At 35.2% G+C, this 72,089-nt stretch overlaps 3 pseudogenes; 2 read left to right on the top strand and 1 right to left on the bottom strand.

Annotated features, from left to right (window-relative positions):
• The window catches only part of LOC114491892, a 1,043-nt pseudogene extending 20 nt beyond the window's left edge, over positions 1–1,023 (top strand).
• A 2,369-nt stretch (positions 1,024–3,392) lies between these two features.
• LOC114491894 lies at positions 3,393–28,083 on the bottom strand (annotated as a pseudogene).
• Positions 28,084–57,387: 29,304 nt separating this feature from the next.
• On the top strand, positions 57,388–57,482 carry LOC114493509 (annotated as a pseudogene).
• Positions 57,483–72,089: the final 14,607 nt, after the last annotated feature.

Here is a 72,089-nt window from a genome sequence, read left to right on the forward strand (position 1 = left end):
CTGCTTCCTTAAGACCATCTGACTTCTGGGTGATTATCCAAAATGCTTCACTGTAGGGGCAGCCAATGCAGGCTCCATGCAAAGGTGGCAGACCTATGTGTCCCTCCTGGGAAGGCTGTGGTGCTGATGGACATGAACACTATAATGTCCATCTGAAGAACACTGGACAACAAACCAGCTCTGGAGAACCTGTTACCCAATATCCCTGAGAATGTGAGCTAGTGTTCATGAAGGAGGCTCTCACTGAGATTAGGGACATGCTGCTAGCTAATAAGGCACCAGCTGCCACCTGTACTGGTGCCTTTGCCCCATTTGAAGTCACTGTACCAGCCTGGAACACTGCCCTGGGACCCAAGAAGACCTCCTTCTTCCAGGCATTAAGCATCACCATTAAAATCTCCAGTGGCACCATCAAAATCCTGAGTGACGTGCAACCAATTAAGACAGGAGACATAGTGGGAGCCAGCAAAGCCACCCTGCTAAGCATGCTGAACATGCTCCCTACTCCTTTGGGCTGATCATCCAGCAGGTGTTTGATAATGCAGCATCGACAACCAGAAGTGCTTGACATCACAGAGAAAATTGTTTTCCCATTTTCTGGAGGGTGTCTGCAAAGTTGTCAGTGTAGGTCTGCAGAATGGTTACCTAACTGTTGCATCAGTCCCCCATTCTATCCTCAATGGGTACCTGTGTGTACTGAATTTGTCTGTGGAGACTGATTACACCTTACCACTTGCTGAAAAGGTCAAAGCCTTTTTGGCTGATTCACCTGCCTTTCTGCTCCACCCCGCACCGTAACAGGAGCAACCAGACCAAAGGGGTGGGGGAAGAGAGAGACAGATGGCTCAAACAGGAGAACAAATCAGTGCCCCAGAACTCATCCTTTTGAGTGGCTGCTGCTCCTGATGTTGCCACTGCTCCTGCTACTGCTGCAGCCCCTGCCAAGGTAGACGCAAAGGAGGAATCAGAAGGGTCGGATGAAGACATGGTGTTTGGTCTCTTTGACTAAGCATGAAAAATCAACCAGCTCATCCAGTTTTATCTGTAAAACAAGGAAATAAAGACTTACTCCTAAAAAATTAAATTAAAAAGAAGTTATTTAAATGGATTTAATAATTTTTATTGATATAGAAATCAGGACTTCCAGCCAAGATGGAGGAATAGGTGGATGCACCGTAGCTCCACACACAACCAAGATTGGAACAACAACAATTTAGAGGCAGAATAACACCCAGAACTGGTAGAAAATTTACCTGAATGGAAGTTGGACAGACAAGAAGTTGACCGGTAGGAGGGGTGGAGATGAGCAGCTGGGCGTGGGTCGAGGCGCGGAGAACAGGGAGAGTTGGGCGCATAAATCAACTGGAAGAGCGTAAGGCATCTAGGGCACACAAGATCGCAGTGGGTGGACCCTGAGTACGCAAGTGGCAGCTGGCAGACCCAGTGAGGTGGCGATTGTGGACCAGGGCAGAGCGCACAACCCAGGATCCCAGGGAAGGGACTGAGGTCCCACGAAGAACAGAGCTACTGCCATTGTTCCCTCTTGACCCCGCCCTCACATACATTGGTCACAATCTAGTGACTGGGGTGCCCAGCCCTGGTAAACACCTAAGGCCCCCCCCCCCCCCCCCCGTAACAGGAGCAACCAGACCAAAGGGGGGGGGAGAGAGACAGATGGCTCAAACGGGAGAACAAATCAGTGCCCCAGAACTCATCCTTTTGAGCAACCAAGAGATAGCCAATCTATCAGATGCACAGTTCAAAACACTGGTGATCAGGAAGCTCATAGAACTGATGGATTTTGGTCACAAATTGGATGAAAAAATGCAGGTTACCATAAAAGAAATGAAGGCAAATGCATAGGGAACCAATAGTGATCGGAAGGAAACTGGGACTCAAAACAATAGAGTGGACCAGAAGGAAGAAAGAAACAACCAAACAGGAAAGAATGGAGAAATAAGAATTCAAAAAAAATGAGGAAAAGCTTAGGAACCTCCAGGACATCTTTAAATGTTCCAACATCCAAATTATAGGAGTACCAGAAGGGGAAGAGGTAGAACAAAAGATTGAAAACATATTGGAACAAATAATATAGGAGAACTTTCCCATTCTGGCAAAGGAAATAGACTTCCAGGAAGTCCAGGAAGCTCAGAGAGTCCCAAAGAAGTTGGACCCAAGAAGAAACACACCAACACACATCATAATTACATTAGCCAAGGTAAAAATGAAGGAGAGAATCCTAGAAGCAGCAAGAGATAAGGGGACAGTAACCTACAAAGGAGTGCCCATCAGACTGTCAGCTGATTTCTCAAAAGAGACCTTACAGGCAAGAAGGTGCTGGAAAGAAGTATTCCAAGTCATGAAAGACAAAGACCTATATCCCAGATTACTCTATCCAGCAAAGCTTTCATTTAGAATGGAAGGGCAGATAAAATGCTTCTCAGATAAGGTCAAGTTAAAGGAGTTCATCATCACCAAGCCCTTATTATATGAAATGTTAAAGGGACTTATCTAAGAAAAGAAGATATGGAAAAAACATGTATAGTAAAAGGACAGCAAACTCACAATTATTAACAACCACACCTAAAGTAAAACCAAAAGAAACTAAGCAAACAACTAGAACAGGGACAGAACCACAGAAATGGAGATCACATGGAAGGTTAGCAACAGGGGAGTGGGAGGAGGAGGAGAGAGGGGGAAAAGGTACAGAGAATAAGTAGCATAGATTGTAGGTAGAAAATAGACAGGGGAAGGTAAGAATAGTATGAGAAATGTAGAAGCTAAAGAACTTATGACACATCGACACAAACTAAGGGAGGCGAGTGGGTGGGAGAGGGTGTACAGGGTGGAGGGGAGTGAAGGGGGGAAATGGGACAACTGTAATAGCATAATCAATAAAATATATTTTAAAAAAAGAAAAGAAAAGAAATGTGTAGGCACTTTATAAACACTGGTTTTTGATTGGCTGCACCCACCTGTAAATACAATCATTGATATTCAATAAACAGTTATTGAATGGAAAAAAAAGAAATCATATCATGAAAGTCTTTACTCCTATGCTTTTTATTTTGAATAATATTTCTTTTTCTTAATGCCTATTCATGTCAAATTCAACAGCCCCATTAAGTCTAAAGAGAGATTAGAACATTTCTCTCTCATGAAGCATTCCCCACTCACTTCATTCCAGGTGGTCTTTCTCCTTTGAATTCCTAAAGTGATATTTCTGAAAGCATTGTCTATGAATGATCTCTATCAGAATCACCAGTACTAAAATTAGTTAAATTAAACTTCAATTAACTAATTAAAAGTTCAAAAATCCCAGAACACCCTCCAGAACTACTGAGTCAAAATTTAATGACTATTACCAATGTATTTTATTTTCTCTGGAGAAATTTCTTTTTTTAGTATAAAATTTTTATATTTAGAATTAGCCAGCTGGACTCAGTTTAGATGACCCCAATTTTGTTGGCAACACCAAAAGCATCATAGACTGGAGCCAGTCAAACATATGCCTTCTTCTCCTCATCAGGGCTGATCAGGGTGTTGACCTTGGCTGCATCAATGTCATACAGCTTCTTCACAGCCTGTTTGATCTGGTGCCTGTTGGCCTTGACATGCACAATGAACACAAGTGTATTGTTGTCTTCTGTCTCCTTCATGGCTGCCTCAGTAGGTAGTCAGGGGAACTTGATGATAGTGTAGTGGTCAGCTTCTTTCTTCTGGGGGCGCTCTTCCGAGGATATTTAGGCTGCCTCCAGATTTGTAGTGTCTTAGGCCAAAGAAAGGTAGATGATGTGTGGCTGTGGACACCTTTCAGCACTGCTTTATTTGCCTTCAAAGCCTTTGCCTTGGCTTCAGCTTTGAGAAGGGCAGGGGCTTCCTTCTGCACATTGGGAGCCACCTTCGTGAAAAGACTCTGAAGAAATTTCTTGCATTGTTGTTATTTCTTGCATCTTTGTGCAGCTGCTCTCTTCCTGGGGCTTATTTTTTTTGTTGTTGTTATTTCTTCTACTAGATTGGTGATTTTCAACCAGTGTGCCACAGCTGGCAACATGCCACAAGAGGCACACTGGATGAAAAGAATTTTTAAAACATGTAGTACCTGACTATTCAGTTAGGGGTACTGGTTTTTTTCCCTTAGATGGCCAAATTAAAAAAAATGAAAGTAGCCAACATAAAAATAGCTGTCTGGTGTGAACGAATCAACATTTATACTTTTATTTTTGTTAGATCATCAAAAACTATATTTTTTGGTGTGCTGCAGAATTTTAGCAATTAGTTTATGTGTGCTATGAGATGAACAAGGTTGAAAATCACTGTACTAGATTATTATTTATTTATATATTATTTTTATATTATTTCTTCTACTAGTGAAGGACTCTCTGAGGTGGTGATGGGTATAGATGGGTTTGCTCAAGCAACTAAAACAAAGCCACTAGTTCTTGGAAGCAGTAAAAAGAGGCCAAATGCCCTGGCTGGCGTAGCTCAGTGGATTGGATGCGGGCTGCGAACCAAAGTGTCACAGGTTCGATTCCCAGTCAGGGTACATGCCTGGGTTGCAGGCCATGACCCCCAGCAACCGCACATTGATGTTTCTCTCTCTCTCTCTGTCTCCCTCCCTTCCCTCTCTAAAAATAAATAAATAAAATCTTTTTTAAAAAGAGGCCAAATAACATAGGATTTTTTAAAACCAGAGTAAGGAGTTTGAATTTTATTCCAAAGCACACAGGAAGCCATTGGCTAAGGAGTGGCATAATTTCCTTTATGCTCTAACAGATCAAGAAAGGTGCTCTATTAATATAGACTGTGATGGAATAAGAGTAGAGCAGGGACAACAGGAGACTACGATACCAGTCCAAGTGAGAGGTAATGGTAACTGAGATTACAGAAGTGAAAGTGAGGATAAAACCAGATGGATTCAAAGTATGCTTCATAAATTAATTGATGGGGCTTTTCAACTGAGAGATTGGCCGTGGGGTTGAAAAAATCAAAAAGGATAGTTAATACGGTTTTGGTCACTGTACATGTAAACACAATATTTTAACACAGCACTGTTTTTCCTGCAAAGCTGTTGTGTGAAAAGTTGAATGGACATAGAGGAAAAGAGGTGCCTAAAAGTTCCTGAAAAAATTAAGAACAAGAGAACTGAAGGATGGATACATTGAGTATTGAGTAGAGATGAAAAGTTCAAGTTTGGACTTGTATGTCGCTGTTCAGTCGTTGAACTTCTGCTCTCTACTCCCTATTCACATCTGCATATTTCTCTATATTTTTGGTATTAAGTAATAATATCACCACAGTTTAATCTTCAACATTATGTCTTACAGTCTATTGTCCACATACACAAAAATCTAGAGTAACTAAAATTAATAATGAGAAAGCATTAGAAGCATTCCCTTCAAAATAAGGAACCAGTAAGGATGCCATTATAACCAGTTGCATTCTCCTGAAGTTTTATCTAATAAGACAAGAAATGTTAAAATAAATTTAACATATAAGGATTGGATAGAGAGAGATTTATGTTTTATTTTAAGATGATATTATCATATTGAAAAAATCAAAGAATCTAAGTACTAACTTTTAGAAATAAAAGGAGTTATTAATACCAGCAACAAATATAAAATGTACTGAGAAGAAAAGCATTTACAATGAGAATAAAATATTTAAGGTACTCAGGGAAAAAAGTCTAACAAAATTCATGAAACTTGCATGCAGAAAATAATACAACTTTCTGAATGACATTAAAAGCTAAAAAATAAATGAAGAGATATCTGAAATTCATGTTAGGAAAACTCAAGATCATGAAGATGTCAAATTCCCCCTGAATTAATTACAGATTCAATGTAATTGCAATGGAGGTCTCAAAAAGGTTTTCAGGTAATTAGAAAGCTGTAAGAACAGGCCAAGAATAGCCAGAATATTTCTGAAAAGGAAATCACAGAGGAAGATTGCCCTATGAGATGTCAAGACTTACATAACAATCTAGTAATTAAGACAGTTTGACAAATGGAAATAGGACAAAGTAAAAGGGAAAAACTTTGACAGCGTATACACAAGCCTAAAAGACATAGGCCTGTAACTGATAAAGATTAGAAGCATTGCAGATTAGTGCAGCTGGTAGAGAGTATTCAATACATGGTGCTGGGGCAAATAATGACCATATTTTTATTTTTATTTAAAACATTTAAGATGTTATTTATTTATTTTTAGAGAGAGGAAGGAAGGGAGAAAGAGAGGGAGAGAAGCATCAATGTGTGGTTGCCTCTCATGCACCCCCCTACTGGAGATCTGGCCTACAACCCAGGCATGTGTCTTGAAACTGGTGATCCTTTGGTTTGCAGGACAGCGCTCAATCCACTCTGCCACACCAGCCAGGGCTAATGACCATATTTTTTTAAAAATGAAGTTAAATCCTTACCTTATACTATACATAAAAATCAATTATAAATGAGTTAAACACCCAAATTTAAAAGAAAAATTTTTTAACTTTAGAATACAATGTAGGAGCATATCATTCTGAAATTGGTTTAAGGAAGGATTTCTCAAATTTAAAAAATGCTAACCATAATTTAAAAATTGCTAAATCAATTACATTAAAACTTTAAATTGAATATTGCACTTTTTCCATTACCATTTGGTCCCCTTATATCCCCCACCTGCAGCAATCACCACACTGTCATCCATGTCCATGAGTCCTTTTTCTTATTTGCTCAATCCCTCCACCCCCAACCACCCTCACCACTAGCTGTCATCTGCTCTCCATCTATGAGTCTGTCTCTGTTTTGCTTGTTAGTTCATTATATTTGCCATTAAAAAAATTAAAAAACAAAAAAGACAAACTTGGAAACTATGCTTGCATTAAGCATAATTGACAAAGGATTAGTATACAACACACATAAAAACTCCTCAAAATTATAAGATCAACAGCAAACAACCTACCAAGGTAGTTGCACAAGACATTAATAGACATACCACCAAAGAGAAAATGTGTGTGATAAGCAACATACCAAAAATGCTCAATCTCAGTAGTAATCAGGGACAAGCAAAAATGAGACCACAGTGATACACCACTTAATACTTACTAGAGTGGCAAAAGTTGAGAAATATTGGAGAGGATGTGAATTAATGAGAAGACTTAAGCATTGTAGTTAGATTATAAGTTAATGTAAAAATTATAGAAATCAATTTGTTATTATTTAGCAAAACTGAACATGTGCATATCCTGCAATTTTATTTATGCCTGGGCATAGAGCCTAGAGAAACTTTTGTACTTGCAGACAAAGAAAGATTCAAGAGCTCACATGGCATTCATGATAACACTGTGCATGAAAGGAAAACACCTGGGAGTGAAGCAAGTATTCACCCATGGGAGAATGGATAAATGTTCCTGTATTCAACAATATAACGTATACATGGGTGAAAAGCTCTGAGCCACAGCTACTCACAACAATATGCATGGATTTTAAAACCTGATATCAAATGGAAAAGCAAGTACCACAAGAGCATATGCATACAGTGCTTAACAATTTTTAAAAATTCATTTGGGGAATTTTCTATAAAACATGAATCTTCCAGTAGGCAACTACAGGTTTGGGCAAAGGTAAGTTTATAGTTGTTCATATGGAAAAATAATTAATAAATAATAAAAATAAACTGTTTTGCATGCTCACAAATGTAAGCCTACTTTTGCCCCCACCCTGTATATAATCACACACCTGTCACCAAGGAACATGTATAAAGGACACATGGACAAAGCCAAAGGGGAATAGGATCAAGGGTGGGAGGTGGGGATGGCTGGGGAGAAATGGAGACAACTATACTTGAAGAATAATAAAAAAATGAGTTAAAAAAAAGAAAGAAAACTGGATTTTGATCCTAAATTTATCATTTACTTGCTGAATGACAATCTAAAACTTAATTTTTCATCTATAAATATAAATAATAATTACCACTCAATAAGATTGGTTTGAGACTTAAAATGGATATGAATATTTTCTAACTGTTCAAGAAGCATTAAATATTAGCATAATTAGGAAACAATTCCCAGTTTTACTCTAATGATAAATGTACCCATACCTAAAAATATATTTTCTAAATAATATTTATTAAGTTATAATACATTATTTAAATAATAATTAAGTTATATTTGCATTATTATCCTATTAAAAGCAATTATTGATGTATTTAACATAAACATATAGTAAAATAACTTAAAGTAAATATTCATATAAGAATCCAAATGTCACTTCTTGCAGGAAACCTTTCCCAACCCTTACAATCTCCGCAGGTACACTTTCTGCGACTCCCACATCATCCTTTGTTTCCTTCATCCCAGCACATAACCCTCTCTTAGGCCCAATCTAGTGTTTGCCTAGGTCCCCAAGTTTATGGTAAGGGCTTTGTACAGAGACTATATCACTCTTGTTCATCCTTATAACCCTGAACTAACAACTAGACTTGGCATAGAGCAGGCTCTCAAAATGAGAATGAATTAATCTGTAAAATGCACTGTAGCCCTCAGAAAGTTTGTTATCAGCCATCTATTACAAAATCTGAGTTACAAACTTTGCACACATTTGGTAATTACTGTCGGTCAAGTCTTCTCAAGTACATAATGACAACAACCGAGTTCACAAACACATGTCTAAAGGGAGAAGAGACTTTTTCACAATCCTTGCATTGTTTAGTCACTTAAAGAGTTTTTTGGCTGGCCATGATATTTTACATGCATCCCAACTGTTAATATTACATTTTAATATGATTTTTTCCTTACATTTAAATGTTACCTTTATTTACTTTTTGATTGAAGTGTATTTTTTAATTTCTATGTATGTAGGACTTTTTTGTCACTATTTAATTTTTAATTTCTAATTCATTTGAATTATGATTAGAAAGTGACCTGTATAATTTATAGTTTTTAAATATATTGATATTTTCTTGGCAAATAACATGACTACCTCAAATATCCACAGTAATCATTTCTCTTTTGCTTCATCTACTAAATTTTAAATATAAGACTTTTTTAAAGATTCAGAAAATTTGGTGGTGTGTGTTCATTTGTATACATGTGTGCACACACCATCTCAAGTCCCCTTGGCTTCTTTCGCTGATTTTTTCATTTAAATAAAATTATGTATTTCTCTGTGTCCTCAAGCCATTCTGTTTCATTGGACCTGAAACATTGTTTGAACAATTCCTCCTCTCTCTGACTGCTGAACCGCTTAAGATGTTTGTTACTTTTTTTTTAATTGGGTCATTGGGGCTTAATTCTATTTTCTGAAGTATGGTAAAGGGCACGAATATCACTAAAGGTCTTTAACCACGTAAACTTGTATTGTAGAAGCTGAAAGGCTGTCAGCCCCTGCAAGGGGCCAGTGGATGGGGCACAGCAGGAAGTAGGAGAGGGAGCTCATCACCAGCTCTTCTATTCTTTCTGACAGGACCTCAACAGAGCCTCAGGACGTATTCCCAGCTGTCCCTGGGTCTCGGGATCAGAGATACAAGAGAGCTGAAGTCATGAGTACAGGGAAAGGGAATTTTATTCAGGTTACCTTTTCCGACAATCATCTGCCCACAGGAGTGTCATCTTAACGGTAATTATCAGGTTCGACTTCAGTACTGAAATACACAAATAACTATTTTTATGAGTCACTTAAGAAAAGCTATATCAGAGGAAATGTGCTTTAACAGTATGACTTATTAAATAAAAATGATGTATTTTCTAACACATATTTGATACAAGCACAACTTAGAAAGTCCAAACTCTGAGCAGGTGCTCCAAATGAATTTAAAAAGGAATTATGGGCTACACTAATCAATAGCAACCCTTATGAAATGTATTCATTATATCATTTTTAGAGAATAATTGGAGAAAAGAAGCTGAAGTGAGAAATGGAAAAACCACTAGGGTGTTTTGTAATATAGTTATTGCATAATAAAAGAAGAAGTCATGAACATTGGTAGCGTACAGAGATTCACTGATTATCTCATGGTAAAACATGAACAGTTGTTGAAATTAAAATCTGAGTTATTTTTATTTCATGAAAAGTGAAGTATTTCCAGATTTACTGACCTCTTGTAAGTGGCTGACCGGAGTATGCCATCTAATGGAAATTTGGGAAATAATTTTAATAAATTTTAATAATTTAATAAAGATTAAATTGTTAAATAAAGATCATTCCTTATCTATAGTTCCACTTTCTATGGTTTCAGTTACCTCAAGTCAAAGAAGATATAAAAATATTAAGTGGAAAATTCCAGAAATAAACAATCATACGTTTTAAATTGTGTGCTGTTCTGAGCAGGGTGCTGAAATCATGCGCCCATCTGCTCTGTCCCATCAGGAATGCGAATCATCTCTTTGTGCAACACATCTGTGTGCTATTGCTCCCCACCCATTAGTCATGTACCTGCAGTCTCAGTTACCAGATCAACCGTGTTGTGGTACCACAGAGCTTGTGCCCATAGCCCTTATTTTACTTAGTAATGACCCCAAAGGGCAAGAATAGTGATGAGGCCAATTGGCATATGCCAAAGAAACTTAAAGTGCTTTCTTTAAGTGGAAAAGTGTGGATGTATAGGATGTATAGTACACAGTGTGTATAGGGTTCAACACTATCCATGGTTTTGGGCAATCACTGTGCATCTTGAGATGTATCCCCTGGGAAGAAGTGGCAATGAATGTATGCTTCTTTGAGATAAAGATAACACTTCAATAACTGAGGAAGTAACTTGTACCATACAGAGGGCATCTTGAAAAGTGGTGTTTAGAAACGTTTCCATTATTAAGTGGTATTTTTAGCTCCAAACAAAAAAAATAAGATTTTCAAATCTGTGCATGCTAGAAACTGAAAAATAAAATCTTCAGTGAATTTAGCAATGTGGTAAAATTAATATAACAACTTATTGGTTTGTAAGTAAAACTAACTGATATCAAGGAAGATAGAAACATATTAGATAAATTTTAAGAAAAGTAGTTTTACTTAATTGGGGGGGTTGGGATTTTAAAAATGAGTATCTTGATTCATTAATCACAGCTAAAAATGTCCTCCCATTTGACTCTCTCTGTCTTCCCACGAAGTATCTTTTCAGCTAGGGCAGCTACTATAACCAAGAACTAAATTGAGCTTAGAAGAAGAGGATCCTTCAACTGTTGTATTATTAAGTGTTAAGCCACATCTTCAAAGCATATTTGGTCACATGGCTCTCAGTTCTACAGCCACTGTAGTCTAAAATATAATTATAATACAAGAGGGCTTTTCAACTAATAATAAAAATAAAATTGTCATCATGACCACTGGGGCTTAGTGAATTGGGCATTGATCTGCGAACCTAAAGTTTGCTGGTCCCATGCCCAGTCAGGGCACAGGCCTGGGTCATGGGCCAGGTCCCCCGCTGAGGGAGTATGAGAGGCAACCCATTAATATTTCCCTCTCTGTCTTCCTCACTTCCCCTCTCTTTAAAAATAAATAAATAAAATCTTTTAAAAAAAGAAATAAAATCATCATTAAAATTTTATCCTTGCTCATCTGTTTTAATTATTTTTGAGTATGCTTTTCAATGTACGTATTATTTTAATAAGTCATAAAGCAATAAATAACTATGTATTTGGAGTCTGTTTTCAAAATATGGACAAGGGTGCATTGTTAGAAAAGTATAAAAGACTGTTCAGTAAAGAGAGCGGGAGAGAACACATACCTGAAGCGTGAAAGGCAAATGATAAACGGTCTGAAATTTTCTGCCTGTCAAACCTAAGGCATCACACTTATAAGGTGGTGAAGGATAGCGGACAAGACTTCTGGTCTTCTCTTGAGGATACTTATTTCTTAAAAAGTTTTTCACATATTTTTACTAATTAGGATATGATTACTAGGATTGATTTCCCTTTATAACCAAAACAATACTGCTGACAGAACATAGGGTGATTTTGTTAGCCTTCTAACACCCCTCCCCTCTGTGGGATTTAGGTATACTTGTATTTCAGATTAAAATCATTTCAAGACAGAAGTGTTCACAAAAATTGTATAGTTCCACAATGACAATAACCTCAATCTTACCCTGCTTCTCCCAATTTTATCTCATCCAATTTTTCCAATCATGTGACAGTATGGGAGAAGAGGGCAAACTCTATTTTGAGTACATATTTTAAGTAGGCCATAACTGAATGCCAATGCAATTCTAGGGCAGTATCAGAAATCCTGAACACGTGTTCTTCATTTTTCATAACTCTATTTTTGTTTCTGGGGAATACAGTTGAGTCCCAGGAACGTTTGTTTAGCAGAGATCATCCACTGCAATTAGTGGAGAATGAAAGGAACAAAGGGAAGTCAATTATAGCTGTCTGGTCATTTGGATCCATCCAGCATTAACTGTCAGTTAATGGAGGAGGCTAGAAACTTTACCTCCCTCAGACCTTCTTATAATTAACATGCTTATTAATATTATACCTTACAGACAGAAATCAATAAATCACTGACAAGAAAGGTACTGCTTAAGATGTGTGTGAAATTTAGTTCTAGCTCAAAAACATCCAAATGACACCCTCAGACCATGCATATATACTTCGACATAATTGCAGAGAGAACTATGTTCTCAGTTATAGTCAGAAAAGACGATGTTTCAAAAAACAGAAGAATCAGTTCATTGGCAGCCTCCACAAAAGATACTGCTGTAGGATTTGTAAGGAGGCATTATCTTTTACAGAGCCGTGCATCCCCCTATGCACCATCTCCTCTTGTGAGTGTGGAACATCTGTGTTTATTTTGCATGACAGAGTTGTTCCTCGGCTTTGCCAAAATGAGCTTTGATGTGGGAATCTGGGTTTGTGGATTTTCCGTAGGGTGGTGATAAAGCTCAAGTGGCAGGACATTGTTTTTGTATATAATGCATATTACATGAAGTCATCCATATTTAATGCCAAGTGTGCTATATTTTTTAATCTTTATAGCTTTAATGTGTGTAAGAGGTTTTAATAATTGGTGCTGGGATGATGGTAACTTCCCAGAAATGCTCAGCACAACTGCTGTGATTCTCAGCACACAGTTTGCGCAGGTTGTAAATTATGGAACTTGATTAGCAATAGACTTGGCAATATCTCTTATCTTTTGAAGATGCCCATCTGTGGCATTATGGGTACAAAATATTTCCATTCACACTTTTAATATTCACCTAAATAGTCTACATAAAAAACAGAAAAAAATGATGAGCTACCCAGTGAAATGAAGTTTTTCTCCTAAAGAATTTCTTAAATTTCTAATCTTATTGGCAGAGATATTTAGAATTCTAAACATGCAAAAACTAAGCAAGTTAACTTCAGGGATTATTTATTTGCTTCTAATATTTTTGCTTATAAGAGCAGAGTTTTAAATATTCTAAATTCCATAATGTTTCTTTAAAAAGGACTTCGGTGAGAAAATCATATATTCACAATCACTAATGAATTGCATTTAGAAATTTCAATAACTTTAATATCATTCATTTGCAACTACCAAATTTTTCTTTCTTAAACTTTTCTTGTACTCCTTTTGTCTAGATTGACAGCTCCCCGGTCCAGCAATCAATTTGCTAATGCTGAAAGTCAAAATTGATGAACCAGTGGGCATTTACTGAGTTTTTACTTCAAGGTGATAAAGAATATAATTGGGAATCCCAGACCCTGTCCATATACCACACAGCAAAATGACTACCTCCCATTCTCATTCTTATTATATTTACCACAGCAGAAGACTATGGATTTAATCTCTGCTGATCCAAAAGGACATTGGACATAGAACTATCCTGCTGGTCTGAAAGTGGCAAGACTATGAGTGAAAACACAGACTTATGAGAAAGTATACCCATGAAAAGTGAGACTCCCCTTATTCCTACAATCCAAAGTCTCATTTATCCCCAAACTGCCAAAACAGTCTTGAGAAAGAAAAACAAACTTGGAGGCCTCACATATCCTGTTTATAAAACATATTATAAAGCTACAGCAGTCAAAATAGCATGGTACTAACATAATGACTGATGTATAGACCAATGGAAAAAAATAGAAGGTCCTGAAATAAACCCTTTTGTGTGGCCAAATGATCTTTGAAAAGGGTGTCAAGCTGCATGGTGGGTATAGGGTAGTCTTTTTGACAAATGATGTTTGGAAAACTGGGTACCCACATGTAAAAGAATGAAGTTAGATCCTTACTTCACACCATATACAAAAATTAATTCAAAGCAGATTAAAGTCCTAACTGTACTATCTCAAACTGTAAAATTTTTGGAAGAAACTATAGAGCAAAATATTTATGACGTTGAATTTGGTAATGATTTCTAGGATATAATACCAAAAACATAGTCAACAAAAGTAAAAATAGATAAATAAGACTATGACAAACTCAAAACTTCTGCACAACAAAGGAAACAACTAACAGAGTGAAAAGGTAATCTATAGAATGAGAGGAAATATTTTCAAGCCATATATCTGATAAGGAATTAATATCCAGAATATATGAAGAACTCCTACAACTCAGCAACAACAAACAAAAAATAACTCAATTTTTTAAAAGATTTTATTTATTTATTTTTAGAGAGAGAAGGAAGGGAGGGAGAGAGAGAGAGAGAAACATCAATGTGTGGTTGCTGGGGGTTATGGCCTGCAACCCAGGAATGTACCCTGGCTGGGAATCGAACCTGGGACACTTTGGTTCCCAGTCCGCGCTCAATCCACTGAGCTACACCAGCCAGGGCTAAAATAACTCAATTTTAAAATGGGAAAAAGAATTGAATAGACAGTTCTCCCCCCAAAATATATAAGTAATCAACAAGCATATAAAAAGATGCTCAATATCGCATTAGCAGGGCAGTGTAAATAAAAACCATAGTGAGATATCACCTCACAACTGCTAGAATATGCACTATCAAAAAACAAAACAAAACACAAGTGTAGGTGAGGATATGGAGAAATTGCAACCCTTGTGCACCATTGATGGGATTGTGAAGTGGTGCAGTTGTTATGGGGAACAGTAAACATTAATAGTATAAAATTGATAAATTGATCTTGATCGAAATGAATAACTTCTTTAGAAAAAAACAAGGAAAACCATACATTGGGAGAAAATATTTGCAGTAAACATGTCTGGAAAGGTACGTGTGTGTATACAAATATAGTATATGCACCATATATATATATATATATATATATATATATGACTCTTACAATTCTAAAGTAAGAAAAAAACCTAGTGATCAAAAGACTTCAATGAATATTTTAAAACACAAAATATATGAATAACCAATAAGTACATGAATAGATGCTCAAAGTCATTACTCTTCAGAAAAATATAAATTAAAACCATAATGAGAGATGATATACATTCAAGATAATGGCTAAAATTAAAAATACTGGAAAAGGATTCAGTGAGCAAATAGAACTACAACTCTTATACACCATTATGAGAGTATGAAGAATCAGGAGGAAAAATATTTTGGCATTTTCTTAACAAGTCAAACCTACACCTATCTCATTTCACTTCGAAGATAAAGAAAACCTATGTTCACACAAAACTCATGCACAAATATTCATAGTAGATTTAGACCTAACAGCTAGACACTGGATGAAACTTGAATACCTACCAGAAGAAAGTAGATTTTAAGATGTGGCATATCTATATGGGATATTACTAAGTTCTGATAATATGTAACAACATAGATGAATCTCAAGATAATTTTGCTGAACTAAAGCCAGACATGAAAAAGAAGGTACAATATGCATATATGAAATTCTTAACAGTTAACACTGGTTTATGTAAATCTATGTTGATAAAAATTACATCAGTGTCTTGGGTCAAAGTGGATGGAAGGATTAACTGGACAAGAGCACACGAGAACTTTCTTGGTGGATAATAATGTCTATTTCTTGCTTAGAGTGGTGATTACAAGGATGCACACCCACATACATCTAAGATCATTGAATAGTATATCTTGTGCTATAATAAATTAAAATTCAGTAAATTTGATTTATAATGGTGTAACATTCGTTATGCAGAAATACTGAGGTAAATGTCCAAAGAACACAGGTAAAAAAAACTGAAAGTGTTACATCTGGAGTGTGGGGTTTCAGATTTAAGCTAACTAATTGCTGTTTTTAGCTTTCCACCTTATTAAACTATTTGACTTTTAAATTAGGTGCACATATTACTTTAAATAAATTAATTACTAAATTAATTCAGCCATTAAGACTAGATAATTAATATTCAGTTTTTTTATATCATGTAAGTTTGTATTCTAACTCTCTCTATGCTGCTAAACTCTTTGGTCACAGAAAAGATATTTACCTCTATTAGCTTCAGTTCTTATTCACATGATAGGGATAAAACTATCAGCTGTCTCACAAATTTGTTTTGAGGGCTGAAACCTGCACTCTATGTGAAACACATACATACAATGCCTGGTAAATAGTAAGTAGTGCATTTTAACCATCAATATGGTTAGCTATATCAGGCCTTCTCATTTCCATACCTCATAAGCCCTCTCATCAATTGCAATAATCCTTTCAATTTCTTCCTTCTTACTCCTTATGTGTTTTCACATTGCCAGTACAGAATATTTGGGTAGTTCAGTCAAGTCCAAAAAATGACCACATAAATCACCAGCGTAAGAAACAGGTATATCAAGTGTATCTAACTACCAATCTTGTTTTTTTTATTTTAAATTGGGTCACATTATTAAAATATAGCATATTTTAAAAAATTGTTACATAAAAATTGTTTCTGCCAGTGAGGCTTTTCTGAAAGAAGACTGAAGACATATTCCTTCAATACAAAAAAATGGAATTAGTTTTCTATGTGAAATAGTTTAACTGGTTATCACCTAGATTTCAGTAAAAGGAGGATAAACTTTATCTTTTCAGTGAGGAAGACAGGCTTTTTATTCCATAATACAGGAGATATACACAATGCAAGATATCCAAAGGATTTGGGAAAATCCTTTTCATAATTTAAGCACAGTTGTCTTTATATTTTAAAATGATCTTACTTATCTCCTGTTTCTAATAAGTTTACAAAAACTTCTTGTTTTGGTATAAAACATAACTGTTTTAAACAGTGTCAACTAATACATGTGATAGCAAGTATTTTTGTTTTCTTTCTGACATTTATGATATTTAGTTAAATGAATAACAGTGTAACAATACAATGTCCAAACAGTTGTTCACTGTATCATCACAGTTTTGAGTGAGACTTTATTATCAAGTCACACTTTAGAGTTATTAAGATAAGAAAACAAATTAATTGGTTTTGCTCATACCTTATACTCACTGAATATGCTCATACAGCAGAACAACTGAGAGACTGGAAGTGAACTAAGGGGACAGAATTATTGCAAGGTAAATTGGTCCCTATATAGCCAATAGGTGTTGCATGAGAAGCTAAAAATATAATTCACAGAAAAATTAAAAATATTTAACCTATTAATAAAAAACTTCTAATGAAAAAATGAGAGATTTTCTACATAAAACTGGCAAAGATAAAAAATTATAATACTTAATACTGGCAAGGGTACAATGAGATACGTCTATCACATATTACCATTGAATAATAATTGGCCATTCTTTTTGGAAATCATTTTATCAATGTGCATTGGGAATAATTTTAGATATCATAGCTAGAGTAGGTAGTAGACCCAATTGTCAAGTCAGAAAATTTTATCTTTGTAGCAGTCTCTCAGGATCTGAGGAAATTTCCTCTTTGGAGTCCCGACAAATTCATTCACTTTCCTCATAATTTTACTAACTCTGTGTACCACTTTGGGTCTCAATTTAAAGAATCCCTTTGGAATTTTGAAGTTTGTTAAAAATTAATACCTTAAAGGGAACTTACACCCAATGATAATAGTTTAAGTGCTATTTAATTTTTGTGGGCATAACATGATACAGAAGGTATTACAGTTTGGAAATGGTAGAAGTGGGGTTAATATTTTGGAAACGAGGAGCCCCATAGTCATCCTATTCCTGGAGCTGGGCCCCAGTATAGAGACAGAGTGTTTTCACAGAGCATTCTTCCTACATGGATGTGTGTTTGTGTGTTCCAGTTTGTCAAACTCAACCATGTAAAATAAAATGAATCTCTGCCACCTTCTGTATTCCTTTTTAAACTATTAACTTCAATCTCAAAGTCATAGATTCCATGAGAAGCATTTTATTAAGGCAAGGTTCCTCAAAGTTTCTTAGAACAAAAATGGCAAACTGTTATTAGATATTTTGTGAAGAAAGGAAGTGAATTAACTTTGGAAAAAGATAAAGTCAATAAAAAGTAAAAAATAAATAAAATTAAAAATCTTTATTATATTTCACAAGACACAATTGAAACTTTTATATACAAATATACATTGGGAACTTTCAGTAATTTTAAGTGAACTTTTTATGAAGAAGGTTGTGTCCTGCAGCTTTTTTTTTTTTTTAAGAAAAATATATTCTGTTCAAGGCAGCTTAGGTGGCATTTCTCCTCAGGTGTCTTTGCAAGAGGACTTACGCAGACAATGATACCCTCTTGAACTTTCCCAATAGTGATTTAAGGGTAACTGTTATAAATTTCTTCTTCTCACTTCATTTCACAATGTAATAAATTAGTAAAATAATTCCATAGACCACCCTGAAATGTAGGGGACTCCTAATCTGATCTAGCATTAAAACAAAGTTTCCAACATTTTAAAACCTCCCTGCTATTCTGTTTGACAATTTAGATACTCCTTTTCATTTTTTAAATATATTTCTCAGATTCCTTTCTCATCAGAAACTGGGAAAGGTAGTGGTAATGATTTGTGAATGAGAAGAGATCTGTAAGGAATTGAATTGAGACAATGCCTTACAAATCCATTCTCAGGTACGTTTTAAGGCACAGGAACTTCCTGATACCTCTCCAGGATTCAAGACAGTGGGATTCTGACAACTGATAGAACATTAAGAACATAGTTAAGGTTTTAAACTTTGAGTTGATTGCATTGTCCAATTATTTCCCTCAGCATTTTAAACTCACACACCATTGAATAAGCACAAATCCAAATGTTTAAAACAAATACATGAGGGTGAATGAAGCAAGTTGATACAAGGGAAATTCTTTACTCAGAGGTCAGCTAAAGAGCTGCTTGTGAAGCCATGAGAATGACATAGGCAAGACATTTAAAATATCAAGTATGCATGCATACCTAGAAACACAAATGAAACAATGAGACTGGAGTAAGCACTACTGGAATTAAAAACAGAGCTTTATCTCTTCCCAATTACCCAAAATAACTAATTATAAATAATAAATTAGAGAAACAAACTTTTACACACACAAAGAAAATAGAAGTAAAATGAAAATACCATTATATTAATGACATGTAATAAAATTATGGATAAAATGGAAGGGACTCCTAGATTTGGTTAAAATAAAAAAACAATAAAATCCCATTGTAACTAACTACTACAGACCAACCTAAATGAAGTTTATTCTGAATAATTCATGGTAATGAACTAATTGTTTGTATAAAAGAAAATACCAGAAAAAGAAACAAAGGTTGCAACACCAATAGCGGGAGTCCTTTTTCAGTAAATGGGAGCATGAGGCACAATGAAAATATCAGGACACTGTATGCATGCCATTTAAACTGTGTAAGATGTAAGGAAAAAAATTAACAAAAACACTCTTTAAATCCCCCCTTTCCCAAGAGGTCCAAGTATAGACTAGAGATGGGGAAATAGTCTATAGCTTTCAGCATATTATCAAAGTGCCTTTTAAAACAAGATTAAAAGTTATTTTCTTAGAAGTCTTTTACTTTGTTTTATGAGAGCACTAGTTTGGCTTTCCCCCATAAACACCTACAAAACTGTACAATATATGAGGCGAGTGTTCTCAGGTATTCAACAATAGACTGTACAAGACTATGACCCCTGAGAGAAGGGTAACTCATAAAGTGAACATTGAATTCACTCTGCTCTCTGCGTGTGAATAATTCACACACCCCTCCTCCATGGCATAGGCCTATGGAACCAGTTGCATAACAACCTAAGGAGGCAAAAATTACATTTGGGGCTGATGAAATGATTAGATTCAACAAAGCAGGGCACCTGGTGGAAAAGTGGCCACACAGGGTTGGGAGGGAACCCCAAAGTCTGAGTGGGACTTCTCATAGCCCTTGGCCAAGAGCTAGACTTCATGTGCAAAGAGCAAGACAGCGCCAGGTTTGCCAGGAAGCAGCCACCATGGGGCTGGGAACAGAGAGTGGGGATACTGAAATCCAGCAATGCTGGGAGATTTCAGGGTCACATGTTAGCCAGAGGGGAGAACTTATTAAAGCCCCCAAATGTCAAGCTAAGATACCAGAAAAACCAGGGTGTAGGATTCAGTACCATACTCTCTCAGAACAAGGACTGCTCCAGGACCACCATGACAAATTCTAGTTTTGACGAGATCTGCAAGGAAGGCAGAGTCTGGAGCTCGAGCCCTGCCAAGTTGTGAGTTTGGTTAATCTGTTGGGTTTTCTGCAGTTCGTCTCTAACAAAACATAAAAAATTCTAACTATGTAAATAATTACTTAACTCGTATCATAACAAATGCTGTTTTCTGAAGCATGTAAATTTTATCTCTAGGAAATATTTTTTCCACCCACAGACCTATATAAAGAAAATCTATGGTTCCCACTTCAGAACCAGTACTTTGGGCTAGTTATCAAGGTAGGGGAATTATCTCCCAAAGAGCATTCACTAAATATTCAATAGTAATCTCTGTAATAGACAAAAAGGCCTTTTTTGTGTGTGCTTCATGACAGTTAATTCACTGATAAGCTACAGTCATGATCACACTGAAAGCTTCAAAAGAAAAATTGAAAATTATTTGTGATATTCACTAAAGCACAATTATTATCTAACTATGAATAGAAATACTTGCTATACATTGGTGACCACCTATTTATATCATCCAAGATGGTCTTAATATTCCCCACAGTTTGACTAACCTTTAGACAGGGATTTTTGTTTGTTTGTCTTTTGTTTGTTTGTTTGTTTACTATAAGCCTCTGACTCCCTTTTCTTAAAGAATTTTCATTAGAAAATTATTGTACATTTCTTTTCTGCCCCTTTGTGATGTCAATCTCTCAATCTCTTGACAATTTTATAATCCAGAAATGTCTTCCTCAGAAACCTGGGAGTCATCCTTTAAAATTTAATCGTCAAGAAAAATAGAGCCTCTATCTCCCAGTCTCTATTGGCGGGTGGGAACCTAACTTCCATTAACAAACAGATGAACTGATCACCTTGACCGAACTCCCCACTAGTGTCCTTCAAGACCTTTTCATCCCTAGCTCATCCCAGTGCTTAAAAACTTCCCCACCTTTTGCTTCAAAGGAGTTGAGTTCAACCTCTCTCCCCTATTGCAATAGTCTTGAATAAAGATGTCCTTGCATGTTTAACTTACCTGATGCAAGTTTTGTCAGTTGTTTCCTTGTTTTCATATCCTAGGGTCCAATTCTGTATTTAAATATTTGTTGTTTATTTTTGTTAATAATGGATTAACAACTTCTTCTGTCAATCAAATCATTTTATACTTAGCATATTAGTAACAGATTCTAATAAAATTAAATTGCATCTATATGATCCCAAAAGAAAGGATGTAGAACAGGTAAGATTCACTCAGAGGCCAAGATGTTGTAATAAAATGTGTAGATGAGGCCTGGCTGGTATGGACAGTTGGTTGTCATCCCACAAAGAGAAAGGTCACTGGTTTGAATCCTGGTTAGGGCACATGCCTAGATTGTGGGTTTGGTCCTCTGTCAGGGCAAAAGGCAACTAATCGATGTTTCTCTCACACATCAATGTTTCTCTCCTTCTCTTTCTCCTTTCTTTCCCCTCTCTCTAATAAAATAAAGTAAAATAAAATGTGCTGGATGAAAGAATATAATAGAAGAAATTTTAGAAGGCCTTGTATCCAGAGAGGCTATGTCTGGAGCCTGATAATTTGGGGTGCTAGAAAACAGCATTCACATCTGGCTGACTTGTTGAGTGCAATAACGAACTGCATATTTAGTTTCATGTAGACTGTGGGAAATGGTGCTATTGGATTGTAAAATAGAAACAAATGCACTGTTTCTATTCAGGAAAATTGTAAAGGCTTCCATATAAAATAGTGGAAAATCTAGCGATAGCACAGCATTTTGAGTCAAACTAAATGGGGTTTGAATGCTAACTCTGCCACTTACTAACTGAATGAGTCTGAAGAAATTACTTCACTTTTCTATATCTCAGTTTCCTTATCACTGGAATGGGATGATAATAACCATCTCAGAAAGCTCTTTTGAGGATTAACAGAAAATGCAAGTGCCTGGCTTATAATAAGTCCTAAGTAAATGATACATTTAAATATTTACTCAGTGATTTTGACCCTGCTATAGCCTGGTGAGATATAGGACTTAATTTCTACCCTCAAAGATCTTACAGGACTCCTGGGAGATAAATCAAACACAATGATCAGGAACTCATTTATAAATTGAACAGATTTTTACTGAGCACCTAATACTTTCCCGGAATTCTCTGAGCTGTGAGGAAATAGCAGTGGTCTGTACAAACAAGATCCCAGCCTGCACAAACCTTGTGGTCTAGACTAGAGGGTGGGGGGAGATAGACAATACAGAAGCATACAAATAGATGTTTAACTTCTGGTGATAATAAAAACTATAAATAAAAATATATTAGGTAAAGGACACAGAGACTGGTGATTAAGGAAAAACTACTTAAATGGGGTAGTCAAGGAATGAATGACCCTCTGAAAAACATTTAAGGAGAGGCCTGAACAAAGTGAGGGAACAAACTGCATTGAGGTCTCTGGTGGAAGAGCGTTCCATTCAGAGAGACTCTTCCGGGTAAAGATTCCGAAGTAGAAACACCCTTCGTATGATGAAACAGCAAGCAGCTAGTGGACAACAGGTGTGTTTCTAATTAAGAATGAAACTCTTAATTGCATGAGATAGTACTTATGGAATTATAATATTAAATCTGTCACATACAACATTCATTAGTTCAACATAAGCTTTTATTAGTGATTTCTATGCTAGATCTTAAAAATATTTTACTTTGCCTTTGTTTTCATAAAGCCTATAATTCAGCATCGTGTTTTCATCATTATTAACCTCTACCAGGTATTTGTACTAGATTTGGCTTTCAGTCTAACCAAACCTGTCAGCATGGCACAGGATGGAGTTTACCCTAGCAGACAGAAAAGAAAGCTATAGACAGGAGTGGAATGCCCTTCTGAGGTCATATAACTATATTTATGGTGGTTGATAAAGAGGTTCTAAGAAATAATCATGACTTTCAAGTTTCAAGTTTTTAATACAAATCTCTAAGTCAGTTTTGAATATTTTACAGTAAGGAAAAAATCCTAGAAAGTAAATACAATTTAGTAGGCAATATAAAAATCACAGTTGAATGAGAACTTAACTAAATGATAGCTTTCTCTGGTTGCTATAAATTTATGTTTGGCTTTACAGAGTATTTTAAATATCTTTATGTAGTTTGTATATAGTTGAGAACTGAATGAAAAAGATTTATAGAAAAATAGAAATCAAGAGTATTGAAAAGATATAATAAAAACAATGCTATTTTAGAATAATTTAGTAATAATTATGTGATATATATTTATATAATAATTTAATACATTTGTTTTTTAAGATAAAGCCAACAAAATAAAAATATGTGAGGGCATTATAAACACACTCAAGGCCAGAAATTCTGGCAGCTATAAATGCTTAAAGAAACAATTTTATAAAGACTGGCAGATCTATTGGGGTAGACTCAGGAATCCTTAATAGAGGTGATCATTTATTCAACAAACTTTTATTGAGTAAGCCAGAAAGTAGATGAAAACTTAGTATCTGTATAGCCCTATACATAATACATCTATATATGTCATTTAATATTTGTTATAATCCTATGAAGTGTGTATTCTTATGAGGAATACAGTGACTCAAAAGGGTCAATGCAAATGACCCAGCTTATGCTGTTCGTATGTAGAAATGATGGACTGAAATTCCAGGATTTTTTTTGGCAACATATTTCCTGGTCATTCCAATACATCATGCCACCCTTCATATTCATCTGTATGAGGTTGAAGCCAGGACATTGTTCTTCCCACAACTTAAATTTTTTTCAGTAAGAATCATTTTTTTACCACAAAGAAAATGAAAAAGCTGATAATCTTATACAATGCTGTTAGAACCAAAAGAGAAATGATAGGCAATGTGGAGGAGGAAGAAAATGAGCTTGGGGACAAAAAAGGAGAGGGAGCACTAATGTGAATGAAGAGATTACATGGTGCAGAGAGTGAAAGAGAGGAGGGGAAAGTGGTAACAGGGCAGCAAAAGGTGCAAACACTCCAGGGAAATTTTCTCTGTATTTTTCAAGTAGCTTTGGTGCTTATTATATTGGGTTGGCCAAAAAGTTCATCTGTTTTTCTCCATAGGATGGTTCTAATAGAGCTTAGTTGTCTTTAACTGCATTTGAACAATTTTGTTTGATTGTGTTGTGACAGCTGTCATATCAGCATGCATTTAAAAAAACATCAAAAATTGGTTTTTGTTGTAGCCATTTAAATATTAAAGATGGAAGAAAATATGCAAGATTTTTGGCATATTATGTTCTAATATTTCAGGAACACAGAAAATGCAGCTGAAACACAAAAGGAAATTATTTGTGCAGTATATGGAGAAGTTGCTGTAACTGACTGAATGTGTCAAAAGTGTTTTGTGATGTTTCGTGCAGGAGATTTATTGCTCCATGGTCAGGTAGACCAGTTGAAATGGATGGTGATCAAATCAAGACATTAATTGAGAATTATCAACATTATACCATACAGGAGATAGTCAACATACCAAAAATATCCTAATCAATAAAGTTATTGATGAAAATGAAAAATACATCTTTTATGGAAAAGACTATACAGACATTTTGGCCAACCCAATATTAGTTTTTCAGACTATTACTCTGGGAAAAGTATAACAATCACAGTTATTTCTTACTATGTACCCAATATCCATTCCCCCTAAAATCTGTAGTATCGTCTTTAATCCATTCCCATAGCTTCAGTTAGCACATCTAAGTTGCTAACTCCTTAATTTTTACCTCCAGACCCAACTGTCCTCAAGAGAATACTGATGCCTGCTGAAATAAATCAACTTGGATGGTGACACAAGTACCTTAAATTCAACTTATCCAAATCCAAATTTAGAACCTCTGGAAAAAATACTTAATTCCTGTTCCTACCTCCCTATATCCTTCATTTCTCTAAAACTAGGAAAGCTGTCTTTTTTATTCAAGACTAGCAAATCCAGCTACTGTGAAGCTCAACAACGTCCTCATCCTTTTACTAATTCACTAATATCTGCCCTCACATTCACTAATAGTTCATGAATCTATCCTCACTGTCTTGGTGATTTCATCATCATTTCCTGAATTACCCCTAAGAGCCTCCTACTTTCTCTTTCTGTCTTTTTGTGTCTTCTCTTTCCATTCCACACTCTCTGCTATCAGTAGTGGCCACTGTCTAAAACATACATTTCATTATATAATTTTCTTTCAAAATTTTTTATGGGATTGCCCTACCTATAAAATCAAACCCAAAGTTGTAAGCATGGCTTTTAATACTCTCAACAAACTACATTCAACATTTCTTACTGTACTCAGCTGGTTTTACTCTAAGCCAAGCCAAATTCATTTTTTTTGCTTGATTTTTATCAAAGCACTTATCAAGGGTTGGAATTGTCTTCTTTATGTTTATTGTTGGTTTCCTCCCCCACTAGGAGGTATACTTTTTATTTGCTTTGTTTATTGCAGTATCTATAGTACTTCGTAAAATGTCTGACACATAGTAGGTGCCCAATAAATATCTGTTGATTGTCTGACTGACGGACTCAGAATTATTCAGACAATAGCCTGTGAAGCCCAAATCTATATTATCTATTGTATATTATTATATAGAATACATTGACAACCACTTCCTCACTTTTCATCTCACATTTCACCCTAAGTAGTAATATTTAAAAATTGACAGAATGGGGAAAACTACAGGTGTGAGTATCAAGGAGACCCAGGTTTTAATTCTAGCTCTAATTGGCTCAGTTATCTCATTGAAAAAAGTGAGAAAATGCTTCTTTCTTTACACAGTTATTTTATATCATTATTTACACTGCAAAGATTCTTTCTTTCCCTTTCTTTCTTCTACCTTTCCCTCTTTGAAATGGAACCCGGTTTTGCAAGATAAAACCTCTGATGTGAAGGAAGAAGAAGAAACAGGGACATTTCCACATGTTATTTTTTTAACTATCCCCCTTACACCTTATCCCCTTTGCAGTGTCTGGTTTGGACAGAGGTCTTAGGGCTTATCAGGTCTCCTCTAAATTGTGTCCATTTCCTCCATACACTTGCCCTCTTATCCACAGTTTCCCTTTCCATGGTTTCAGTTACCCATGGTCAACTGCAGCCTAAAAATATTAAATGAAAATTTCCATAAATAAGTAATTCATACATTTTAAATTGTGTGCCATTTGGAGCAATGAAATATCATGCAATCCCCTTTTATTCCACCCAAGATGTGAATTGTCCCTTTGTCCAATGTGTTCACACAGTGCTCATTACCCACCATATAGTCAGTAGCTGGCCTGGTTATCAGGTTGACTCCCTTGATAGTGCAGTGCTTGTGCTCGTCACCCTTATTTTACTTCATAATACCCCAAAGTGCAAGAATAGTGATGTGGTAATTCAGACATGCCAAAGAGAAACTGTGAAGTGTTTTCTTTAAGTGAAAAGGTATGTGTCAGGGAAATATAGTATATATAGGGTTTAGTGCTATTGCTTTATGCATCCACCAAGGGTCATGAAACATATTCCCTGTGGACAAGGGGGGACTACTGTAATTTTCCCAGTCATGTGATTGTCCAGCCTAAGGTTAGACAGTTCTAGCAAGGAAAATTCTATCTTCTATTACTGTTTAGCCATTAAAGAAATTATAAGTTATATATCCCAGCCATCTAAAATTGTAGCATCAGCTAATATTAAAAGTAGTTTTTAGAGTAAAATAAATTAATTCAATTATTTTTGGTGAGTCTATTTAAATAGAACCTTCAAGTTTCTGCAATTTTTTTTTATCAAGGCCTCTAAAGTTGTATTTTTATTGATATTTTAAAAATAAATTCTTATAACATCAAGCCCATAAAAGGTTCATCACAGACCAAATACCACTCTAACCTTTTAAGCTTTCACAGTAAAAACTGTCTTTTTTATTTATATAAGTTTGGAAAAATACAAATGTAATCATAACCCCCAAGGCAAAATTTTATGGCAGTTTTCGGAACTCTTCACTATAAAACCTACTCAAACCTACAAACATAAAAGTTTCCAATAAAATTTGTTTTAGATACTGGCAATAAAACATTCTTTGCTTGCCTCTTAACTCCAAATTTTGGAGCCACAGCAATCTAAATGCCAAAGATATATTTCAAGCCTCCCAGCCACACAAACTTTTAATTTCCTTCAATTGAAAAACACTGTTATTTGTTAAATATAAGTAATATTTCATATTTAAGGAGTATGTGTTAATGAGAACAAAAGAAAGTAGATCATAGTAAAGAAATCATAAAAAGCATTATGTAAATTTCTAAGGCAGCTTTAAGTAACACTATTTTACTTTAAAAATAATATCCTCATTTTCCACCTAAAAATGTTTGTTATTTTTTAACCCAGAGGATGTTTTATAATCAAAATTTAAATAATAAGGGAATAAAGTGTGCCTATAGCATATAAATGATTCACATTTGAAAAGTCTCCTGAGGACATGTGTATATTTTACTGTTAATGACATTTGGAAACTGATTGCCATTTCAATTCTGACACTGTCTGTCCCTCGGGGAGATGCTACCAAGGACTTCTGGAAGCATCCTAGCTCTGGACTTTAATAATTGTACCAAAGTGTTCCTTTCATGCCTCAGGCCTTGAAGTCAGTTTATTCCATTCATTGTTCTGATCTGTATCTCAAAGGTGCCATACTTGGTAAACTGGGCTCGTTCCTTTAACATCAGCATAGCGTTCATTGTGCGGATGGTGTTCGGTGAGTGTCTTACACATGTTTGTTACTCTGCTTGAAGAGGAAGCATGCAGCAACATGGGCAAAGTCTTTGACACCAGACAGATTTACATTTAAAACTCAGCCACTGCCGCTTTCTAACTGTGTTAGCCTAGCGAGTTAAGCTTTTCTAAGTGACAGTTTCCTCACCTGTAAAACTAGGGCGATCTTCCTTCCTATTTCTCCCTTCCTGACTCATGGTTCATTGCTGACCTCCCTACTAACTCATTCAGTTTTATACTCAGTTTCTCTTTAAAAAACTCCTTGAACCCTGAGACAAGGAATCCTGCATAAGTGACTATGGTACCAGGAGAGACCCATAGAATACAGCTATTTTCTTTTAAAAAGTAGATTCAATTTTAACCCTATTTTAAATAATCTTTTATTACATTTACTTATTTTGAAATCTAAGAACAAAAAAGGCAGAAATAATGTGAAACAAAATCAGAATTATCACCTGCACTGACTTAGATCTACCTATACATAAACACAAAAATAAAGATGAAACAAAGAGCCATTATTATACACAAGTACACATAAAAACAAAAATGAAGCATTTATAAAGTTTAGGTTTTCTTGGAATTAAATAAAAATAACTTGAGGATCAATTTAAAAATTCTAAAACATTTTCAAGTTCAACATTGCACAAGTATAAGAGCATGCTTATTTAAAAACAGGGTAATGAGATGTTTTACAGCAGCTTTGATTCATTGTTGTATCGCCATTCAAAACCAGAAGAGCCAAAAGCTGAAAACTACATCAAGAATCTCTGGCACCCCAAATAGTGAAATTGAAGTATAAAGCTTAATGATATCTTACACCTATTTTTTCCTCCTCATCCTATTTCACTGTCTAAGCCATTTAAGTATTTAGTATTCATGAAAGTGTGTGAACATTAATTTTGGGTTTAATATAATTGTTTCAGACATACTTAACTTAAGGTTGATCACTACACAAAGTATAAGGTAATAAATCATAATGCTTCTCCATTTCAGAGGAATAGATTTTATCAATCCTTTGCCTTAAATTTTACCTGCTGGACCATAATATCCTCAAATATTTCCATATGCTACATAGTTAGATCCTTTCAGTGTAGATCCTGAGCCTCAGCAGAAGTTGTTCTGTGAAAGGAGATAGTCTAATGATTAGGAAAATGATTACTTCAAGGAATGAGACGGCCCAAAGGATGAATTCCAGATTGATAATAATTATTTGGATTCTCCACTAGTTTAATACAGAGCTAAAAAATCATGAGATCCAAATAGTCTTTCAGAACTGGAGGTTTTAATGACCCAGCAAAAGATATCTTTCACATATGGCCCTTTTGAAATTATCTTAATTCAAGAAGTGGTAAGGGGATCTAACGGCCCTCTCCACCTCATAAACACACATGCACACACACAGATGAAATGAGTTGGGTGCTACTGAGATAGATATGTCTTTGAGAACCATTATGTGATATAGGATATGTATACTAGGATTAATAAGTATAAAGTTCTGCTGATAAAAAGCTCCTAAATGTATTTTTCCAGTTGATACCCATTAAATATTATCTAAAAATATCTATTTAGTTTAAGATGATGTTGGTCTAATTGTATCTTTACCATTTGGGCTTTTAATTAATTCACTTGTTCAAAACATTGACTTAATATCTACCATATGCCAGGTACTCCACTGAATACTGAAAAGAATGGAGCTGTGCCACAGATAAATGTTGTCTTAGCACCCTGGAGATTTGCATATGATGGGTATTCTGATCCAGGGAACATGTAGTATACATGACCAGAGAGCTTTCCATGTCTAAGGGTCAGGGAATGCTTTTTTGAGCAAGTGGCCTTTGAGAGGAGACCGGATTTTTGAGGTTGGAGGGTTGGGGTAGGGGAGGCAGAAGAAATCTGATAGATAAGATGACACCTTCCTCTAGAAAGGATTAGCTCTGTATTTAGCTTTCATTTTTACCTGTTCAAATAACTGCATTTACAATGGTTAAAAATAAAATATGAAAGCAAGGTGAAATTTGGCATTCTTTATGGTCTTTTTGCTATCTGAAAGGATCTTTCATATGGGTTTTCTTAGAAACAGATGGTGTTTAGCAGTGACTCAATGAAATTGCTTTTCCTTATTAAGATTTTTGATTGTGTCCTTCTCTTAGGATGTACTAAAGAATTTACTAAAGAATTTAGTATTTAGTAAAGAATAAATTAGTTGCTGGTGTATTAGTGCTTCTTAAGCTGATAAAATTTCTCCTCCCATAACCAATATTAGGATACATGGTCTGAGATATAGTTACACTGACAATTGAGTCAGTACTTTTACTTCTTATGGTTTACCTCAAACAGGAGAACTATATAATTACTTTTGTGCTTTCCCATTTGTTTTCTCTTGTAAAAGAAAAGGAAAGAAAAGAAAAGAAGAAAAGAAAAGACTGAGAATATTAACAAGCCAGCCGTTAGCACTTTTTTGACATTTCCCTATGGTCTGCTCCATTAGAGGGGGCTGCTCTTAATATCAGTTGGATTTCTTAATTATTGGTAAGCAGAGCTCTCTGAGTACTGCATCATGGGTTATCCTTGAGGGTCTACTGGTTAGGATGTGAGTATTGGATAATGGGTTAATTGTGTGCACTCATTTTTGTCATGGCAATTTGGGTGTTCTCTCACCTTAAATCAGTTTATTTAAAATACCTTAAAGTGTAATTCAGATTACCAAGCCTTTCACTAAGTTAAAGAAAACAACACTTTCCTTCATTTTCTGACTAAAGGCAATACAATCACCAGTTTTTAATTTGAGAAGTCATTTCAGATGATCTTGAATCACATTCTCTATACCTAACACCATGCGGAAAAAGAAGAGTAGGAAAAGCCAAGGTCTTCAAGACATGAATTAACACCTTATTCAATTATTCAGGGTCTATAAAATAGATAGAGCTGCTACCTTATTCCAGGTTTTGTGTTTGCCTTTGTGGAGGCAAAAGCAATGGTAACAATGGGGAAATTTTCACCCTAGGGTCTCCTAAATAGTTGATCCTGTCAAATGAAGTTCAAGGTCAGAAAGCATGGTATTTGCTGTTCTATAGGGAAAAAAAAAGATGAGCTCTAGTGAATTATGACAGCCAGCAAATGCCTAATTCCAGTCTCTGTGGTGGTAGCCTCACTCTGGGATAGATCAATTTGTGTCTTTACAGCCCTGTTATGAGGGGTATTCATAGGAAAAGCAAAAGACATAGACCTAGATGTTTAGCCCTAAGGCAGAGAGATGACAGGAGTAATTTACTTGACCAGGAGTATTTGAAAACAAAAACAAACAAACAAGTCTTATGCTCGGTAAACTCATTTACACATCTCTAGAGTGAGTCCTCCACTGTCACGCGTGATGACACTTGCAGTATGGATCTAAGATCACACATGAAGGATGCTCCCCTCTCCCACGAGGCAGTCTTCCTGAAGACTGTGCCAACTGGAAACCCAGAAAAAGCAAAAGATACTAAAGGAACTAAAGCCTACGATGCTTTCAGAATCCTCAAACCCAGGTTCTTAATTTATCTGAGACAAGATCAAATTTTATTCACACTTCTCACTGAGGCAGAAGCATAAATAACATGCAAACTGCTTCACAATTTGCTTAGGTGATGATTGCTTCCCAAGATTGACTCCGTCAGTCCCAAGAACATCCTAAAGAAGTTGACCACTTCCCTGATTAGAAGATTTACAAGGCCATAGATTTCCCTGCACCTCCCGGTACGTATCGGTCCATGGAGGACAACTAACTGAAATGATCTCTGTCCCTGGAACCAATATGGAGGCACTGTGAAGTGCAGGCAAATCCCCTGAGTCCTAAATGGCCTTCAACAGACATGTCCTAATGAAGCAAAGTTAAAAATCAGTAATAAATTAATGAGAATGTGCTTCTTAGTGGCAATCATCCATCCATTCCCTCTTAGAGCACCTTTTAATTATTGTTACTAATGACAGAGTTTGGGGGTCACTGATTTCAGGAAAGAAGAAAACTTTTCTGCTTTCAAGGCAGTAATGTGCAGCCTCTGCCTTCTGTTTATATGGAATAACCAATATGTATTACTAGCGGTTGTTTCTTTTTTAAATGCTGGACAATAACATTGTTTCACTGGACTGAAAAGACACCTTCTAAATTTTCCTTTTTTCATTCAGAATGGAAAAACTGCCATTTGTCATTTTGGGCTGTTCATCATTTATAGGTAGTAATGACATGAGTGATATGCCGCCCCACACGCCTTCTCTGTCTTCACAGGGTGCCTCAGTAATCCTTGGAGAGTCACAGAAGTAGGGGAAAACATGCTCATTTTTTCCTGGGTCTCATCTTTCTATTAACTGAGCTTTTTTTCACTCAGCTGTTTGCTGGTGATCTTCAGAGCTGCTGGCTAATGCAGCCTCTAAGCATTTCTAAGATGCTCTAAATCTGCTAAGGAATTTGTCAGAGTGACACATGTTGGCAGCAATTTTATTTTACAAAAACCATGGAGTGAATGCACTACCTACTCCTCCCTCCCTTTCCTTCCTTCCTACTTATACCCCTGACACATTTCAAATGGGGTGATTTTCTGGGGTTACTTCTCGCAGAAGATAACCTACAAGTGGGAAAAGTACACCTCATAAAATGTGTCTCACAGCAAATGAAGAGCAATCATTATGAGTCAGTAATTTGTTATTATTTTTATAGGCAACTAAGATGTAATTGAGAAAATAGGGGTGAGGTCATCCCACTCACAGGGCAGAGCGCAGTACAAAGTCATTGTTCCAGAACTCTGCTTGGCCACCCACGGAAAGTGAATGCCCATGGCTGTCCTGTCCTTTTGCTTCAGCCACCAAGTCCATTTGATCTCTCCTCTCTCCTCAGACGTCCAGATTCAGAAATGGTGAAGAGTACAGAAAAGATATCATAGAAAAACTGACAAGTTTATTTTGACAGCAACTTATGAGAAACTATGGCCTCCATCACTTTGCTAATCCCTGTTCTAACTGGCTTGGTCCTTCTTGCTTGACACAGGAGGAAAATATATAGGAACTACTAGAAAGCTCACCATTAGGAAAATAAGGATAACAATAGATTCCTGTTTTTAGGATTTTGGTAAGCTTTACATTTTTAAAGCTTCTTCTGCAATAATACTATTTTTTTCCCTATTCAACACTGCTAATATAGGATCTATCACTTGAGCAAAAATAATAACATGGGAGCTTTCAAAAACAATCGAGTAGAGGAAGACTGTAGGATTAGTATTTTTATTATTTTCAGGAAATATTATTTATTATTTTTCTCATTTACATATAGCTCATTTACATAAAACCTTAGGTATTAATACACTAAAGGTCTTAAATTCAGATCAGAATGTGGGTTCATTTGCTCTATTTTTCAATTACAGTTGACATTCAATTTTATTTTATATTAACTTCAGGTGTATAGCATAGTGGTTGGACAATTACATAACTTATGCAGTCTTTCCCCTGATAATTCTAGTACCACCTGGCATAATACATAGCTATGACGATATTATTAACTATATTCTTTATGCTGTATTTACATCCCATGACTCTTTTGCAACTACCACTTTGTGCTTCTTAATACCTTCACCTTTGTCACCCAGCCCCTCAACCACTATCCCATCTGGCAACCCTCAGTTTGTTCTCTGGATCTATGAGTCTGTTTCTGTTTGGTTTGTTTGTTTATTTTGTAATTTAGATTCAACATATAAGTGAAATCATATGGTATCTGTCTTTCTGTCAGATTTATTTCACTTAGCATAATACCTTCTAGGTCCATCAATGTTGTCACAAATGGTAAGATTTCATTCTTTTTATGGCCAAATAATATTCCATGGTATACATGTACCACAATGTTTTTACATTATTAATATTTTTAAGTGAATTACAGGATCTATATGCAGTTCTTTCTATAGTGATCATTCTTGGGAGAAAAAGTATTGATCCCAGGACAATGTGAAAATTCCCCAAAAGAACCAAAGTTAGAATTTAATATAGGCAGCAGACTTGTGATTGAGTAAGCTGTTAACTGACAGGTTTACATAACTGAAGTGCATCAGCTGTCAGCAGATTCAGCACACACTTCCTAGCCCTCCTCTCCATAAGCCAGTAAGGCTCAGACCCATTTCCCATTTTCACAAATTCTCATCTTCAGTTTAAAACTGAAAACTGAGTTCACCAGAAGCCTTTGTAAGAAATAAGCCCTTAACAGAATTAGCATCACTTTTACAAATTTTTCTGTCAGGCTAATGCAGCCCCCTTTGAAGAGAAACCTTCAAAGGGAAAAAATGAAAAATGAAATCAGGAACATGCAATCTCAGAAGTATGACTGGCAGTGAAATAAGTTCAGCAAAATTTCTTTCAACTAGTTAAACTGTGAAACATCACCCACACAGCAGACAGCAAACCCAGAGTTACTCTTCCCCCTTCAAGGGACTGGAACATCTAGCTGCCACCAGTTATGAGGCTATGAGACTGGTAAAAGATGTCTTAGTTTATTTTGCATATGTACATGTTTTACTCATTTAAAAAAATTATTATTTAATTTTCCAGAAATCCTAGAAATCTTGAGAAGAAAACCACAAAGTTAAGGCCTTGTGGTTTAAAAGTTAAATTGGTGGTAACCATTAAAAGGGCTTCCTGAGTTATTTTGTGGGGCTTACCTGCCCTGTAGATCTGTGAGTTAGATTTTGTTAGATTTGTACAACTGAAAGAAACAAAGAACTTTCCCATTTTTACTACATGTATTATCTTAATGGAACATTTATCTCTTGGCTAATAAGTAGAAAATAATACTTTAATTGATGTGACCCAGAATTAAGGGGCAAAACCATGATAAGATATAGCTCATACATGACTTTGCTTACTCAAAGTCTCTGTGATTAAAATATAGTTGGCAACATACTTTTATCCCATGCCTTGCATGATATCTTTATGTCCTCAGAGAGAACTGGAATTGCTTCCCCTAATTTAAATCCCAATGATCTATTGCTTTTTAATATTAACAGTCATTGCTAGTCTGCCTCTTGCAGCACAAGCAGCTTCAGCTCCAAATCTCAAGGTCTAAAGACCATAGTCATTTATCTAACGAGCCCCAGGAGGACCGAGTGTGGCTCAGCCCATTAAGCAAGCTGAGTCTCAAGCAAGAGCTGCTGAAAGTTGACCTGAAACTGCCAAAATCCTCCTTTGTGGGGTTTTGTTATGAGTCATAAAACTCACTTCCTCCATGGCAAACCCAACAGTATTTGTTAATTGTGTCTCTGCTCGGTGCCATAAGCTTTGCCTCACCAGAGCATCTGCTTCAGCTTCATCCGCTTGCTAATGATCAGTTTCTATTTTCCAGTCACTAATTTTTAAGAACCACCAGTGTGATATAGTGAAAATACACCCTTAAAAAGGTGTCAGGAGGCTTGATTTCTATTTCTATTTCTGCCAGCCATTATCCAAGTGACATTGAAAGAGTCATTTGACCTCTCTGAATTTCAGTTTCCTTATCGGCAAAATGGAGGCAGGAAGAATGTACTAGATGAAATGAAAGGTGACCCAACCCCCCATCGGCTTTAAAATCCCAGTTATATTCACATATGAAGAAAGGACCTTGTTTCTACTATTTTGATATAATTTTGGTGAAACTGAAAGATTTGCATGATGTTTCAAAAATTTAATAGATAGTTGCCAAAATCTGTGGACAACTCTAACATTGGTGAAAACCTAAAACAATGCAAAACAATTAAAATTAAAATAAAAACCTCTCAGTGTCACAGTACTCTAGTCTGATATAATTATCTAAGGGTGCAAAAAATTAATGTAAATCTTTATTATTCACCTCTTAAAAGCCTGGATTTACTAGACACAATACCTGGTGTTCAGTAGTATGTAGTTTCCTTTTGTTTGTTTTGCAGCATCTTGACTACCTGAAGTACCGCCTTTATTTTCTAAATGTGGTAATTAAAACACAACTTTGGAACCTCTGGTCTCTTTTCATTTATCATTCCCGTCAATCTCTTTGCAGAATTTGGCTTTTGTCCACTGCACTCTTACCAGGCTCTTCTCATTGGGCTTCTGTAACACTGTATTTCTGGGTTTTCTTTCCCTCTGTGACTGCTGCTCATGACTTTTCACTGGATCCTTTTCCTCTACATACTCATACATGAGTGCTTTCCCCAGGTTAATCTCTCTACACATGTGCCATTAGTAATCTCTAACTATACGCACATAATTTGCAATGCAATTTCTTTGTCTAAAAAACCTTTAGTGATACACTATTCCTTTTAGGATCTACTTTAGTTTAACAAGAAACACTCAGCCCTAGCTTACCTTTGTAGAATCATTTCCACTGTTCTCTGCCACAAGTTATTCCATGTCCTTGATTAACTAAGAGCCAGTCCCTGAACCCCCAAGGACTTTCAAGTGTCTTTTCCTTTACCTGTGTTATTTATCCTCTTGGAATACCTTTCTCTTCCTGCCTCTATCCTTTTATAGCTTAGAATGTTGTGTTTATTTTTAAAAGCCCAGATGAAAACTTCTTTTCTCTTTATGGCCTTACCCACCCAACAGGCAAAATGAATGGCTCCAAGGCACCCCCCCCAATTCCATCATTTTGATGTATTCACACAGGGCATTTTCATGCCATTCTGTGGCAGATATTGCATTATTATAATTGTGTATCTGGTTAGTTAATTAACCTGTATTTTGGAGAGAAGAAATATAAGGCAACTTTATTGTGTTTTATCACTATCCCTTCAACTTTGTCAAATAGTTCTTCCTTGACTCGGGATTAAATCTTGGGTGGATCCCATTATTTTTCTCATCTTTTTCAGGTATGTAAAACTCAATGCTATTTAATATTGGTTTTAAAGAAAACTTTAATTTTTTTATCCAACTTAAAGCTTCTCTTCTCCTTTAGCTTAGATCTGACTCAACCTCAGACACTTGAGGGCAGAGGGCAATTTGGGTCAGATTCTTCCTCTTCCATATACCATCTCCTCCCCAACTCACTAGATGCTGTTTCAAGCCCAGGCAGAGCAAGCAAGGGAGGTGGGGTTAGATAAAAGACTAAAATCTCAGTTGCCATTATGGTTTTTATCTGGTATTATCTGTTTGAGTGTGGCAGATGACAAGAAATAAGTTATTGCTCTTGTAGAAACATTTTATCAGTACAGTAAATCCATTTGTCTTAGTTAATTCTGGCTGCCATTATACCAAAATTCTGTAGACTGTCTGGAAAACAACAGAATTATTTATTTCCTTACAGTTCTGGAGACTAGAAGTCCAAATCAAGGTGCCAGCTTGGTTCGTTTCTGTTGAGAGCTCTCTTGCAGGTTTGTAGATGGTCATCTTCTTGCTTTGCCCTTATTTGTGTTGGGAGAAATAAAGAGAGATAGAAATACAGAGAGAGCACTCACACTTTCTAGTGTCTCTTCTTATAAGGTACTGATCTTGTCATAAGAATTCTACCTTCATGACCTCATCTAAACTAAGTTATGTCTCGCCCTGGCTGGCGTAGCTCAGTGGATTGAGTGTGGGCTGTGAACCAAAGTGTCGCAGGTTCCATTCCCAGTCAGGGCACATGCCTGGGTTGCAGGCCATGGTCCCCAGCAACCACACATTCTCTCTCCCCCTCTCTTTCTCCCTCCCTTCCCTCTCTAAAAATAAATAAATAAGATCTTTAAAAAATATATATTTAAACTCAGTTATGTCTCAAAGGCCCCCATCTTCAAATACCATCACATTTGAGGTTAGAACTTCAGTGGATGAAATTGGGAGAGAGGTGACACGATTCAGTCCATAGCATTATCCTTGCCAGTCACCATTTTAATAGCATTAAATCAATGTCAGCTCTGAGCATCACATGTAGTTTTCTTCTGTAAGCCTGAATCACCTATAGTTCATCCAGATAAACATAAAAATGAGTGATAATTTTCTAGTTTCAACCATAAATTGAGAGTTAAGTTCATTGTGCCCTGGAAAAAAAACTACTTAGAACTAGGTAGAAAACGGGCTTTTCCTACAATTCTGGCAGTTCCAGAATAATGGCTTTGAAAAAGTCATCTTAATCACAGGGCCCCTGTTGTCCAATTGAAAAAGTGGCAAAATGGAGAGATTAAAACTTTTCAATGCTTTCCTCTAAACTTTATAAATTTTGTTTTCTTTATTTCTCATTTCACATGATTTTTTTTCAGTTTACCCATGGATACAGTTTGCTGCAGAATTGGTTAAAATCATCACTTAAACAAAGCCTGTGCATAATTCACCTCACACACAGCTTTTAATGAGTTTGTGGTTATATGGGGTAATAGTTCTTTTATTATTTTTGTAGATTACAGATTCCAAACTCTAATGTAACTGTTACTGTAAATCTTTGTATTATATCATATTGGGAAACTAGATGCAAACTAGAAAAATTCTTACTTCAGTTGAGATTGAGGTGATTTATTTTCTCCATCACTCATTTGCAAGGTGTGTTTTAAGAAAATAAATAGTGATTTTAATACATTAGTTTAGTATTTATATTTTTGAACTACTTATTTGAAAGTGCAAATTCAGGGAATATTTTGGGAAGGTCTTAAATTTGTACACAAGCTTTGATTTGGTTGAAGACATATACAAAGTATAATTTAATGTGTAAATATCACAAGAGCAGAACATTGTAAACTATTACTACTTTTCCCCCCTTTTAAATATGTCAAAGATAAACATCACACAGGAAAATAGTTTCTGAAGATTTGATAATGCCTCTTGGTTACGGTCAGACATTTTGGGTGCTCAGTCACTGAGCCTTCGGAAGAGCCTTCTAACTCTATAGAAGGCAAACTGTTTCCCTCCTTCTTATAAGCAATGAAATTTTTTATCTAGATATTTCAGAACAAGAGGTAAGAAAGACAGTTAATTATAGTCCAGGCTTCACACGTAGAGTTAATGAATTTTAATGCACATCAATTAATAACTAATTTGATTTTTGCCTGACTATAGATAGAAGTATTACTGTATTTTTTCAGACTAAAACACTCACCTTTTCACCACATTTTTTGCTTCAATTTTTTCCCCGTTTTAGAGGAGGAAAATAGGGGGGAAATTTTTGAAGCAAAAATGTGGTAAAAAAGTGCATCTTTTTTTTTTTTTAAGATTTTATTTATTTATTTTTAGAGAGGGAAGGGAGGGAAATAGAGAGACAGAGAAACATCAATGTGTGGTTGCTGGGGGTCATGGCCCGCAACCCAGGCATGTACCCTGACCGGGAATCGAACCTGCGACAAAAAAGTGCATCTTATAGTCCGAAAAATACAGTAGGTAACAAGAAGAAAAAAGAGTATTTTAATTGAAATATAACAGTCATTCTTCTATGGCTTTGTGTCCCTGGATCTATTTTTCTTTAAGTCAATATCAGAAATAAATAAAATAATTTGAAGCTTCTAAAAAGGTATACAAGACTCTTCACATATAAGATTCTTTATAACTCTCTATACAGCAATGCTGTTTCAGAGCATACTTACATGATGTGTAGGTGAAGTGGATGTTATATTTTTAATTCCTAAAATAAATAAAGGGGTAAAAGAAAATTAAGAAAAGAGAGAGATGGTAGAAGATCTCAGGTTTAAAAGTCTTGGTTTATTTTATTTTATTTATTTAATTTATTTATTTATTTTTATTTTTAGAGAGGGAAAGGGGAGAGAGAGAGAGAGAGAGAGAGAGAGATCAATGTGTGGTTGCTGGGGGTCATGGCCTGCAACCCAGCCATGTACCCTGACTGGGAATCAAACCTGCAACACTTTGGTTCAAAGTCCACGCTCAACCCACTGAGCTATGCCAGCCAGGGCTCTGTTTTCATATTTTGACTCGTGAAGAAGGAACAGATATAGGACTGTGAGTCTCATAAATACACCTGCAATTCCCCCTTAGCACAACATAAAACACCATCTAACTTCAACGCATCAGCAAAGAAGAATAAAGACTTACAATCAAGCTAGAGTAATCACATTAGTGTGGTATTTTCTTAAGAATGGACAAATATATTAATGGAAAGAATATGGAGTCTAGCATTAGGTACAAATATATGCAGCCAACTAATTTTCTACAGAGATACCAACATTATTGAGTGGGTAAAGAAACAGGCTTTTCAACCAATGATGTTAGAAACAACTACATAAATAATTATGGGGAAAATGAACCCTGACTCCTACATTGTACCATACACAAAAATTAATTTGAGATGAATCATAGACTTAAACATGAAATCTAAAATCATGAAGCTCCTACAAGAAAAAATAAGAGAATGCTTTTATTATTGTAGTAGGCATAATTTTTTACAGGATTTTTTACACACAAAAAAATAAAAAACCATAAAAAATTGATAAATTGAACTTCATAAAAAGGAAAAACTTCTCTTCATCAAAAGACATAATTAAAAATAAAATAGAAAGCCACAGCCAAAGAAAAAATATTTGCAATGTATCTACATGACAAAGGACTTGTATCAAAAAATATAATGAGCTCTTACCAATCAATAATAAATAGACAAGCAACCCAATTGAGCAGTGTGTAAAAAAAAACAAAACTTGAGCATGAAGTTTTTCCAACTATATAACAAACATACTGCTTAAAAATATGCTCAATATCATTAATCATTAGAAAATGAAACACATTTAAAAACAAAATGAGCTAACATTTTACCCCCAGTAGAATGGATATGCTAGAAACACTGCTAAACTTTTTAATTTTTTTATGAGTGATAAGAGAGCAGTAAAGAACATTGATCTCATGCTTATGAAGAAATTTCTTTTCCAAATTGCAAATTAATGACTTTGTTGAATTTATCTGAAAACTTTAACTTCAGGGCAGAAATTTCATGGATAAAAAGAAACTAAGCTTTTGCATACCTGTGTCAAATGCCATGAGATGTCATGTAAGCCAGTAAGCAGAGTCAGCTAAAAATTTTAATGAATTACTGAAGGCCAAATATATATTGATAGGAAGTGTGAAGTCATTTGTGGCCACATACATAGGGGAGGTCTGCACCCACTAATATATCTTCTTCCATTAACCATATCAAAGACAGAGAAGATTATTTACAATCCCAAGACAATGTCCCTTATGACACTTGTCAGGGGGTGGGGGATAGAAGCCACCATCAAAACCCAACCCAAACTCACCTCCCTTAATTTCCCTATAGGAACATAGTCTACAGGAGAAGAGCCACACAAATTTTGCTTAGGGAACCCATTAAATCTACAGAAAAGAAATGAGGGAAAAAACAAATTTCTACCTCTGAGGAAGGAGTAAGAATATGGATAAAGCAAGGCACTATAGCTGGAGCAAGGGCAGGGGCACTTGCTAAGGCCACACCACTCCAAGACTCAGGTCTACCCTGGCTAAGAATGAGGCTTAATCAGAACATCAGAGAACTTGCCCCTCCCTCACCTCTCAGCACCATGCCAAGAAATATTTGGTAATTATAACAATGGGATGCATGATCTTTTGAATGTATTGCTGGATCTTTGTCAATATTTTGTTGAGGATTTTAGTGTCTATGTTCATCAGCAATATTGGCCTGTAGTTTTCTTTCTTTGTTGTGTCTTTGTCTGGTTTGGGGATTAGGATGATGCTGGCTTTATAAAAAGAGTTTGGGTGTCTTACATCTTCTTGGATATTTTGGAATAGTCTGAGAAGAATAGGGGTTAGCTTTTCCTTAAATGTTTTGTAAAATATTCCTGTGAAACTGTCAGGTCCAAGACTCTTATGTGCTGAGAGCTTTTTGATTACTGCTTCAATTTCAGTAGCTGTTATTTGTCTGTTCAGGCTTTCTGCTTCTTCTTAATTCACTATATTATAAGGCCACTGTAATCAAACAGTATGGTACTGGCATAAGAATAGACACATAGATTGATAGAACAGAATAAAGAGCTCAGAGAAATAAACCCCTGTCTCTATGGTCAATTAATATTCAACAAAGGGGACAATGGAGTAAAAATAGCCTCTTCAACAAATGGTGTTGGGATATCTGCATAGCTACATGCTAAAAAATGAAACTCGACCACCAACTTATATTACACACAAAAATAAACTCAAGATGGATAAAAGACTTAAATATATGTTGCGACACCATGAAAGTCCTGGAAGAGAACATAGGCAGGAGAATTTCAGATATTCCAAGCAACAATATTTTCACCAATGTCCCCTAGAGCAAGAGACATAAAAGAATAAACAAATGGGACTATATCAAATTAAAAAGCTTCTGCATGGCTGAAGAAAACATCAGCAAAATGAAAAGGGAACCAATCCTATGGGAAGATAACATTTGCAAATGATACCTTGGACAATGGTTTAATCTGCAAAATATACAAAGAACACACAAGACTACACACCAAGAAGACAAACAATCCAATTTAAAAAATGGGCAAAGGACCTGAACAGACACTTCTCCAAGGAGGACATACAGAGAGTACAGAGACATATGAAGAGATGCTCAGCATCACCTGCCATCAGATAGATGAAAATTAAAACCACAATGAGATACCACTTTATACCGGTCAGAATGGCCATCATAAACAAATAAACAAGCAAGTGCTGGTGAGGTTATGGAGAAAAGGGATCCCTAGTACACTGTTGGTGGGAATGCATACTGGTGCAGCCACTGTGCGAAACAGTATGGAATTTTCCTCAGAAAATGAAAAATGGAACTGTCCTGGTAATTCCACTGCTGGGATTATACCCTAAGAATCCTGAAACACTAATTCAAAGGAACTTTTGCACACCAATGTTCATAGCAGCATTATTTACTATAGCCAAGTGCTGGAAACAACCTAAGTGCCCATCAGCAAATGAGTGGGGCAAAAAACTGTGGCACATTTACACAATGGAATACTACACAGCAGAAAGAAAGAAGGAACTCCTACCCTTCATAACAGCATGGATGTAACCGGAGAGCATTATACTAAGTGAAATAATTCACGTGATGAAAGACAAATACCATATGATCTCACCTATAAATGGAACTTAATCAACAAAACAAATAAGTGAGCAAAATAGAGCCAGAGACATGGAAATAAAGAACAAACTAACAGTGACCAGAGGGGAGGAGGTAAGGGGATAATGGTAGAAAGAAAGGGAAAGGGTTGTCAAGAAACATGTATAAGGGACCCATAGACAAAGACAATGGGGTAGGAGGAGGATTGAATGTGGGAGATGGGTAGGGTGGAGGAGAGTAATGGGAGTATTGGGGGGACAACTGTAATTGAACAACAATAAAAAAACAGTAAGATGCAGATGGAGAGTTATATTCTCTCTGGGGAGACAATATTGAGGGGAAAAGAGCCTTAGAAAACTGTCCACACCTAAAAATTAGAGAAAATTGAAGCCTGTGAAATAAATTGCAAATCCAGCCCAACTCCTCAGTACATTAACACAATTGTCTACCCTAAAAGCCTACCATAAAGTTAGGCATAACATATACAACTATCAAAAAGCATTTATCTCAATATCTGCTGTTCTATGACATGTCCAGCTTTAAAAAAATTACAAAGCATATGAAAATGAAAAAAATAACTTTGAAAAGCAAAGCAATCATCAGAATTAGACTCAGATATGACATAGAAATTGGAAATATGAGACAAAGAATTTTAAACAACTTTGCATGAAAAGGTAGAGCGCATGTAAGATCAGGTAGATATATCCATGAAAGAAGTAGAAACTGTAAAAGTTAAATGGAAATTATAGAAATATATAACACAAGAACAGAGAAAAAGATTGCCTTCAGTGGACTGACTCATTAGTACACTTTACACAGCAAGAAAGGGATCAGTGAACTCAGACATGTTAATAAAAATTACCTGAAATATGAAGAGATAAAGAGAAAAAAGAAGTAGCATCCATAAGTTGTGGAACAATACCAAACAGTCTAGCATATGAATAATTAGAATCTTAGAAGGTAAAGAGAATGAATGGGGCCAAAATAATGAAATATAATAATAATGGCAGAGAATTTTCCAAAATCACACAATGAAGAAGCTCAGAAAAGCATGAGTTTGTGAGAGGTTGGAGGGATCACTTATACATATCATATTCAAATTGCTAAAACCAAAAATAAACAGAAAATCTTACAATTAGGGAAAGAATTTCTCTGTTAACTACAGAGAAATGGTAGAATTACAGTAAACTTCTCATTAGATAGTATGCAAGAATGTACACAATAGACTGATATATTTCAAGTACTAAAAGAAAATCTGTCGATCCAGAATTCTATACCCAGTAAAATATCATCTACAAATTAAGGAGAAATAGCCCTGGCTAGTTGGCTCAGTTGGTTGGAGCATCATACCATGCACCAAAAGGTTTCAGGTTCAATCTTCAGTCAGGGCACATACTTAGGTTGCTGTTTCGATACCCAGTCAGGGTTTGCCCAGGAGGTAACCAATTTATGTTTCCCTCTCACATTGATGTCTGTCCCTCACCCTCTCCTTCTCTCTCTAAAATCAGCAAAAAAACATATTGGGTGAGGACTAAAAATTTTTTTAATTAAGGAGAAGTAATTTTTTCTTAAACAAAAAATGAAATTTATTGCTAGCAGACTATCTAGAAAAGACTATTTTATTCAATCAAAATGAATATAAAAATTTAGATTTACACAATATATGAAGAACATTGGAAGGGGAAAAATTAAGGTAAATTAAACTTTTTCTTAAGTTTAACTGCTCTAAAGATCACTGGAGCTAAAGATAGTAACAGTGTACTGTGTTTATAGCATATGTAGAAGTTAAAATGTATGACACAAAATGATAAAGGATGAGGGACAGAAATTGGCTCCTTGCTACATGTGAGGTGGTGTAATATTATTTGAACAGAAACTTAGAAATATACTGTATATATGTATGCAGAAATGTACACATACACACATATAGTTGAATTCCTAGGACAACTGCAATTTTTTATAAATATACAAATAAGAAGTCAATAGAAGAGATAACATAGAATCATGAAAAAACTTAATTAAGCCCAGAAAAGGCAAAACATAAAGAGAATTAAAGAACAAATGGAGTTAATAAAAATGACTACCTAGAGGGTAGATTTTAATCAAATCATATCAATTATATATATAATTCAAATCATTTAAATATATATTTAGGAAGGAAGATATATATATCTTTAGTGTATATATATATACACACACACATATATATATAACTTCAGAGTCTATTAAAAATGGAATCTTTCTTGATGACTACCAACATTTATTCTTGTAGCAGATATTGTTTCTTCATAGAATTGCTTTTTAATGGGGCCCTGTGTGGTAGATATTAACTGTTATTTTAGAATATCTTTTCACTTTTGATTGTTTATTTGATCACAAGAAATCTGATAACTCTTTTGTAGTATTTGATAGGGTACTGCCTCATTTATTAAAAATGGATGACTTCCCAAAGTGCAGCATGTTTTCCCTCCTTGGCTAGCTTCCAGTGTGGAAAAATAAGTGCTCATAATTATCTGAAGAAAAGTGTTCGCATATTACTTCTTAAGTGTATAATTATCTCTTATATTTTGGGAAGCATTTTATGTGTAGGCCTACAGCATACTGTATGTTTTCTTTAAAAGGCAAAATAGCTAAAAATGAACGTGTGGAAAATGTGACAGTCATACCATGCTAGCTGTGTTTGTTACTATGCCACTATATGATTTAAAAGTCACTAATGCAAAAGGAAAGTGCATGGTATTTGCTGTGTGATTCTAATTGACACAATTTGCTGATATAGTCCTTGATGCCAGAATTCTGTTGTTCACATATCTGATTTAATATAATTAAATGGCAGGCATTCTTTTCCTTGCAATTTTGGAACATCAGAACAAACAGAAAGAAAGACTATGCCCATGAATATTAATTAATAGCAGTTCTTGCTAAATATAAATTGCCTTCCTCAAAGGCATCTATGATGAAGACAGTATTAAAAATGAATGCCTGAAAATTCCATTTTATAGAATAGAATTGTATCAAGATTCTCTCTGGTTCTCTCCTTCAGTCTTTGAGTACATAGCAGCTTGAGCTTTGGAAATGGTATTAAACCAAACTCTCATTCCTCACCAAACTCTAATCATAAGAATCAATATCCATGCCAACTTTGAATGATAGGAAATTGCTCCAGGAAGCATTTGAAATCTGAGCTCTGAGGCCGAGTCACATCCATCCCTCTCCATACCTAAAGGAAAAGAGAGGTCTTTTCCTCTCTTTCCCTTTATCTCACTCAACTTTCTCACCCCATTCATTGATGACAAGACTCCCCAGTACAACTCTAATTTACTCATTCATCCACCCATTCATCATTCATCAAAGATTTCTTGAGCGTCTACTAGGTGTCAAAAAACTTCTTTAGGTACTGGGAATAAAATATTAACTAAGATATTCCATGCTTTCAGGAAGTTTATAGTCTAGTTGGGAGAAGTCAATCAACTATAACAACACAGTGACAAGTACCATAGTGTGGTGCTACAAGAAAGCTTAAATGCTTAGAGAAATCTTCCATTTAGAAACTGAATTTTGTGATGAGACTTAAAGATGAGTAGGAACTATGGAAATGTAGCAGAGAAGGAGAGCATTTCAGGTGGAGAACTACAAGTGCAAAAAGGTGCTGTTGCCCCTAAGGCAGGAGATCGGAGTGAGGAAACTCCAGAGGTGCCCCACAGCTAAGACAGAGGACATTGATAGAGGACAGAGAGACCCTGTTCTAAAACCAGGTGTACAGTGCCTCTCCCCCACCCTCCCACCCCCTGCTTTCTGGAAAAGCTCTGAATCATGGTAAATCATGACTACACCTGTGCAGAAGGAAAATCATGAAAGACCACATGCACAATAACTTAAAAGTGATATAATTACTTGTACATGCACAATAAAAGCCCACCAAAACTAGCCAAGAAATATCCACCCTATGATAATATGTTGACCCTCCAGCCACTGAGGGTTTAGTTCTGCTTGGAGTAGGCCCACTCCCTTGTCCTATGGAGTGTACAATCACTTAATAATTATGCTCTCTCTCTTTCTGTTATAAACTCTCTATATGTACAGTTCAATTATTGTTCATGATCATTAAGAACCTGGTTACCTGTGCCCACCTGTGACACCCCTACTGTATATGACAGGTTTACTTAATGAGCTTATAAAAGGATATGAAAACTAAATTAATAGTCATGGAAAGTGATAATATTCCCTCATCATCCCCCAAAACATCTAGGAACTGTCTATCTAGATATTTATATAAACCCATCTATAGCCTGTGTCTTGAGAATTGGTTTCTTCCTAGTAGAATTATTTACTTATTGTTTGCATAGTGATACCTACCTTTCCTTGTTATAAGATTTGGTATGTTTCCTTATATAATAAAAAATATACTCTTACTTGACTTGGCAATCTGGAAGCCAAGAACTATATTTAAATCAAAATCACAGTGCCTTGTCATATGTTCATTCTTGTTATAATATTTTTTTGTCAACCACATTTTTTGAAGAATATTTTTGACCTCTCTAAGTTCATTTATAATAATCTGCTACTTTGTTTCTCACCTAAGATATATATATATATATATATATATATATATATATATATGTGTGTATACACACACACACACACATATACATATATATATAGAGAGAGAGAGAGAAGAGAGGTCATATATATAGATATATATATCTATATATAGAGAGAGACGTCTATATATATATATAGAGAGAGAGAGAGAGATTTTCATATGGGCCTTGAGACAATGTTAGTGGGAATTTAAATTACTTAAATACTTAAAATAAAATGAATATTCTAATTACCCATTGCTTGTTTTCAAAAATCACAAAGATGGCTTGCAAGCAACAATGTAACATTCATAAAATACTTAAAGTCATTATTTTTATCAAAAAGAAAAACCCAGCAACACTTGAACTGATACTCTTTATTTAAAAATCAGCATTATTACTGCTGCTGCTAAAACTTGCATAAAGAAAGGTTTTATATATATATATATATATATATATATATATATATATATATACATATGACTCAGAATTACCTGTGTTTCTACAGTTGAATTTATTTCCATCTACATATTTATATTATTAATGCATATAATAAAAGAGTTCTCTGTGTCAAGCTACATTTCATAATATACTTTCATTTCCAAAAATAATAGTAGAAATATTCAAAATAAATTTTAAAATGTGTTTGAGTTCTGACAATTCATTTCCCAGTTTTTATTATTCAAAAGATAATTTTAAATATTTTAAAACTTGGGGGATTTAAAGGAGTGTCCTTAAAATAAAGAATCAGTCTGTGCTATCTCTTTTGGAGAATAAAATGTTCTCAGCGATCACAATGGAACAAAACGCTCCCTGGAAGACAGCAATTACAGGACAAACAGTACACTCATCGGTGCTTGCTGCCACAAATAAACTGAAGCCCCAAATGGCATACATAATCCAAATTACAGTAAAGCTTTTTCAAAATCAGAGTCTAAGAGAAGAAAGGATGATACTTATCTTAAAAAGAATAGATGTAATATTTTGTTGTAAATGCTGAGAAAAAATACAGCTAGTGTCATGTTGAAGAAGCAGGATGGGAATGAAGACCCTTGGTATATTTGATTCCGTTCTTGTCATACACTCATTGGTAACCATTCATCTTCCTCTTTTTTTTCCTTTACTCTTTTCCTATACTATCTCTACCTTCTCTCATTTTTGCCTTCTCTGCTTCTTCCTGCCTTTGTTCCCTGTGTATGTACGTTGGGCTTAACATACAAAAATAATAATTGGTCAATGTCTTATGACTTCACATTTTGAAATCACATTTTGTATAGATTCTCAGCATGCCTACTTGATATTTTTCCTGCATTAAGTGAGGGTCAGACCCTTTCAGGTTTCAGAATTTTTTAACCACGCTCATATCTAAAACTTAACAGGCAGACACAAATCAACTCTACTTAATATCAGAAATAAATACAGAGGCTTATTACTTTCAAAAGAAAGTTAGAGCAGTATACATTTTCCCTTATTGTGTTTATTCATTTTTCATTGCAAAAATAATTTGCAATGATTTGTTATTTTATCAAATCCTCACTAGGAAAAAAGTAAGAAATATTGTATTTTATTCCACAGTATTTGCCTTATTTACATATTTTCTTATCAATTTTCAAAGTTCCAGTTTGCAATACATTCTGTTTTGTTTTATTGACATATTTTCTTTATCCTGATATCATAAAAAATACACTAGAAAATATGTTCAGTTGAAATGGAAGCCTGTGATCTTTCTGATGGCTGAAGAGAAAATTTATATGCAAACATTCTTTCCCATGCAATGTCTCAAATATATTATCAGCAATTTTACTGATCAACAGCCAAAGGTTTATAAAGCCACATGCTGTTAATTTTTAAGCACCGGATGATGGAACAGTAATAATGTGAAAAAGAAAGAGCTTGTTAGTTGTTAACAGAGCACTGGGCAGCTCAGAGTTTGCCATCCTACAATTTAACTAGGGCTGCTCCTCACGCTCTTCAAAACCGCTGCACAATAAATAATAAAAGATTAAAACCTTAAACCTGGAAAACTTAGAGAAAAATATTAGAAAATTTTATTTGAGATTATAAAAATCCTCAAGTGATTTACTTTAAGAGACACCTTCATTGCTTCCATGTGCAAGGACTGACAATGGCCCGGGTTAGGAGTGGCGAGAGTGCTGCTTGGAAAACACGGTGGAGCGGCCGTAGGTGATAAAGCAGGCCCTCCGTGTGACTCTCTCACTGCCACCGCGGATCTCTTTACCATTCGTTACTAAAACATGATAGTCCAGATACATAAATATGGACTGTTTATCTGGACTGCTTATCTGGACTGTTATAACCCCGATTTTCTATTTCCTGGACAAGTATCTTTGTTCTAAGCAGCTCAGTTTCTAGGCAGCGTGACTGCAATGAGTTTTGTGTCCTGAGCTTACACAAAATATAAGAAGATTCTAATTACAGGACCAGCTTTTAAAATATTGACATTTGTTGAGACAAGGTTTCATAATCACTTTGGCTCTGTTTATACTGTGTCTGGTTTCTACAGAGGACTCCTTTAATTAGGATGTCCTGTCTTTAGTAATTTGATGCTCATTTCTTACCCTTCCTTCTGATAGTAATGCATCTTCCACAGTTGCTCAGATGACTATGGAACCGAGGTTAGGTGTGCCTTTTCTTGCCATGGCTTCACCAGGAGACAAAGCTGAAGGCGGAGTTTCAATTCGGTCACTGTTTTCCATGAAATAGAAAAAAATTAAGCTAAAATGATTATATTATAGTCTGGAAAATCAATGAAACCAGCAGCTTCACATATTGTTTACAAAACCAAGGTGTTTACTAAATATGTTGTGTATTTTTCACTTGATTTTTCAACAAGTATAAGGAAATGAGAAGAATGAGGCGGAGAAATGGAACACTGTCTCTCTCCAGGACTCCACATGGCTCCTCCCTTGTCATGAGGCTACAGAATGTAATGTTATTTCAAAATGCCTTGAATTGTTTGAAAACTGCTAATGAACACAGTGTCCTCACAAGAGCTAAAACTATTGGTTTCGGAACCTATAAAACAATGACATGCTGGAGTGTAAGTAGTATTCCAGGTTCAGACACCTCTGCCTTCAGGAAACTTATTTCTACCTCTTACCAGTCCTGTGATCTTAAGCTCAATGAGCCTCAGTTTTCTCCTTTTAAATGAAGTTATTATAGAATTTAGATCATAAAATTTGATAAAAATTAAAAATAAAGCACTATTGTGTGCCAATAATTTTTAATACTATCACAGGCTACTGAGATTGTAAAATTTATTTTGCAATCATCAAATTGTTAATTGTATGTTTATTATGGACAAGATCCCAAACAATTTAATGCTGTGGGGAAGAAAGAGTAAAGTTAATACATAGGGTCTTCCTAAAGATAGCAGAAGATAGCAGGAATAGGGTTAGTAATAGAGATAAAGGCATAGATAGATAGCGGTATGTAGTCCTTCAGGAATTTACTTTTGCATGTAATGTTATTAGGAGGCTAGCTATAGCCAGAGCCATTCATTTATTTACCTGTTCTTATGTCACTGTCACATTGTTCTGTTTGCGATTTTATAATGTTTTATTAACTGATAAGGTAAGTTACTCCTTAATATTCTTTTCCAAAATTTCTTGGCAATTACATTCTTATATTTATATACAGATTTTTAAAATTATTTTGATCAGGTAAAACAAAATACTTTGGAATTCTGATTTCGATTTTATTGAATATTTATATATTGGGATTGTTTTATACCCTTATAAAACTTTTTTTTCACTTAGAAACATGGCATGTTTTCCTGAATTTTCAACATTTTTACATTCAAATTTCACCTCTTACTTGTTATTTAATATTGAACCTGTTACACTTTTTCTCTAAACATCAATTTTCTCAACTAACTTTGGTCTAAAATAGCTTCTCACAGAATTATTAAGAACTCTAAGAAATAGTTTTGGATGACAAATTGATGCCTAGTACAGTAGGCTTGCACCTTCTCTTCACTCTTAACCCCATTTCTGGTGAGAGAGAAGTGAGGGAATGACTATAGAAAGAGAGTGATTTAAACATTTAGGAGACACTTTTTACCCCATTAATAGTATTCATTAGTACCCTATTAATGTGCTACTCACAAGTCATACTACTTGGATCAATCTTTGAAATGTCACTGTATTATTATAGTTCTTAGAAATACTCTCTAACCTCTGTAGAAAATGAAGTGGTACTTGGAAGTGATTGTGACCACTGAGAAAGTTCTCTGTTTTTGAGGATGACTGATATCTACAGGCAGCATAACTTGTAGGAATGGGGCTTCCAAGTTCCTAAAGAAATAACAACAGCATTAAAATTCTTTTTTTTTTTTGAACTTTAACAAAATAGGCTGGGTCATATTATCATTCCAGGGTTTAACTTTCCTCTTTCCTCTTCCTTAAGGTTATTTACTCCCTTTGCCCTCCCCTTAAACTGAGCTTGTGGCGGTTTTGTGGTCTTCACTTTCTGCTTTGGGTCTGGCCCAAGCAACTTTACACATTTCAAACATCCAGCCTATGTCAACCCTGAGGGCAGTACTGTCCTTTCAGCCAGACTTGTCCTTTCCTCCACTGACTACTGTCTCGTCCTGTCTCTTAGCTGCCCACTACAGTCCCATTATCAAGAAAGATGATGCTAAATAAACTTTGTAACTGGGGAATTTGTCACCATCATTCTTAATTATTAAATAATATAGCAAATTAGACTTATAGCCAGTATATACCCAGCATGGTAACAAATATTACACATATCTTTAAAAATATTTTCAAAGAAATTATGTAATGAATTATTCCCATTGTTGAAATGAAACAAAAATCAAACTCAGAAAGGTTCAATCTTGCTTAAGTTCATAAAACTAGAATATACTTGACTTAAGATTGTTAATCAAAGTGTTGCTACATTTCAGTTAAATTATTAGGCATATGCTCATTGATTTAGACAAGGATATTTAGTGAGAATTTAGCATAATGAAAACTGAGAGGAGGTGGAATAATCAAATGTCCACTTGTTGATATTTAGTTTTATATCAGCTGTTTCTTTATATACTTCCTTCTAAAGAACTATATCACACCACATCATTGACCCCTTTACTTACAAATTAACTGATAGTTGGGATAAAGATTTGAAATTACAAAAAAGGATTAATTCCTAATCTTGGAAAAGCATCCATTTTTGGAGAGCAAGCTTGCTTTATGAAAATGTTTGGGTGGTATTTTAATAATTACTGGACTTTATCTTCATTTCCTATTTAAGGAACTCACAAATTAGAAAGATATTTTCACTACTGCATTATTGCTATGTTTCTAGTATATTTAATCTCTAGTTTACACACGTAGATCTGATACTGCCTCTTTAAATATATGGCTGCAATTCACTTAGAAATGTTTATCTGTTTATGGAGGTGTTTATCTGTCAGTCAGTCAGCTAGTATTTATTGAGGTCCCACAAAGTATGGGCAGTTTGTGAACACAAAGTTTGTAGATTATTTAATTTTGAAAAATGGCACTTGTAAACCCTGGCAAGACTAACTCTATAACAAGGATAATATTGTTTTCTCACCCTATTCTGTGTAAATGCTGTTGTAACTGAGTCTTTTGGCCCCTGATATGCCAATCACATGCACTTGTTATGACTCCTATGAGAGTGACCCAAACCATGATTGAGTTTTTGTTCTTAATACTCCCGATGCTTTGGTTTCATAACAGGATCACTCCCGTGACTAGATTTGTGTTGTGCATTCACAGATTGCTCACTGCAGACATGCACACTCTGGATATCAGAATGACAATAAGACATAGCTTAGAAATAGCTATCTGTGGTTCTTTATAGCTGTGGCATTGGAGTAATTATTTAGCTTCACAGATTTTGGAATGTTCTTGTGGCACAATGTGAAGAGTAATCATTATATTTACATTAACAATAACTCAAAATTTGTTAATTACTTACTATAGTCCATTATTTTTGCTAAGAGTTTCAATAGATTGTTTTATTTAAAAGATTTTTATGATAAACTTCAATTGCAACACCACCGTCATTTCCATACTTCATCCCCACTACACACCCAACTTAAGACATTTCAATGGCTGCTCACTGCTTTAGAATAAAAACTAAAAGTCTTTACACAGCCTCTGTTTCTATATCTCTGATGTTCTTTGTCCCTGCTCCCCTTCACTCTCTGTGCATCAATTACACCAGGCTTGCTTGCTTGCTTTTTTTTTTCAATTCCTTGAACACATCATGATGTTTCTTCTCCCACAGAAGATACACTACAAGGAATATTTGCAACATATACAACAAAAGCTCCACATTAATAGACAGAAGCAGCTCCTTAAGTCCATTGGGAAAAAATATTATCTAAATAGAAAAGGCAAATTACTACAAAGAGGTAATTTAAAAAGGAAACAAATGGAAATAAATGTTAAAATGTGCAATTTCACTAGTTTGTAAGGATATGGAAATGAAAATGGGAACATTGAGATGGATATTTGCCTGTAGACAATTCCTAACATTGACAGACACAGACAGGGCAAGAAAACTGTAATATCTTTCTCACCTACTTTTGATATATATAGAAAGATATCAGCAATGTGTCTTCCAGCATTAATTATGCATTATGAAGAAGATCTACACCACTCACCTAAGTATAATTTGCAGGGGCACAAGAAAGAAACTGCGGATAACATAATATTGATAATATTGCTTCAGAGTATAGTTGACATCACAGAGAAACTATATAAAATCAGGACAACTCCAGTATTCCACATTTTTTATGGCACTGGTGAAATATATAAAGCTATATTTGCAATAAAGGTAGAAAGGAGCAAGTGTCACAACAGTGTTTCCATCAAAACACTTGAGGAATCCTGCCCTCCAAAGAAAAATATCAGATTGAATGCCATGTGTTCATCACTTAAAAACAAGAGTATATGATGCATTTCATGAGTTGATATGCCACTTGCAACTGCTTGTCAAAAACCCAAATATGCACAGCTTGTAAATAGCATCATTCAAACTAGAACTGTAGAAAAGATTTAAATATAAATGGTGAGGGAACACATACAACTATTGTACAAATCAATATTAACTCTGCTAAATCATTTTTTATACTTTTACTTTGTAATAGTTACAAATTTACAAAAAGATGCAAAAAGAGTAGAGAGGCCCTGTGCGTCATTCGCCCAGTTTCTCCCAATGACCACATCTTATATAACTATCATGATTAAAAACATTGACGCAACATGTCTGTGCCATTTTATTACATGTGCCACTTGGAACATGTGTATTACATGTGTAGATTTCTACCACTACTATGACATCCAAGATACAAAGCAATTACATCGCCACAAAGATGTCATGCTACCCTTTATAGTCACACACCTTTCCATCTTCTCTCCCACCCCAATGCCTAGCAATGCACCATGACCACTCCTTCTCTATAACTTTGTCACTTTGATCTACAAAGTCACATTTATCTTTAATTTTGTGTGCATTTGTAAATGTAAACATATTTTTTAGGATTGTTTGGTTATTTATTCATGTTCCTTTCTAAAAAATTATTTTATTCTTGTTCAATTACAGTTGTCTGCATTTTCACCCCACCTCCCCCCAGCCCTAGCCAAACACCCCTCCCCCCTTGATTTTATCCTCCCTCTTGGTTTTGTCCATGTGTCCTTTATAGTAGTTCCTGAAAACCCTCCCCCCATTATCCCCTCTCACCTCCCCCCTGGTTACTATCACATTGTTCTTACTTTCAGTGTCTCTAGTTATATTTTGCTTGCTTTTTTATTTTGTTGATTAGGCTCCAGTTAAAGGTGAGATCATGTGGTATTTGTCCCTCACTGCCTGGCTTATTTCACTTAGGATAATGCTCTCCAGTTCCATCCATGCTGTCTCAAAGCATAGGAGCTCCTTCTTTCTCTCTACTGCATAATATTCCATTGTGTAAATGTACTATAGTTTTTTGACCCACTCATTTGCTGATGGACACTTAGGTTGTTTCTAGCTCTTGGCTATTGTAAATTGTGCTGCTATGAATATTGGAGTGCACAGGTTCTTTGGATTGGTGTTTCAGGGTTCTTAGGGTATAATCCCAGCAGTGGAATTGCTGGGTCAAAAGGCAGATCCATTTTTAGTTTTCTGAGGAAATTCTATACTGTTTTCCACAGTGGCTGCACCAGTTTGCATTCCCACCAACAATGCACTAGATTTCTCTTTTCTCCACATCCTCTCTAACACCTGTTTCTTGATTTGTTTATAATGGTCATTCTGACCAGTGTGAGGTGGTATCTCATTGTGGTTTTAATTTTCATCTCTCTGATGACTAGTGATACTGAGCATCTTTTTATATTTCTCTGGGCCCTCTGTCCTCCTTGGAGAAGTGTCTGTTCACGTCTTTTGCCCATTTTTAATTGGGCTTTTTTGTCTTCCTGGAATGGAGTCGTGTGAGTTCTTTATATATTTTGGAGCTCAAACCCTTGTCCAAGGTATCATTGGCAAATATATTTCCCATATAGTTGGTTCTCTTTTCAGTACCTGTAAATATTTTAAATAATAACACTTTAAAAATATTTCTGAAATAAACTTCACAGCTTTCAAACCTTGTCAAGGTGACAATGTTAAGCAAATTTGCCTGTGGCTTGACTAATTTTGGTAATTCTAACCCAATGGGCTCATTCAAAATAACAGATGAAAATGTTGACAAGTAACAATTGCAGCACTAACTAGTATACATCCTCTTAATTTGTAAACATACCTCATATCAACTAATATCATTTTTATAATGAATGGAATCTATTATATACCTCATCTACTAATCTGCTTCCTCCAAAGACCACCATTCATACATACAAATAAAATAAATAGTTAGCAACTACTATATAATTAATAATGCATTAATATGTGCAAAGAAATATATAGTGTTGAAGAACATAAAATAGAGATGAGGACTTAAGTTATTTTAAAATATTCTAATATTGCCTTTTATTCTTCTAGTCTCATTCATTGAGCACAAAATGGCTACTGCCTAATTATTACATAACTGTTTATTTTAAATACTACAATGCCATAGTTTTTAGATCTTCGTCAAAGGATGCCATTAATGTAAGCAGAGGTCTCCACTAACATCTATTCATTAACTAATGCTTAGAATATTTTGCTTTTGGACTAGAGTTCTATTCCAATTACCACTGGATTTGTAGTTCAATTAAAGCTTGACAGGGTGATCCACGGATACATTCAAATCACCCAGCACAGAAAGCTCAACTCATTTTTGCACATTCAGTACCAGATAATCCAGATTTTCTCCATGTTAATAGATATTTGGGCACGAGAGAAAACTGTATCAGTCTGTATTGGCCATATTAGTGTATAGTAACCAGTGCCAGGGTTTCATTTTTTGTATAAAGAAGTAAATAACTATGAAACAAACAGGCCACTCAGAGTAAAGTCAATATTTTGCTTTTATAAGTGAAAAATTATGTAGTGACATGACATATATGTTTCTTTTATTCTATATTTCATGAGCATGTTTATAAAATGAGTTAACATATATTGTAGTGATATTATTTGAAATAGAATAACCAGTTAAGATAATAGTATTATAAAATATTGATGTATTTTCAGTTGTTATTATTATCTCTTCTGTATTTCTTTCTTTTGTGGCTTGTATCTTTTCTTCAAAAGATAATTTCTACAAGACTATACTTTCAGGATCATTTCTATAGTTTGTTACTAGAGAAGTTTCTCTGAACGTGAAGATAATCTCTACAAAATTGGGATTGAGAGTAGGTGATTTAGGTAGGACCTTGTTAATATTCAGTTCTAACATTTATCACTTTGGTAGCCTTGAACAATATTCCCATTTTTAAAATATAATACTGTTATGTCTGTTTTAGGGTGGTTAGAAGAGTAAATTAGATTTACTTTATGGATACTTAGCAAAATACCTGGCATAGAATAAGAGTTCAATCAATGTTGGTAGTTCTTAATTTAATTATTATTATATTTAACGCAAATATCTAAAGGAAATTTTAAATTTATTAGTATGTAATCTCCATTAATATCCACAGTTATCTGTTTAGAACTTCCATAATATTAAAGATAACAATGAATAACTTAGCTCACCTGTAATTAAAGATAATGGCCAAATAAAGGCATCTCACCCCACTCTTCTTAAAGCCAACTAAAAATAACAAAGAAAATGGAAATCAGAGGAGAAAACTCCATCCACAATAAAAATAGGGAGGCACAGCAAATCCACAGTCTATGACTGAGAACTGCCAAAACCAATGGAATTTGTACCAAATCAAGAAAGCTTTCTGAGAAGATATCAACACCTTTTAATTTTCACATCATGCAGTCTCCCTATAATCAGCAGGGCCAGAAGGACTCAAAGAATGACTTTGCTTGTAATAAAAATGTCTGAAGGGAGTGAAGAGTGTGAGAATGTTATCATTGCCCTTTCATACTGTTATGCATTGAATTCATGTTGAAGTTCTAACTCCCAATTAAACTCTATTTGGAGATAGGACCTTTACAGAGGTAATTCAGGTTAAGTGAGGTCATAATGGTGGGGCCCTAAGACTAGTGTCCTGATGAGGAGAGAGACACAGGGATGTGCATGCACATAAAAAACACCATGTGAGGACACGATGAGAAGACAACCATCTGCAAGACAAGGGGAGTGTTCTTGGGAGAAATCAAAGCTGCCTACACTTTGACATTTGACTTCCAAACTCCAGAATTGTAAGAAATTGAATTCTGTTGTTTAAATCACCCAATCTCTGATATTTTGTTATGCTCCCAATAGCCAAATTTTGGAGTAATTTGAGGAACAAAATAAATACTGATAGTATTTAACTATAACCTATAGAATAAAATAAATACCCATGAGTACATATTGATATAAATGACTAATTGAGTAAATAAATACATGAAGCAGCAGCTCTTTTTTTACAAAGAATTCTAATTAATAAATGTGGAAAAACTGAAAGAAATGCAAAGTGATCATTAGGTAAATATCATAATCATAATTGTTGTAAGCAAGATACATGGTGGAGGAAAAATGCAGTGGATAGAAGTTTGAGAAGAGAACATTTGCATAAACTCAAAACATCTCCTTCAAAATACTTATCATTACAAAGATAAAATAGTAAACCTACACTGGAGAAATCTGATGACCACCACCTTAGCCATGTGATCGAAATTGACACCACATGCTTTAATGTCTATGAAAATAATTTCCCCTTGTTATAGTGCAGTGAAAAGGACACATCACTTAGGCAGTTTTGTGGCCAAAATATGTACATAACCTCACTCTCATAATGAGAAAATATCAGATAAGACAAAATTAAAAGACATTCTACAAAACAGCTGACCAGTAGTCATGAAAAGTGACAAACTGTAAATGACAAGGGAAGACCAAGGGATGGTCCCAGGTTGGAGAGAACTCAACATTGGGACACAACTAATGTTACGTGGGATCCTAACTGGATTGTGAGACTGAAAGCGATGTAAGGGGGAAACTGAAAAACTATGTGTGAACTCTCTAGACTATATTTGCAACTTTTAAAGTTATTTAAAATTAAAAAGTTTTTTATTGGAGAATTATAAAAGTGGATGCATTTTTAGAAGTTTATCTTGAAATCCAACAAAATAAAATACCAGTCACTTCTTAAACAATGAATCTTTTATAATTTTACTGTAAAAACATGCTATTTTTCCAATGAGATGTATATATATATATATATATTTATAATCACTCATTTGCTAGGCTTAATGGTACTAACCATTTCAATGTTGACAATATCATCTTGTTTTTCTAAAAATGAAAGAAGTTTGCATCTCAGGCACAACATGCTTATTTCATTCTTCTGTCAAAGAGAGAACACTTGCTATGAAACTTGAAAAAAAAAGTAATTGTGCTATAACATTTCAGAATACAGTACTAGTTAATTGTTTCTAAAAAGAGCAAAATTCTTGCTTGGAAATAAATTAAAAAATGATCCAACAAAGCTTTTTTGAAAAATTGATCCTGAACATATTTTACATCAAGATAGAAACTTATCAATCAGTATATTTCCAATGAAATACTCTGCAACTAATAAAATGAATGAAGTAGATCTGTATATTTTTATGGGTAATAGGACTGAGTTGTAAAATAAAAAGATCAGAATAGTGTACATTTTATACCTTAACCTGTAGTTTAAAATCTATATAATTTATATCTGTATCAGTAGACATATGTGTTTTAAGTGAGAATTTTCTCAAAGGATCACCAAGAAAACTTTGATAGTGGCTACTTGTGATGAGTAGGACTAAGGCAGAGTGAGGAAGAGATAGTTTTTATTTTGTATCTTTTTACATTATTTGACTTTTTATAACAAGCCTTTATTGTTTTCATAATAGGAATATTCAAGGAAAATTATTTTGGTAATTAGAAATAAAATTGTTCAGTATGTGTCATGTAATGTAAATGTAATCAATTGAAGGACTCCTCAGAAAAACATTTAACCATTTAACATAGGGCATTGTTTATAATCAAAATTGTTCAAAAATAGAATTTACTATCTAAAATCATCAATCCTAATAAAGGCGGCCAGACATAGTCTCACAAGACAATCACTTGGAAGAAATCTTACACAGAAGGTGAAAAGACTGAAAGATTACTTGGACTGGATGATTTTGAGGCCCCTAACACCCCTTAACTTTTAACAATTGGTGTCCTCTCCTAAAGCAACAAAATGGTGTCAGGCTTTGCTAACAAGAAACATTTACAAAGTGCTGAGACCTTCCTATCTTCTCAGGTTTTTGTAGATTCCTAAATGATAAAAAAATATTATTTTTTACTCAAACATTTAAATGTTTAAATATTCTAAACTGACATATGCAGATACAATAAGCATTTTGTCTCCCACAGGAGAGTGACAGAACAATTAGAGAGTAAAGGGAGTCAAGTTTATTTTATGTAGTGATGTCAATGTTCTTTTCCTCACACGTGAGTAAGACTTAGGCTTTGGAAATTAAAAAAAATACTCACACCTTTTATTTACCTGAAAACCAGAATACAGATGAATTAAGTGTGGTCACCATGATTTAAAGCGATTAGCTTAAACCCCCACTTAAAACAAAAGATGTTGGAATTAAACTTCAATAAAGAAAACTTAGGAGAAACCTGAAGTCTGATTGGCAAATGTAATTCATTCATTGATCTATTCATCAAGTATTTACTGAGCACCTACTATATTACAAGTACTTCTTTACATAAAGGGAAATAATGAAAACAGAAGCCCCTTCTATCAGGCTGAGTACATTCTAGTAGAGGAAGAATGTTTTTATTTAAAAAAAAATAGAAACAGTCCTGATTGTTTAGACTTACAATTTTTCAACTCCATAATGGCGTGGAAGTGATAGACATTCCAAAGAAGTCATACTTCCAAACTTTGAATTTTTGCCTTTACTGGTGGCGGATATGTGTTGTGATACTCTTGCAATGCTGGGCAGAGGTAGCCAGTGCAGCTCTCTTTCAGGGCCAAGACCACCAGGGCAAACAACCAATACTCTGCAGTATCCTGTATTGCCATCATTTTTGAATATTATCTTTATGTTTTCACATCCCACCATGTCTGTAAACTGCTCATCTGTGTCTCCTGCTTCTGCTGAGAAGAGAAAGGCAGTTACTCTTTCTTCACATGAAACTCGAGGTAATTGCCCACTGTCTGCTAATGTAAATGCTCTGGGCATCTTTAAGGTCAGCTGGGCTAAGCTATGATGTTCAGCAGGTTGAATGCATTTTCAACTGACCACATTGTTAACTTACAATGGGTTACCAGGATGTAACCCTACTGTAAGTCAAGGAACATTTGTAAGTGCACTGTTACACGTGCCCTGAAGAAAAATAAAACAGGGCACTGGGTTAAGAGTAACAATTAGGAAAGAGCTCTTGAAGAGGCAACTTTTGAATTGAGAAAGTCAATTATATAAAAATATGGAAAGAGTATTCCAAGGAGAGGGATCAGATGGTGATGTCCTAAAAACCAGTCAAAATCTACGTTGGCATGTTCAAGAAACAAGATGGCCACTGTGACTAGAATTTGCATAGAGGAAAGCAAGGTAAGGGAGAGGAAAAATTAACATCCCTGTGTCTAGTTTACATCTAACTTGATTTCAATTATATTTAAATAAAATATTATATTGCTATAGAAATTAGTCTTCTAAAACTCTTTGCTCTTTGAATAGCATAAAGATGGAGTTATGGATATTCCATTATGCTTTGGGAATTTTTTTCTGTGTAGTTACTGAGAAAAATAGTTTTGAATAACTACAATTCATTTCTACTCAGATGTGAAGACAGCTATATATATGATTTGGAAGTGAAGAAAGCAGTTAGAACAACATGTTAGAATCTTTGAAACTGGGAGGTCTGTGAGTGAGATAAACTGCTGGAGTGCAGGAGGTTTTGCTTTCGTGATTCTTCTCTGTTTGAAGGGGTATTTTTATGAAACTGAAATTTATGTCATCAAGACTCTGGATATATCCATTTAATAGCTGAATATTTGAAAGATAGCCTAGGAGCAGTATCAATGTGTGTGCAGCATTTGCCAGCTTAAATCTCACCATTGAATAAACAGATGGAGAGAAAAATTATTGAATGGTATAAATGTCACCTTTACTTTTTCAGTACAAGCAAAGAAATGTGTGTCTGCTTGCTTAGAAGATTTTTGCTGGACAGATGTATGCTCAGATCCAGCCTATTTATTGGAGAAGAGTCTAGGCTCTCATTTTAAATTTTAATCACTGTGTCAATTTTAAAAGGGCAGTTCTTGTACAATAAACATTTGGAAGTTATAGAGCTGAAAGGTCAGGGTACAGACAAGACAAAAGATAACAGTGGCACCAGCTGGTATAGACTTCCATGAGCAAAACTTCACTCCCAGTAAGCTCAGATATTGGTCATAGGGCATAGGAAACATTTCTACTCATTTTTGTTGTTGTTGTTTCTCCAGCAAAATAAGTTTACTTGTATGGGGAGATGTACATATATATTCTACTTCTAACCAAGGATTATGAAAGGTAGAATTTTGCAATATTACTTTATGACAATTAATATCCTAATTGGAGTCTATCAAACATCTATATCTAGAGTAATAATCCTAGTTGTTGTTTATTCAGCATTAACTATACACTAATTGTTATGTCTGCATTATCTCATTTAAATGTACCATATCACTGTGAGGTAAGTATTTTCATCACCAACATACAGAAAGAGAAATTAGGATAGAGGGAAATTAAGTAATTTCTCAATTATCATACAACCGGTATGTGGTAGAGCTAACATTTTAACCTAGACCTGTGTAACTTCAAAAATATCACATTAAACTCAATACAACACTGTCTCTTTTAATAGGTAATGTTTGAGTTGAAGGAATTATTCATTGTTCAGTAAAATTGGTACTGTAGAATTCACAAAATCCTTAAAGCACCCGAAGTGCAGAGGAAGTATCACAAATCTTTATCTGAAAGGCTCAATATAAACTGAAGGCCTCAAAAAGTACTGGCTGGACTACTAGTTAAATATAGCAGAATAAAGTGGGATTTTTTTTGGCATTCCTTTTCTTTGAAAGTTGTGGAAAATAATAAATCTTAAAAATGTACTTATTTACTTATTTTCCAGAAATTCAAAGCATACTTGAAAAATACTATAAAATGTGGACCAAACTGCAGGAGAAAGATGATATTTGGCCTCTGTTTCTAGACTTTTCTTAAAATTAAAGAGCATTCTCATAAATGGACTACACAAATATCCCTTGATTAGAGAGACAAGAACTAGGGAAATGTGTCTATCACATGAGATAATGGTAAAAACCCTGTTAGAGATCTTGTTTGAGTCTGCAGAATGCACAGGGAGTGGAGTGGAAGGAGAAACAGTGTTGATCAGGTTCTTTTGTGTTCATTGTGCCAGCTCTGGGAGCCCTTAGAGGGTAAAAAACTAGGATCAAAGGAAAGAGTATCAAGAGATTGTCAGAGCACTGTCAGCCAATGACTTTGTCAGTAAGCCTCTTGAACACCAACAACAACAACTAGAAGAAAGTTGCTAGAACAAAGGAAATAACAGATTTATGGAGGGACTTGCAACAGAAATTCCAAGAAGAAACTGATTGACTCATTTTAATATCTCTATTGCAAACAACATGAATCCTTATCAAGTAATTGGCTTCATTCAAAGTAATAATAATAGAACCAGCATTAAACTCTTAGGTGGGGAAGAGGATAAATAAAGAAGGACTGAAACATAAGTAAAACTCAGGTAAAAGACCCATATCACAAGAATAAACACTTAAAGGAGCAGAAAAAGAATTGTATACATTGTAAAGACCCAAAAGTCCCACAAATACTACAAAGCTTTCAAAGATGAAATATGTAAAATCAAGAGTTAAGGCTGAACCAGCAAACTTTTAAAACAAATCATAAAAGAAAAACAAATGCACTTAGAGAAAAAAAAACACATTAAAAGCAATAACAATAATAAATACAGTGTACATGATTAAAAACAGAAAATAGTAAGATAGAGAAAACCACACAAAATAACATTCAAAGAGATCAAATAGCAAAATGGTAGACATAATGAAATAATTGAACTATATATAAAATGATTGAAGTATATTTAAAAATCAGAGATTGTCAGATTCTATAAAAAAGATTTAACTATGAGTATTCTTTAAATGATTCATTTAAGAGATAAACTGAAATAAATATAAAACCGCACAGTATGAAAACAGTAAGCATAAGAAAATTGCCATACCCTTGGTTGGTGTAGCTCAGTGGAGTGAGTGCAGGCTGCAAACCAAAGGGTAGCTCATTCAATTTTCAGTCAGGGCACATGCCTGGGTTGTGGGTCAGGTCCCCAGTGGGGGCCACATGAGAGGCAACTACACACTGATGTTTCTCTCCCTCTCTTTTACCCTCCCTGCTCCTCTCTCTAAATAAATGAATGAAATTTAAAAAGAAAAAAGAAAATTGCCATAACTATATTAATTCCAAAAGTAGACTTGAAGAGTATTATCAGAGATAAAAGGAAAATTTCATGGCAGAGGAATCAAGTAACTGAGAGGACATAAAAAATGACAAATGCATATACACCAGATAACAAAACTTCAAAATACATAAAAGAAAAACACATAAAACTAAAGGAAAAAAGAGACAAACACAGTTCCATAGTTGGAAGCTCTAATACCATTCCATCAGTAATTGGTAGAACAAGTAGTTAAAAAATCAAACAGGATAAAAAAAAATATTTGAATAATATGATAAACCACCTTACTTAGTTGATATTAATAAACATTTACCCCAAAAAGTGGAACATATAGATCTTTTCCAGTGTACAGATGTTTATCAAGATATAACATATAATGGACCAAGAAAAAATTCTCAGTAAATATCAAGAAAACCAAAATATTTCAGACTGAGTTTTCTTATCACAAGAGAATTAAACTAGAAATGAGTAACAACACTATTCCTAGAAAAGATGCAAACATTCATAAATACACACTTCTAAATAACTCATGGTTTAAAAGGAAAATAAGGAAGAAATTAGATAATTAGACAAAAAGTTGAATTAGAAAGTATCAGGATTGGTGGAATGCAGCTAAAGTCATAAAAATTTATAATTTTAAATTAAGGTCTAAGTCAATGACTTAATATTTCACCTTAGGAAGCTAGTAAATGAACAGCCATCAACTCAAATAAAGTAGAAGAATATAAAATAAAATTAGAAATGTAGATATAAGGAAATAGGGGAAATAACTACAATAGGGAAAAATCAACAGCCATGGGTGAGTTCTTAGAAAAGATTAATTAAATAACTTCCTAGAAAGAATGCTCCCTCAAAAAAAAGGGGGTAATAAATTACCAATAACAGTGATAAAAAATACATGAGTCAAATCCTAGATATAATAAAAAATTAAGGATGAACTATAATTTAAAAACTTTCCAACAACAAATTTGATGGAAGTATTTGAAATGAACAAATTCCTTGGAAAAGCAAAGTACCAACGTTGACACAAAACGAAGCTGATAATTTAATAATTATAAATCTATTAAAGAAAGTGAATCCATTGTTATAAATTTCGCTGCAAAGAAAGCACAAGATTCAGATAGTTTCAATAGTAAATTTTTCCACAATTTTAAGGAAAATAGGTTACCCAAATTATCTCAGAAATTAGGAAAAAGAAACATTTATGAATCTAAGATAATCTGCATATCAAAACTGGCAAGACTCTTAAAAGAAAAAAATAACACTCTTTTTTTTGTAATCATAAATGCAAAAATTGTAAATAAAATATTAGTATTGAATATAACAATAGAAAGGATCTTACTCCTGATAAAAAAATTGGCTTAACATTAGAAAATAAATTAATAGCAAGAGAAATACCATATGACCTCACTTTTAAGTGGACCTCAACCAACAAAACAAACAAGCAAGCAAAATACAACCAGAGACATTGAAATAAAGAACAAGCTGACAGTAACCAGAGAGGAGGGGGGAAAGGGATAATAGGGAATAATGGGGGAAGGGCTATTAAGGAACATGTATAAAGGACACATGGACAAAGTCAAAGGGGATAGGTTCCAGGGTGGGAGGTAGGGTTGGATGTGGTAGGGGGCATGGTGGGTTGAAAATGGATTCAAATGTATCTGAACAATTAACAAAATAAAATAAATTATTAAACAAAAGAAGAAAAATTATGGTATAATCTCAATAGATGTAAAAAACATCTATAAAATTCAACATTTATATATGATAAGAATAGTTTCCTTAATTTTTGAAAGATTACCTACAAAAGTCTACCAAGCATCATACTTAATAATAAATTACTGAAATGTTTTCTCCTAAGGTTGCTAATGAGATATGGATGTCTGTTATTACCAAGTTAGTACTGTTACACATTGTATTAGTAGTCCTAAATGTAAAACACAACAAACAAGCAAAATATTATTATAATTATAGAAATAGAAGAATTGAAACTGCAATTATTCACAGAGAACTTGATTGACTATATAGAAAGTTCAAAAGACTCTACAGAAAAAAATATTTGAATAAATATCTAGAAACAAATATAGTAAAATATGTACAGAAACTCAACACCAAGACTTCCAGCCAAGATGGAGGCATCGGTAAATACACTGTGCCTGTTTGCACAACCAAAAGAAGGAAAACAACAAATTTAAAAATAAAAACAACCAGAACTGCCAGAAAATTGAACTGTATGGAAGTCCGACAGCCAAAGAGTTAAAGAAACAACATTCATCCAGACTGGTAGGAGGAGCAGAGACAGGCAGCCTGGCACACATGGTGGGCAGCAAGGCAGGTGGAGGACCAGGTGGGAGAGGAAGCTGCTAGTGGAGTGAGCAGTCCTACAGTTGGGCACAGATGAACCCGGAGGACAAACTGGGGAGCAAGCTAGACCTCACAACCCAGGGTTCCAGTGCAGGGGAAATAAAGCCTCAAAACCTCTGACTGAAAAAAACTTGTGGGGGTTGCAGCTGCAGGAGAAACTCCCAGCCTCACAGGAGAGTTCCTTGGAGAGACCCACAGGGTCCTAGAATGTATACAAACTCACCCACCTGGGGAATCAGCACCAGAGGGGCCCAATTTGCTTGTGGGTAGTGGGGGAAGTGAGTGAAAGCTGATAGAGAGCTGAGTAAGTGGTATTGTTCCCTCTTGGACCCCTCCCCTACAATGTACCAGTGAGCGCTGCCCCACCCTGGCAAATCCCTAAGGCTCTGCCCCTTACTACATAACAGGTGGGCCAAGACTAAAAAAAAAAAAAATGGCCCAAATGAAAGAACAGATCAAACCTCCAGAAAAAAATACAAAGAAGTAATGAAGAGATAGTCAACCTATCAGATGCACAGTTCAAAACACTGGTAATCAGGATGCTCGCAGAAATGGTTGGGTGTGGTTGCAAAATAGAGGAAAAAGTGAAGGCTATGAAAAGTGAAATAAAGGAAAATGTGACTTCATTCACATAAAAAAGTAAATCATGAGTCTGTACACAAAAAGGAAGACAAAAGCTAAATGTTAAAACTATAACAATAAAGCTTGTAGAAGAAAAGATAGAGGAATATCTTTATGACTTTGGATTAGGGAATATAAATTCATAAAATAACTTTACAAATTTGTTTGGCAAAATCAACCAAAACTGAGCATAGGCATATTGTGTGACCCAGCACTTATGTTCCTAGGGATAAACCCAAGCAAAAGGTGTGACTCAAGTGTTCACCAAAAGACAAGTACAATGGTGTTTGTGGCAGCTCTATTTATAATAACCTCACATTGGAAACACCTGTTGTCCATCTACAGGAGGATGGATAAATAAATCATGATATATTCATACAATAAAAAACTAGAGAACAATAATGAATAGTCTACAACTATAAGAAGAAAGGCAAATCTCACAAACAATATATTGAACAAAATAAACCAGTTACAAAAGACTATATAATGTATGATTCCATTGATATCAGGTTCAATACAGGAAACTACAGAGGGTAGTAAAAGTTAGGGGTGTGGTTATGCTTGATAGGGTGGACGAGGAGACAGAAGAAGACAGTTGTCATTTTGAGTTCTCCAGGAAGCAGTTGCTGAGGTGGATTAAGACTGCAACAGGTTTATTGAAAGGTAACACCTGAGAAATATAAGTGGGGTGGAAGCGTAACTGGAAGCAAAAATCTATACACCTACCCCATGTTGCTCTGACACCTGGACAAGGAAGTAGAATTGAACAAAATATGTCTCAGAGTAGAGGGTAGGTGTGAGGAAGTCTCAGCCAATCCAATGGGAAGCTCTGCAGAAAGATTTGGTAATAGAGGAGGTGGGCTGAAGTAGTCAGGCCCCAGGGAGCCCACTGTGCTCAGTTACTAGCTGGGGCTTCCATAGAAGGGTGGGGCCTCGTCAGCCACTGATGCTGAAGAAGGCACAGTTTAGGGCATTCTGCGCATTGCACACCTGGCTGCTTCCTAGAGAAAGAATTCAACTCCCCCATGGCTGCCACAGGCAGAAGGGGGATATCTGAACTGCTAAAAATGTAACTTGTCTTTATTCCAGTTCAGTTAATTACTCAAGCAAGGTCATTTTGTGAAAATTTTTGAGGTACATGCTCAGATTGGTCTATTTTCTGTAGTACAGCGGTCCCCAAACTTTTTGGCACCAGGGACCGGTTTTTCCAAAGACGGGGTTGGTGGGATGGGGGCGTCAGCGAGCAGAGCTCAGGCGAGCTTCACTGGCTCAGCACTACTAGTGGCTCTCTGCTCACCTCCTGTTGTGGAAGGACGGGCCGGCGGAAAGAGAGAGGAGGCGGAGCTAGGGCGAGCTTCCCTGGGGGCCGGTTCTTAACAGGCCAAGGGCAGGTACCCGTCTGTGGTCGTGGTATTGTGGACCCCTGCTGTAGTATATTATACTTTACTAAAGGAATTTACTAAAAATTACTCTAATCTCTTAGTTTTTGACATAATATTATCTTCTTATCTCAGGCTAATTCTAGCTCGTGGCCTGTTTTTGTTCTGCCCTGGCACTAAGAATGCTTTTAATATTTGTAAAGGATTGTAAAGTGTACCCCGTCTTTACCCTACACACACAGAAAGCTATGTTACAGAGACCATGTGTGGCTCAAGCCTTTTGATACTAAATACCTGGCCCTTGACAGAAAAAGTTTTCCCACTTCTGCTTCAGAGGGTTCTAGAAAGAATATATCATGCGGTAAGAAAAAATTATCTGAAGTTCAGCATAGCTTTAATTTCTTTTCTCCCAAGAAAAATTCTATTTTATTTATTGAAAAATGTTGTTATAGTATATTCTTTCTTTGTCTTATCTATCCTTTTGGCCTGCATATATGCATAAAACTATGCCTAAAATAAAGCTAATAAAAACAGTAAAATTATTACTAGGTATTAGGACTATGAATAACTTTTAAAAACTTAAAAGTGCAGGTGTGATTAGGTGTGATTAGAACTATTCTTAGTTACATGACAGAAAATACAATAATTACATGAAAAAAATAACACAATAACATCAATTTATTTTTATTTATTTATTTATTTATTTGAGCGGGAAGGGAGAGAGAGAGAGAGAGAGAGAGAGAAACATCAATGTGTGGTTGCTGGGGGTCATGGCCTACAACCCAGGCATGTGCCCTGACTGGGAATCGAACATGCGACACTTTGGTTCGCAGCCCAAGCTCAATCCACTGAGCTACACCAGCCAGGGCAACATCAATTTATTTTAAAAGACAAAAGAAAATTCTAAGTAAACATGTAGTTCTAGGAGTCAGAGTGATATCTCACACACACCTATGGATTAATGTAATAAGATATGAAGCATATTTGGTGTTTTTGCTATATGCTGCTTAGTCCTAGGGATTCATAAGAAACATACCAATATGTGATGAAATAGCATAATGTGATTAATGTTAAGAATAGCTCATAACATGTTGGCCTGGATGTGCTGTTTTCTCAGCAAGGAAGAAATAAATAAAGGGGAATCTCACGAACCTTGGGAGTTACCACAAATGCATGTCACTTCAAAAGGAGAGTTAATCTTACCCAATGCCATGTGATTCTTTGTTGCCAAATGTTTTTTGATCTTACCCAAACTGAGTTCACAGGGGATTTTGTGTTCTTCATTAAAACACCCAGAAATGTAAAAAGTTTAAATAACAGAAGTAAAGGAGCTTTCCTATGCGTGACCTCTTGTCTACATGTGACTTCTTGTCTACATAAGAATTTGTCATTGACTTGACAGAACTCTAACCCTCGAATTCTCACTTCCTCTTTCAAACCTCTTTACAAAGAGTAGAGCATGTTAGAAAAAAATATTAACCACAGTCAAAAGACTTGTGTTAAAATCCCTCCTGCCCATCCTTGACTCAAAGGTACGGAGAACAGACTGACAGCTGATAGAGAGGAGGCGGGTTGGGGAGCTGGGTGAAATAGGCGAAGATATAAGGCAAAAAAATACAAACAAACAAACAAACAACAGAGATACAGACAATAGCATGGTGATTGCCAGAGGGAAAGGGTGGGGGAGGAGGTAGAAGAGGGTAAAGGGGGAATAAATAGTGATGGAAGGAGACTTGACTTGGGGTGATGAACACACAAAATGCAACATAAAGATGATGTATTCTATAATTGTACACCTGAAACCTATATAGTTCTATTAACCAATGTCACCCCAATAAATTTTATAAAAAGAAAGATAATTAGTTATTAATGCCAAGTCTCTGTTTCTCTTTTACAGAAGGAAGTGAAAGAGCATAGAGCATTTGTACTATTTTTTCTGTTGCTGTGTAACAAGTTGACTCCTTCAAACACAGGAACCAAAACACAAATTTAATCTCTCTCAGTATCTATAGCTCACACATGACTGGATTCTCTGTTCACAGTCTCACCATCTGAAACTCGGGTATCACCTGGTTCTTCATTTCTCATCTTTGGTTGAGTTATTTTCAGAGTACAATGGCTGTTGGCAGGATGCATGCCTTTGCTGTTGTTAACCTGAGGCCCCCATTTTTCTTCTAGATGTATGTGGGATCACACTTGACACCTGGAAGCTGCTCCCATTCCTTCCCACATGGTCCCTCCATTTGCTACTGAGAATCTCCCTCACATTTAATCCCTCTCTTGCTTCTGATCTCTGACTTCTGTATCTGACCTCATAGACCCAGGTTTAAAAGGTTCATGTGGTTAGGTCTGATCTACCCAGATAACCTTCCTTTAAAAAGGTGCCATTTAATAAAATCTAATTATCAAAGTAAAACCCATGAGATTCACAGTCTCAGGGATAATGTATGAAAATGTGTACCAGGGGTGGGCATCTTGAAAGCCATTTTAGAATTCTGTCTACTATGAGATTGTTTTAAACATTAGATAACATGGAAAAATACATCTGAATAACTGTCTCTTAACAGGAATCTAATACTTATGATTTATTCTGAATATGATAAGGGGGGGATAAAAGACAGATGAACTACTAAATAAATATCAATTAAGTTGAACTATAAGAAGTTACCATTTTTGTAGATCAAAAATAACAATATATTGACAATTTCACATGGTTCTCTTTACCATATCTGTTCAAATCTTATTTCACAAAATATTAAAGGAACATCTCTACATTGATGTTTAGTCAGTGATTCATTCAATCTCTTCTTCCATTGGTTCACAAGTCTGGGTGGTATGTCACACCTAGTATGTACTGACCACTGAGTGGGACAATTTAGAGCATACAGAGAGGAACAAGACAGCAATGCTAACCCTCAAAATATTAGGAACTAATGCATCTGAGTCCAAGTAGATTTTAACAGTTAAGCTGACATTAAATAAAGCTGCTTCTGACAGAGTT

This window comes from Phyllostomus discolor, chromosome 1 (genome assembly GCF_004126475.2).
Source record: "Phyllostomus discolor isolate MPI-MPIP mPhyDis1 chromosome 1, mPhyDis1.pri.v3, whole genome shotgun sequence".
Taxonomy (NCBI): Eukaryota; Metazoa; Chordata; class Mammalia; order Chiroptera; family Phyllostomidae; genus Phyllostomus; species Phyllostomus discolor.